This window comes from Cupressus sempervirens, chromosome 7 (genome assembly GCF_028749045.1).
Source record: "Cupressus sempervirens isolate cs-2001-9-10 chromosome 7, ASM2874904v1, whole genome shotgun sequence".
NCBI lineage: Eukaryota > Viridiplantae > Streptophyta > Pinopsida > Cupressales > Cupressaceae > Cupressus > Cupressus sempervirens.
This window is the reverse complement of record NC_143124.1, coordinates 464,889,736-464,961,824: the sequence shown is the minus strand read 5'-3', so window position 1 is coordinate 464,961,824 and position 72,089 is coordinate 464,889,736. Positions and strand designations below refer to the sequence as shown.

At 34.1% G+C, this 72,089-nt stretch overlaps 1 long non-coding RNA gene across 14 annotated transcripts; it reads right to left on the bottom strand.

Annotated features, from left to right (window-relative positions):
- Window positions 1–40,420: 40,420 nt before the first annotated feature.
- LOC149547554 (uncharacterized) lies at window positions 40,421–70,056 on the bottom strand. Of its 14 annotated transcripts, none has more exons than XR_016353884.1 (5): window positions 69,899–70,056; window positions 69,093–69,170; window positions 57,350–57,418; window positions 50,129–50,288; window positions 49,522–49,877 (listed from the first exon to the last, which is right to left on the bottom strand). It is a non-coding gene; the product is annotated as an uncharacterized LOC149547554 (long non-coding RNA). The 14 variants fall into 14 exon arrangements; XR_016353887.1 differs by having other exon boundaries at window positions 50,129–50,217; XR_016353888.1 differs by lacking the exons at window positions 49,522–49,877; window positions 50,129–50,288 and adding an exon at window positions 40,421–45,631.
- Window positions 70,057–72,089: the final 2,033 nt, after the last annotated feature.

Genomic DNA, 72,089 nt, shown 5'->3' with positions numbered 1-72,089 from the left:
TTTCATTTATGTGCCTGAAGAATTGCTAACAAGGAATACTCCTCTTGTGCCAAGATTACCAATGTCAAAAATTACTACTCAATAAATAAAGGGAATCTTCCCTAGAGATGTGAGATTAGAGGCCTATAAGGAATTTGTTGAGGATGATAATTTTCTCAAGTTTTTATTGTGGCAACATTACAAGATAGAGTTCCATCAAAAGATGGAGGAAAAGAAAATAAAAAGGTCTGATGTTGATAGTGATGATCTCATCCAATAAATTGAAGATGAGATAATGAAGATTTTTGATACTATCACTCTACAAGAGGGGAGGGAAATTGTAAACAAATTAGGGGTTTTACTATTGCCCAATTTGAATATAGTAGATGTTGTGGCATTTGATTCAATCATGCATGACATAAGGTCAATAAAATCACATATTAGTTAATCAAATAGACCTACTAGAGGTATGTACTTCAGTGAGGATTTTGCAGCTCTAGCTAATTCATCTTTCACCCTCTCTACTTTTAGAAAAGAATTTTTTGATGCAAATACTAGTATTAGGGGTAACATAATCTTGTAGAGAGTATAAGATGCAAAGCTCTTAGAATCAATAGGTGATTTGAAAGAACATGGTTCTTATGTTCATGATGTGGTCAAAGGAAAAGAGAAAAAAATATAAAGAATTACAAGAAAAGTACAAGAACATTTTTGTTGCCTATGAGAATCAATTAGAAATAATTGTTATCTTGCAAACCCAAGTGAGTTTGATGGAGCAAAAAATATTAGAAGCAGTTAGGCCCCCAAGTACAAAAAGGGCAAGTTCTTCAAATCAGTTAAGTATCATACTAGTTACACATGCAAGTTCCATCATGCCATTACAAAAATCCCACCTAAGGAGAGTGAAGATGTTAAATATTTGATTAAAGAATTGGTGGACTTGTAGATGGAGATTGAGAATGACATAAGAATTTTTTATTTCAACTAGGAAATTATTGTTTGAACTGTATTTATGCACTTACATGAAATAGTAAATTCTTTAATATTCAAAATTCATCATGTGTGTTCATTGCTATATTTAGCCATGAGTAAGTTAGAAGATGATATGATGTTGGTTAAACAAACTTATCATAAGTGGGTGAATAGAATTGAGAAGATGAAAAAAAATTGAATTATGTGTGAGGGTGGACCCAAATGCCCCTCCAGATGTCATGCCCATTGCTAAAATTGTTAAATCACTTAAAAAAATTTCAGTTTGATTGGATTAAATTGAAACCAAAATGATGGAGCTAAAGGAGAATTTATGAGGGTTTCAAGATACACTTGTGCTACCTTTTTTTAATGAGTACAAAATTATAAAACAATTTATTGATTGGATAGCTAAATCAATAAACAAGGTGAATGAGCTAGTAAAACCAATAGCACAAGACATGAATATGACACTATTTCAAGAGTGCATTCCTTGCACACACATAGCCAATCGATGATAAGTATGAGGAGTGGGCAAAGAGATATATTCCTATCGATGACTCAAATTTTGAGGGTCTACTTAAACAATAATAAGGATATGGATATTATTTCTTGAAAATTATATGAACTTAAGAAGAAGAAGCAAAATCCTATGTGATTTAAGAGATGTTGCATCAAACTTTTGAAAGGCTAACTGCACACGCTTTCTATAGAAAGTCATGCATTTATTTGTAACTAGAATATTTTTGTCAAATGATCAAGTGACGTGTGTCTTTTCCCTCTAAGTCTTTTTGCAATTCATCTTTATAAATGGGTTTGCAAGACTTGTAGAAGGGTCTAAATTTTGATTCTATGAATGTCATTTTCAATTTGAGTTGCTCCATTATTGTGTTGCATTTTTTTGTTTTGATTATGAATGAAAGAAAAAAAGTTGTAGTAATATAAGTCTTTTGGGATTTTTTAAGTTATAGGTCAAATATTGGATGTATAATTTTAAAGTAAAATTAATATAAATAGAGAAATCAATGGAGTTCACAATATGGATCTTGTCTCTATTTGTTCTATTATTTGATTTTATGTGATTCAATCTCAAGTATGTTTGGATCTTATTTATAATTCATTTAGGGTTCTATCTCATATAAGGTTTTGCAATTAATTTGATGGACTAAGTAATGTTTTTACATGGTGTGTGAGAAACATAGGGTTTCATAAAGAGATTGTGATACTTGTATGAGATATTGATCATGTATTGATTTCGCGTACAAGGTAAGGGAATAGATCATGGATTGTGGTGTTAGATTTATGAGTTAGAGCGAAATGGATAAAGAAGCAATCATATTTTTGTTTTGAATAGACATTGAAATGTGCATGGTAACAAATCCTTAATAAAAGACCTTTATATTTTCTGTTATATTATGGATTTGAAAGAATTTTCCCATACTCAACTTTAAAATAATTGGATATGAATGATTGGTTGTCTTGCATTTCTATTTTTTTCTTTAAGTTAGAAGAGATCAGGGTTATTATCTTCTTAATCAAGATTATTGTTTTTAAATTGTTATAAATGAAGTGGTGATTAATCCTAGGTATAGCCTCCTGAATCTTGCATAACTCAAAGAGAACAAGTTAGAGTTGTCTCGTTAGTTGATCCTAATATTCCATCAGAATATATTTGTCATGGGTTGTAGCTAATCCCTAGGTATATTCCACTTTTCATAAGATTATTTGAACTCTATCAAATCATGTCCTATACCACAACACCCATAATGATTGAACTCAGACCCTTAACAGGAAACCCAAAAATAAGTTGGTTCTCAAACCCCAAGTAAACATAAATGATCCACAAGGTAAATCTCATAATGAAATCTTCAATGTGAATCACAAGGCACATCATGACATCTAGTCAAATAAACATAAAAGAAAACACAAAAGCCTCTGGTGTACGCCCTAGTTTGGCAAGCTAAACATCTCACAAGACAACTGTCATGAAACAATAACATAAGACCTCAAGTAAAGTACAAGGAAATACATAGATATCCAAATAATATGGCTTAAAAAATCATTTTTTTTAGAAGTCTAGTTTGACCATAAAGACATATCTTAACCCTCATAGTCTACATGTTTCCAAATCAAATAATATCCCAAGGCCTAAGTATTTAAAAATCTATTAATAGACAATATCCAAATTGCATGCTAATAAATGCCACTACATTTAAATCAATAAATTTAAATAACAAGATTTCATTGAAATTTTATAACCTTTAAATATAATGACCTTAAGTATACAATTTTACAATTTAAAATATATTTAATCAAAATTAGTTATCACTTATATTATATTTAATAAACTTTATCTTTTCAAAATTTATATTAAATAAAACTTAATTTAAAAATAAAAAAACAAATAATAATTCAAACTAAACTAAACTATTGTAGAAGAAGATTAAACAAAAAAATGGCTCTGCAAAATAGCGAAATTAAAAGAAAAAAAAAGATAGCAAACATCTTTGTCATTAAACCTTGGTTTACTCTAAAAATTGCTAACCATTTCAAACCTTTGAGAAGTAAGCAGAATGATAATAAGAAAGAAACTATAGAAGTTGAGTGGGTGAAACTAGTCCCAATAAGCAACGAACTAAAATTTGCAACATTTCTAAAGCTACACGAAGAAAGGAGTAAAGTTATCCCAAAAAAAAGGGTGGTTGAATCAAATACACATCTTCATTCAGATTTGAGCCCTAGATGGAAAATGGTACAACACAAAAAGTGAAACAAAGGCACCAATCAAGGATCTAGGACATTAGGAAAACTAAACACTCAACAAAAATGGGTGAACAAAAATGGAAGAGTAAAACATACAATGAAATGAGGACAAGTAGATCTAGCCCAAGCAACCTAGTGTGGGTTACCAAAACCAACCAACATAAAAAAAACTCTCTAAAATAATCAGGTATCATATTACTCAATCTCCACATTTAGGAAATAGATCTTAATATTATGAACACAACCTATATCAGCAAAAACTAGTGGTAATTTTGGGAGCAAATAATATTCCTATAGGGTTTAACTTGAAACCATGGAAGACCCTTTCACTTCTGAACTAGAACCCTAGCAACTATCTAGCCTCATCAAAAACCTATCATAATCATAGAAGATATCAAAATCACCCCAACAATAAATCTATAGATAGACCTAAACCCTTGCATTCTTGTCCCAAGCCATATCTCCCTCCACACCAAAAAAATCTTTTACCAAATCCCCAAAACCCTAGCTTGATCATGTCAAGCTCTATTAGATTAGAAAAAAACCATGATTATCATTAGTAACAAAATTATGGAAGCAAAATGGCATGATTGCCAAAAGAAAGGCTTATATGCATAGTGGGATGCTCCGATAGGTAGAGAAGAAAGACTCGAGGACATGTTTCACATATTCAAACTGGAATAGGTGAGTATAATTCCACTTTCTCATAGATTAGTATACATTCATTGTAATACTAAATCAATTAAAGATAAATTATTGTCTACTTTGCTATACTTATTTAAAGGTTTTTTTATTAATTTCATTAGGTGGTCACTGTTAACCATTTTAGCCCCCCCCCCCAGTTCGTTCAATGTTGCTAAATTTCATGAAAACCCAGGGTGATGGCCATGTCTACATCCTTGAATTATTAATTTATTTCCATGCTAGCCTAATAGGGATACATAAAATTTTGACTTTGCTCCTTATATTCTAGTCTTAATATTTTCTTATTGTATGTTAATATTCCTTATGAATAATTCAAGTCACAATCATGTGACAACTCATTTTTTCTTTATCACTTTGGTTTGTCCCTTAACTGTCAAATAGGTTGTGAGGGTGTAAAGTAGTTAAGATGACCATAATCATGGCTTCACAAGTCGTTAATGCCAGCATCCATTTCCAAGTCATGAATTTCAAAGGGCACCTACAGTTATTTCCCTGACCATTAGATCTTGTTAGATCTATGATTGGCATATTATTGCTTTCCAAAAATATACAGACTTTATTGAATGTGGGAATATGAGCAGTTGAAACTTGTTCCTATAGGCCCCTTTTTGGCTTTGATCTGATATAGATATCCTGACCATCAAATCACATAAGATTAACATCTAGCATTTTCTTTCTTTCTAAAGAAGTGTGAGATTTAGCAAAAGTGGGCAAGCAACTAGTTGACACATGGACTTGGTGGGACCTGAGTCAGCTATGGGCCACAAATGAAATGTGTTAGAATAATTTGGATGAAGGCATGCTCTGATTGGACAAAGGTACTGAATAGGGCAAAAGGTCTTTAGTTTTATTGTGACCATCATATCTTGGTAGATCTATGGTTGGCATTTTCTCGCTTTCTCAAGATGTAGGAGGTTTAATGAAAGTGGGGAAGTGAGTGCTCGCCACGTAAACATGTGGGACTAGATTCAGTATGTTGGCCACAAAGTAGATGTGTTAGAGAAATGATAGGTTGGTGGTGTTTGATTGGTTGAGGATATTGACATAACCAAAAAAAATCATCTTCATCGTGATCGTTAGATCTCAAGTTGATCAACGCTTGATGTTTCCTACTTTATAAAGATGTGTGAGATTTAACAAAAGTGGGGAAGTGACAATGCAACATGTGTAATGGTCAAATAGCTACAGTCAATTTCAGTCTCTCACATCATCACACATGGTTAAAGGAAACCCAAATTCAATGTGGCAAGTTTGGAAAATGCATTGTTTACACTTTTGTAGAGGGTTAAGAGAAAACCCTGGTCAATGTTGTGATGTAGTGATAAACATAAAATGGGAGGTTGTGGTTTTGCAAAACCAAGCAATTAAATATGATAATAAGTTGTGAAGCCATGAACAAAAGTGGGTGTGGGTTAACACAATGGTTAGAATGTTAAAAAAGGTGGTGAAGTATTTCAAGGGTATGAGGTCATGTGGTGGATGAAATGGTTGATTTCAATTGACTTACTGATGTGGTTGGTCTAGCATGATGTAAATGTAATACATGCAACAATTAGAAGATTAAGGAGAAATTATTTGGTTCTCTATAACTATTTTTGATGTCCTCGATACTATTGCACTCCATGCTTCTTAAATGTATATCATGATCATTTCTACTTTGATTTGATCTCTTGCAGCTAAGTGCACTCTTTTCCTTGTTCTTTCTATCATTTCTTGCAGGCAGTTGCACTTCATGATCAGATTTTCTTCTAATTCTTAGTTATTACTCTAATCTATAATCCAATCTCATGGTTGTGTGAGTTTAAACTCAAGGTTGTATCTGGATTATGCCTACACCCTATAAAGGCAAGTTTTGTTGTTGTCCAAAGGATCTCTCTTTTATGGTCTTCCACAAATTTGCTCTATAAATGTTCTTGCCTCTTATTCAATAGAAGTCACTATTGTTGTATCCATTTTCAACCAGTTAAGTTTGTGCAGTATGTTATGCCTCATTTTTCTAGATATATTTTAGTAATTGTAATACCATATGATTATGTTAATATCAACTAACTAATTTTTTAATTGAATGGGTTGAATTCCTTGTATGATTATGTTATTCTTGTGGCTAGTCTATGGTAATAAGATTGGATGAATGTAGATAGTGGTATATCTTGTGAAGTCTATTTGATTTTAGTGCAGTTATTGGAAGGAAGTAGATAAAAATACTATTTGGTGTATCAACCCCCTCTAGAATAGAATAGGTAGTTCAATTTTCATGCATCTCTTTCTCCCTTTTTCTCTCAAGAAATAGTTAGGTGCACCCTAATAGTAAGGAAGTCGGCCTTCTCCATAGATTCAATCTCTAATTGCAAAGTCCCACACTTTTGAGATTCTTTCCATTTTAAATGAGGTCATGTAAGGTTCATACCTTAAGCAAGCGTGCAGACTTTTGTGTCAACAATTTTTGGCACGCCTGGTGGGACTCATATTGAGACATTTCTAAGTCTACTAGTTCACTAGTGTCAAAGAAAAGAACTTCAAATTAATGTTGAGGAGATAGTGCTTCTCTTAGTATTTTAGCCTTCAAGAGGCTCTCATTGAAGTACTTAGTGATTCAATCTCTATATCTTGTTTTTAGACTAGGATGGTTGTGATTCATGCCCCAGGTTCAAATAAGGGTATCTTCTAGAGGTATTTTATTAGTATACTGAACTTTTATTTTCAAATCCTAGAAGAAAAAGAGATAGGCTCTCTCTATTGCCAGTTAGGAGTTTAGAAGTAACACATACACCTATTATATCTCTTTCTACTCCTTAGATTAATAGGTCACAACCTTGGGTACCATCTTTCCACTTGAATGGATCACTATTCCACATGGATTTCCCTAGAAATCAGGTTTTTGCTACCTTCAATGATGGGAGTCCTCTCTTTTTATCTCAAAGACATGATATTCCAATAGCTACTTTTAAAAGTCTACCAGATTTTACTTGTGAAACTTCTATCAATAGAACACATTTAGGAGATTTCAAATATCTGTAATATACATGGTATTACTAAAGATGATATTGTTGTTAGACTTCTAGCTTCATCTTTAAAAGGAAAATATTTACAATGGTATAGAGGATTGCCACATAACTCTATCAATAACTAGGATGAGCTAGGAGAAAGATTATATAAACACTTTTAAGATAAAAGTGATCACTTATCTCTCTTAGAACAACTAACTACAATGAAAAGGACACCTCATGATTTTATGACATATTTCAATTATAGATTCCAAAAAACATGGGATAGAATCCCTGCTATAGTAAATCCTACTCTTGGTAATGCTTTCTTGCATTACCTCAAAGTTTTTAATAGTGATATTGCTACCACATTGCAAACCATGGGAGGGGACACTTTTCTATATTCTTATGATATTTCTATAAAGGCATAAACAACTCTAATTCAAGGAGGAAAGCTAGCTCCAAGGCCTCCTATGCCATTGTTTCCTGACATGCCTATACACCAACCTATAATGTCTCCAATCCCAACTACAACTACATGTCAACCTCTTTTCGTTATGCCTTCAACTTCCACATCTTCAATTGGGATGGATGAAATTAAGACTATGATGCAGGATATGATGCAAAATATGGATAATTTCAAGGATCATAACTCTGATATAGATAAAAGATTTCAGGATGCAAATACAGTGATCCAACAAATGAATAGTGAATTGGTGACCCTAGAGAGACAACTAACTCAGGGTAGCATGCCTTTTTAGACCAGCTATCAGAATCTTCCATTCAATAGGAAACCAAATTATGGTCAATGCCCATTTAACCAAAATATACTCATGGGTAATGCTACCTTTGCAAATACAAATGTAAATCTAGTAAGGACTTTAGTTGCTCAAAATAACTTGGCTCAAGAATAAGAGTATTGTTTAGTTTGTAATTTCTCATATGAGAAATTTATCTACCATAGAGTGGAACATTACCAAGCCTTGACTATACAAGAGAAAACAATAGGGCACCAATATGATAGTAATCAGCCCACTGTTAGTTTTCAATCCCAACAACAAGAGGACTTCACTTAGCTATAGAGGAAGCTCCATCCTCTCCATCAAGTTAAGTTGCAACTTCAAAGACTATTCCATAGACCACAAGTGCAAATGTACAATAGAATGTTGTTGCTCCATTGGAAAATCAGAATAGAAAAAAGACTAAGGAGCCTCATGTTGCCCCCATTCCTATATTAGAACCTATAGTCACAAAGGTTCTATCCAAGTCAGCATACACTCCTCTCAACATTGTAGATCAAATGAAGAGGACTAATATCAATGTTCCTATGTGGGATGTTCTTGCAATACCATCTCAATTGGAATTGAAGCAACAAGAATTAAAGACTGCCAAAGTGCAGGATAGACTAGTTACCATGGGAGGAGCAGAAATCTTTGTGCAACCTATGAGGGAAGAAGAAACAAGTAAGAAGAATAATCCTTCTCCTTTTTATCTCTCTTTTATTATAGGAGATAAGTTAGTTCACAATTTCATGATAGACTCTGGGGGCTAGCAGCTTAGTTATGCCAAAGTGTGTGGTTGATGGCCTTCGTATTCAATATGAACCAATGGCTAAAGGGGTTCTTTAGTTGGATGGTATCCCTATCAAAATAGTAGGAGTGTTTAAAAATATGAAGATGGCATTACATGCATGTTCGGGTTGTACTATTGCACAAGACATATTAGTTGTTGGGATCCCTCCACATATTGTTATTTACCTATTTAGGAATTTTACTACACAAATTGGTGGTTACATTGCATCTGACTAGTCTTATATGTTCTTCAAGACAATATATGGAATAAAGGCTTCCATAAAGTCTAAGCAATTGGCCATTAATCACATAGAAACTTATACTCCCATCCCCATAAATATGAATTGCATAATTTGAGAGGTAGGGGATGGGGAATGCATAACCCATGAATGCACTACACTATTAATAGGGGTCCCTAACTATCTTTTAGATGAATGGTGTAATTCTTTTCAAACTAACCCAATATAGGAAGCAGAAGAGATAGGTTTTGGAACTTATTGTATATTTGAGGAGGATGCTCCTATTTCCCATCTCATGAAAGAAAAATAAGATATAAATGGATTGTGGAATATGCTCTTTGATGGCTCAAGGAATAGAAATGGTTTAGGTGCTGGTGTCATGCTTGTTCCCCATATAGACTCCAATTTAGCTACACTAATAATGTGACCGACTATGAAGCCTTGATCCAAGGTCTCCAACTTGCACAAAGAAGAGGCATAAAGCTCTTGAAAGTAGTTGGGGATAGTGAGTTAGTTGTCAATCAAATCAGAAATTAGAATGTCATAAAGAACAACCTTCTCAAGTCATACAAACACAGAGTTTGGGATCTACTTGAAGGCTTCCAAGCATTCAACATCCAAAGTGTTCCTAGGAATAAAAACAAGCATGATGATAGGCTTACAGCAATTGGTGCTCATAATGATATACCAAGACATGTTGTTGATACAAAGGAGCAATAGATTAGGCTTGTTGTAAGGTCTATTATCCTAGATAATTGCACAAATTTGCAAGTATTTAATTCTAATTTGCAAATTGTTAATTTCCTGCAAAATAAAGTTGAATTATCTACTAGCAATCACTCTAAGATGCAAAGTTAGTATGCAAATCAGATTTTGAATCTTAATTCCAATAAATTACCTAAAGTTCTAGTCACCTTGGAAGGAATATTCAACTTTAATGATCAAGAAAGAAGCAAAGGTTCAACCTAATTGCAAGGAGGGATGACTATATGCCTATCACCATTGTTGATGGGAAGACTCTTAACTTGGGAAAGGTATGCACTAAAACTAAACAAGAAGTTTTCATTAATTTATGTCAAGAATTTAGTGATGTTATTGCTTGGACATATAAATACTTAAAGTTGTTTGACCTGAGCTTATTCTAGCATACTATAGATTTAAACCATGATGCAAAGCCTATCAGACAGAAACAAAGGCCAGTTAACCCTAAGAGTAAACTGTTAATGAGAAAAGAGATGTCTAAGCTCATAGAAGCTAATATAATTTTCCTTATTAAGCACTCTTCTAGGATAGCTAATCTTGTCCCTGTTAGGAAGAAGAATGGAGAAATTAGACTATGGGTATATTTTAGGGACCTTAATAAGGCTTCTCTTAAAGATCACCATCCTCTTCCTTTTATGGAACAAATTATGTCCAAGGTTAGTGGCTCAGAAAGGTTTCCTTTCTTAGCTGGTTTTTCAAGTTATAATTAGGTGTTATTCCAAGAGTTAGACTGATATAAGATAGTCTTCACCACCAAATAGGGTACCTATGCCTATTGTAAAATTCCATTTGGACTAACCAATGCAAGTGCTACATTTCAAAAGGAAATGGAGATGGCCTTCAAGGGTGTGATGGAAAATTTTGCACTAGTGTATCTTGATGATATAACTATATTTTCAAAACATGTCACAGATCACTTTGATTACTTGAGACAGATATTCATCAGATGCAAAGAGTATGGTGTGTCCCTAGACCCAAAAAAGTGTGTGTTTTCCATTGATCAAGGAAAGCTCCTAGCACACATTGTATCAAGAGATGGACTAGCCATAGATCCAAAAAGAGTAGAAGCAATTCTCTCTCTTCCACTCCCTAGCCACAAAAAAGGATTGTAGAGTTTTCTTGGTAGGATCAACTTCATGAGAAGGTTCATCCTTAAATTTTCTTCCATGGTGAAACCTCTCATAGCCATGTTGAAGAAGAATATGATGTTCACTTGGACCAAGGAGGGAAAGGTCTATTTTGAGGAGATGAAGAAATCAATTGCATCAACTCTACTCTTGTCAATCCCAATTTTGATAGAGATTTTATCCTTTACTCTCTTGGAGGAGAATCAAGTATATCAGTTGTTCTAACATAGCTGAATGAGGAGAATCTAGACTATCCCATTAATTTCTTTAGGGAAGGCTTAAAGACTATGAGGACATATATGACTATGTAGAGAAGCAAGTCCTTATTGTTGTAAGGGCCCTATAAAAGTTTAGACATCTCCTATCTCATAACAAGGTCTTGCTCTTATTCCCACATGAAAGTGTGAAGGAGTTCCTTCTGAACAATGATATCAATGAAAAGAGAGCTGGATGGATTACCAAAGTCATAGAATATGACATTGATATTAAGATTACCAAGCTTGTGAGAGGCAAAGGATTGTGTGAGAAAATGGCCTCATCTTTTGAGACATATGAAGAGGTTAACCTCTTAATACAAGGTGAGCAACTAGTAGAGAATGAAAATCAAAATGATTGGTTGCATGACATGAATACCTTCTTGATAGAAGGAAGATATTCCCAAGGCCTAGATAGAGCCAAGAGAAGACAATTCAGATTATAGTCTATCCCTTATGCATTGGAGGATGGAATATTGTTTAGGAAGGATTTTGATGGAGTCCTATTGAGGTGTATCAGAACTGATCAGATCAAAAGGTTGTTAAAGAACTTCCATGATGACCCTATTGGTGGTCATTTCTCAACTAGGATTGCAACAATCAAAATAATGAGTGTTGGTTATTACTGGCCAACCTTGTTCAATGATTCTCATAGGTGGGTGAGGAAATGTGATAAATGTGCATTCTCCTTAGGAAAACAAAGATTGGTTGCCCTTCCTCTTTATCCCATTCAAGTGGACCAACCTTTTTCTCAATGGGGCTTGGGTTTCATTGGTCCAATAAACCCACCCTTGAGTTTTGGTCACAAATGGATCTTGGCAGCCACAAATTATTTCACAAGGTGGACAGAGGTAGTAGCTTTAAGAGATGCAATAGAGGCTTTAGTGGTCGAGTTCCTTGATGGAATATTGATCGGATTTGGTGTTCCTTCAACTATCATATCAAATAATGCCAAATCTTTTGTTGCAACGCATATATTCTCTTGGGCTATGGAACATGGAATATATTTGAGCACTTCCTCAAATTATTATCCCAAAAGAAATGATCTGGTCAAATCCTCCAACATGAACTTCATCAATATAATAAAGAGGACAATTGAAGATAATCAGAGGTGTTGGCATGCCATGTTAAGGACTGCCCTTTAGGCTGACATAATTATACCCAAGAGAGAAATTGGAAACTCACCTTTTATGTTAGTATATGGATGAGAAGCAAGGCTTCCTATTTCACTCAAGTTCCCCTCTCTTGAACTAGCTCATCAATTGGAGGTAGCTGATAATGATGCTATGAAAGTTAGGATTGTAGAACTGATTGAATTAGAAGAGAAGAGATAGAAAGCTATGCATACACTAGAGGCACGTCAACATGTGAAAAGAAGTTTTGATAAGAAGGCTAAAGCCAAGGTTTTCAAATAAGGAGATCTTGTTCTCAAGTGAGATGCAAATAGAGATAAACCTGGTAGGCACTCCAAATTTGGATTGGCCTGTATGTTATCACTAGTTGTAAGGAGGCCAATGCTTTTTAGTTATTCAAGCTTGATGGTGATATTCTACCAATTCTAGTTAATGTAATTTACCTTAAGCCTTTCTTTTAGAGAAGGTTAAGGTTTTTTGTACATAATAGAGTAGTTTTCCAGTTTTCAATAAGTGCGTGAGCACAGACTATTTCTGATGAGATAGAGCTTTTTTGATGTTTTGCAGTTGCAGAGACATATTTTGTGAGGTTACATGTGGAATGATAGGACACATTTTTGTGACTATAGCCCAATGGATTTCTCCAAGGCCACTAGTCCATGCTTAGCAGGAAAGCATCCCCTCTGAGCCTCTAGAAATGTTAACCATATTTGTGCCCCCCCATTCATTCAATGTTTCTAGATCTCATGAAAACCCAGGGTGATGGCCATATCTATGTCCTTTGAATTATTCATTTATTTCCATGCAAGACTAATAGGGATACATAAAACTTTGATTTTTCTCCTTATATCCCTAAGTCTTAATATTTTCTTATTGTATGTCAATATTCCTTATGAATAATTCAAGTCATGATCATGCGATAGCTCCTTTTTGTTTTATTGCTTTGGTTTGTCCCTTAACTATCGAATAGGTTACGAGGGTGTGAAGCAATTAAGATGATTGTCAATGTAGCTTCACAAGCAGTTAATGCCAACACCTAGTTCCATGTCATGAAGGTCGGAGGGTACCTATAGTTATTTCCCCAACCATCAGATCTTGTTAGATATATAGTTGGCATATTACCACTTTCCAAAAATGCACAAACTTTACTGAATGTGGGAATATGAGAAATTGATACCTATCCCTGTGGGCCCCTTTTTGGCTTCCATCTAATATAGATTTCCTAACCATCAAATCTCAAAAGATCAATGCATGGTGTTTCCCTACTTTCTAAAGATGTGTGGGATTTAGAAAAAGTGGGCAAGAAACTAGCTGACATGTGGACTTGGTTGAACTCGACTTAGCTGTGGGCCACAAATGAAATACGTTAGAACGATTTGGCATAAAGGCATGCTCTGATTGGATAGAGTCACCAACTAGGGAAAATGATTTTTAGTTTTATTACAACCATTAGATCTTGGTAGATCTACAGTTGGCATTTTGTCGCTTTCTCAAGATGCAGGAGCTTTAATGAAAGTGGGGAAGCAAGTGCTCACCACGTGGAAATGTGGGAATGGATTCAGTATGTGGGCTAAAAAATAGATGTGTCAAAGAAATGATAGATTGGTGGAATCTAATTGGTTGATGACACTGACATGACCAAAAAATTTAGCTTCATGGCGATCGTCAAATCTCAAGTTTATCAACACTTGGCATTTTCCCACTTTCTGAAGATGTGCATGATTTAACAAAAGTGAGGATGTGACTCATGTTGTCATGGGGTCAAATATTTCATGAGATGTCAGTGGATGCTGAGTTAGATTAGTGGGCTCAATTTTAATATATAGGATCGTTCAAGATCAACGATCAAATGAGGATTGATGATCATCACTTCCCCAAATTTTGAAGATGATCAAATTTTATTAAATGCAGGAAAATGAGCATACGACACATGTAAAATTCAAAAGTCATAGTCAATTTTAGTCCCTTGCATTGTCGGGCATGGTTAAAGGAAACTTAGAGTGAATGTGGAAATTTTTTGAAATGCATTATTTGCACATTCGTAGAGGGTTAAGAGAAAACCCTAGTCAAGGCTGCAATGTAGCGATAAACATAAAATGGGAGGTTGTGGTTTTGCAAGATCGAGCAATTAAATAAGATAACAAGTTGTGAATCCATGAGTAAAGGTGGGTGTAGGTCAATAGGATGGTTAGAATGTTAAAAGGTGGAAAAGTATTTCAAGGGTATGAGGCCATGTGACAGATGAAATGGTTGATTTTAGTTGACTTGCTAATGTGGTTGATCTGGCACGACGTAAATGTAATACATAGAGTAGTTGGAAGATTAAGGAGAAATCATTTGTTCATCTACAACCATTTTTTATGTCCTCAACACCATTGCACTCCATGCTTCTCAAATGCATATCATGATCATTTCTTGTTTGGCTTGATCTCTTGCAGCTGAGTGCACTTTTTTCCTTATTCTTTATGTGATTTCTTGCAAGCAGTTGCACTTCATGATCAAATTTTCTTATGATTCTTAGTTATTTCTCTCATTTGTAATCCAATCTCGTGTTCGTGTGAGTTTAAACTCAAGTTTGTATCTGGGTTATACATGCACCCTATAAAGGAAAGTATTGTTGTTGTCCAAAGGATCTCTCTTTTCTAGTCTTCTGTAGATTTTCCCTGTAAATGTTCTTGCCTCTTATTCAATAGAAGTCATTGCTGTTGTATCCATTTTCAACCAGTTAATTTTATGCAGTATGTTATGCCTCATGTTTATGGATATATTTCATTAATTTTAATACCATATGATTATGTTCATATCAACTAACTAATCTATTAAGTGAATCTGTCAAATTCCTTGTATGATTATGTTATTCTTTTGTTTGGTCTATGGTGTTAAGATTGGATGAATGTAGATAGTAGTATATCTTGTGAATTCTATTGAATTTTAGTGTAGTTATTGGAAGGAAGTAGATCAAAATACTATTTGATCTATCACCCCCTCTAGATTAGAATAGGTAGTTCAATTTTCATGCATCTTTTTCTCCCTTTTCCTCTCAAGAAATAGTTAGGTGCACCCTGATAGTAAGGAATTCAGCCTTCTCTGGAGATTCAATCTTTGATTACAGAGGCCCACACTTTTGATATTGTTTCCATGTTACATGAGGTCTCTTAAGGGTCATACCTTAAGCAAGGGTGCAGACTTTTGTTTCAATAGTCACCAAATTTCACTAAGGCATCAATTCATCAGCTTAGATTACCAAAATGGTTAATCATCAAGAACATCCCTATGGAAATTTTGCATTCCCAAGCATTGGGAATATTAGGCTTGACATTAGGAAATCTTATAGGGATCACAATGGATAAAAAAAACTACAGCACCAACAAAATTCTTGTCAATCTTCATGCAGAAAATGAAGCGAATGGATCTATTAGAATTATAACCAACATATCAATTTATGGCTTGCAACTTGAAAAATATGAAGGAAAAATTAAAGAATTTATCTGGTAAATAATTCACTATCAATAGATCCTTTAGAACTCAAACTCACACCTACTAAGAGAAATGCAAATTGTGATAAGCTTATCTCAACATAGAATGAAGCAAACATTGAGGAACATTTGATAGGAACTATAGAGGAAGGTGATCAATTGGAACAATGCAATGGAATGGAAACTAAAATACAGAGTACAATTACTCAAGAAAAAGAGAAAATACAAGAAGGAGAAATTCAAGATAGTGAGGAAATTAGGGAGTTTGAACCTATCTTAGAAAAAAGATTAATAGTCAGAGATAATAGTAGGGTAGAAATAAATTATCCAAATTTGGAGAAGAACCTCAGATTTATAGGCTCTAAGCATGAAGAGGATTTTAAGAAGATCCGTATATGTGAAAAATGTGTGGAACATAACATTTTAGTTGAGGATATAAAAGAAAATTTGAAAATGTATAATCAACTAATAAATGAATTTATCCTAATCCATAATGATATTTTGGACCAAATAGAAATATGGTAGTAGGCACATACTCAACATTAGGAAGAATGTAGGGAAGACATGGTATTCTCAAACAAAACAAAAGGAGAAATAATAGAGAATAGAGCAAGATTAATTCACATTAATCCTTAACCATAGATTGACCAGCATACTAGGGGTATACCCCCAAGTAATAGGAGTAGACAAGAATCAAGGGACCCATGCAAAAACTTGAGTAGCCAAAGAATTAAACAAAAAGTAGCTCAACTCAGCTAGGGAGAAGGTATCATTTAGAACTTCAAACTTTGAATCTACTGCATATGAAATTAATAAAATTCCAGCTTCTCAAGAAGGTGCAGTAATTAGAGACATGGAAATAAACATGGACATAACACAAATGAGGTCAAATTGCATAACACAACACAGAGAGGAAAGAAGGGTTCTCGAGATAGCCCTACATATTTCAACAAAAGAAAACAAAAGTTTTCACAAACAACAGAGAATGGAAAAAATCCATTTACATTAGTAGGAAATAGTCAACAAACAGATCAAGATTCACCAAGATTAAATGAAATACCCGAGGAAGTAGCAATAATGTTGAATTTACTATGGATAGACAATGCTAGGAACATGGAAAAAACAAATAATGAAGAGAGGCTATCCAAGGAATTTTGGGAAGAGTTTGGAGTAGTGGATCTATTATAGGAAGAACAATAGTCTATAAATGAAAATTTAAGTAGAGAGATGGGTGAGGATGAGACAAAGATGGTAGAGAAAGAAAGAGACATACATGAGAGATTACTGGAAGAATTTAGACTAGAAGAATTGGATAATAAGCTAGAAATAGGTGGAGATGTAATCCAACAAGCACAAATCAATTTGAAAAAACTAGGGATAGCCCAAAATATAGATGGGATTTCTCTACCAAAATGTAGGGAAACAAAAAAAAAAGAGAGCAAAAAAAAATCTTTAGTAGAACTAAGAACAAAAATTGGTAATGTGGAAACCTAGAGGAAATTTGAAAGGCGGGAAGGGGAAGACCCTTCCCACTAAGCAATGAAGATAACATCTTGGAATGTTAGGAGACAAAATTTCCCTAATGAAAAGTGCTTACTCAAGCACAACTTAACCTTGTTTAACTTAGAACTAATAATGATACAGGAAACTAAACTAAGCAAGCAAGAAGGTGACAAATTAACAAAAAAACTAGGCATTTGGAAGACTATTTTGAAGGAATCAGAAGGAGCCTCAGGGGGGATTGGTCTAATTTGAGACCCATGGAAAATAGACTTAGAAGGTATATCAGTTTACAAAAATTGGATGGTGGGAAGAGTTAAACGCTATAAATCAAATATATAGTTGACAATCATAAATGTATATGGTTTGGTACAGACAGGAGAAAAGAAGATGCTTTGAAAAAAAATCAACAACTTTATGGACCTCATCCAAGATGAGAATGTTTGGGTGGGAGGTGACTTCAATGCCATTCTAGATCTAAAAGAAAAAAAGTGGGGGAACCCAAACCACATCTCAAACCATGTTAGATTTCAAAGAATGGTTTCAAAAAAACCATTTCATAGACATTCCACCTATGAATGGACAATTTACATGGTTCAATAGGCATAGGGGCTCCTGTGGGATTGCAAAAATACTAGATAGATTTACCTTTAAAGGGAATTTACAGACATTTGATTACACCATTCAATCATCAATACTTCCTCACACTAGTTTGGATCACTTCCATGCCTGTCTAGATATCTCTGAACCTCATAACCAACAAGAAATCCATTTAAATGTGAAAAATGTGGTTTATTGATGAAAGTTTCATGGAAAACATTAACAAGTGGTGGAAAGAAGAAGTAGTGGAAGGATCCAAAATGTTCTGCTTCATTTCCAAACTGAAATTACTAAAATAGAACATTTTAAAATAGAATAATAAATACTTCAAAAACATCTTTAAAGAAAAAATAGAGAGCAAAGAAGAATTAGAAAAATTAAATTAAATTTTCATACAAGGAATGGACAATGATAAATTTGAAAAAGAATAAAGAATTAGCTCATAAACATGAAGACATTCTGAACAAAGAAGAAATCTTTTAGAGACAAAGATCAAGAGAAACGTGGCTCTAGGAAGGAGATCACAACACTGAATTCTTCCACAACAATACAATCACGAATAGAAATATCAATAGAATATCGAAAAGCAAGAATAGTTTAGGAACTATAATAGATGATACTACACAAATAGCAAAAAAAATTGTTAAATATTTTACAGATCTTTACAACAATTATGAACATTCAAATCTCGTAGCCCAAAATATGATGCTAGAATCTATACCTAAATTAATCACCAAAGAAGATAATAATATGTTAAATAAAGCATTCATGAAAGAAGGAATTAACCCTATTTAGTATGAATCCTAACAAGTCTCCAAGGCTGGACAGTTTTCAAACATTTTTCTTCTACAAATGTTGGCATGTACTAGGTGAGGATTTATATGCAGCCATATAAGCCACTAGAAATTTAGGCTCCTTGTTAATAGAAATCAATGACACCTTCTTCGCACTCATGCCCAAGAAAGAAGACCACATAGATCTTGGAGACTTCCATCCTATTGCTCTTTGCAACACCATCTATAAAATTTTATACAAAACCATCGCTAATAGGATCAAGCTTGTCCTCCCCAAATTAATTAGTGAGGAGAAAATCAGCTTTGTACCCAATAGATCTCTTTTGGATGGAATAATTATCATTCAAGAACTTATACACTTGGTTCAAACATGGAAATCAGCATGCATGCTAATGAAATTAGATATTCAAAAAGCTTTGACAAATTAGACTAGAGATTTCTTTGTAAAACTTTAGAAGCCTTTGGTTTTTCACATCAATGGAAAAACCTAATTTATAATTGTATTTTGACACCCAAATTTTCTATTTTCATAAAAGGAACATCATAGGGATTCTTCAACTCTTCTAGAGGAATCAAACAATGGGATCCTATCTGACCCTTTCTTTCCATTATTATGGCTGAAACCTTTGGAAGAGCCATAAAAAAAGTTCAATTAGAAAATAAAGTATTAGGAGTGTCTATCATAGAAGAGGTCAGAAACATCACACATCAATTTGCTAATGACACAATAATAGTAGGTATTAGTAATTTAAATGAAGCTAGAAGATATAAAGAAATTATTTCTACTTATATGAGAGCATCAGGACAAAAAGTAAATGAGGAAAAATTAGAAATCTTCTTCTTAAACACCAAAAAAAAAATGGAAAACAACATTTATTAAATCATGGGATACAAGAAAGGAAATTTTCCCTACAAGTATTTGGGTATACAACTAGAGAAAGGGTCCAAGAATGGAAAAGCTTGGGACCCCATCATTGAAAATTTTGAAAAGAAAACTTATACCTGGAAAAGAAGATGGGTCACAAAGCTAGGACGGGTAACCAAGATCAAATCCATACTATCATCAATACCATCTTATAACATCTCATGCCTCCCCTTTTCCAAAGGAATCAAACACAAAATAGATTATAAATTTAGGGACTTCTTTTCAAAAGGGAAAGAAGAGAAGAAAAAACTAGCATTAATAAAATGGGATAGTATTTGTAAACCTAAGACTCAAGGAGGATTAGGAATCAAAAATATCAATTGGCAGAATGAAGCCTTTGGAGCCAAATTAGTATGGAAAATATATACAAATAAGGATAGTAAATGAGCAAAAATATTCTTTCTATTTCACACTATTAACTCTCCGCAAGGGTCAAACACTTGGAACTTTATGATACATTGTAGACCTTTAATCACTAATTATCCTACTTGGGATATAGGTAGGGGAGAAGAAGATTTATTGTGGGAGGATTCATGGGATGGGGTTCCATCTCCCAATTCATCTTTTCTGTCGAAATTCATAAAACTCAAATTGACAAATATGTGGGGTAGATTTGTCAACAATTACAAATCCCTTGATTTTAAAAATTCAATAGATATCTAGAAATTAAAGTCAATGAAAAACACTAACCTAACAGAATAATAGAAACTTCAGTATAAGCAATTTATTAATCTTGGACTAGCCATATACAAAGATTGATGAGACAAATTAATATGGGGGACTTCAAAAGAAGGAACCTATAAAGTTAAGTTAGGTTATGATCTCATTAGTAATTCTCAAAGGTGGGAGTAGATTGAAATTCCCCCTCACTGTTTGTTGGGATCCAACATGTCATCCCAAAGAAAGAATTTTTTTGTGGGCACCATCCCAAAATAGAATCCTCACATCAAACCGGCTTACCAAATTAGGTTTTGAAGGACATTCGAGATGCCCCTTGTGCAAAAAGGCATCAAAAATGGTCGATCACCTCCTCTTCCAGTGTAGCTTTGCTAAAACATGTTTGAACTGGACATATTTGAAATTGAACTGGTCTTCGTCTCTTCATTCTAATCTCTAGCAACATCTCAAGAGTTGGCCCAAAGATGGGTACTCCAAAATCTATAACAACCTTTGGAGGATATCACCATCCATTCTCCTATGGGACATATGGAAGGAGACAAATAGGAGAATCTTCAACAATGATGCATTGAAATCTAACTCTTTCCTAAATAAAGTAGAATTGAGTATCACTAAAGTCATGAATAATCATCTTAGGAATCACACCAAGGAAGAAGGAGCATTCTCAAAATGGGATGCGCTAATGAAGAAGAACTGGAATAAGCTAATTAACTCTACTAGGGTTTACACCAAAAATAACAAGAAGGCCCAATAAAACTGCACTTGGAAACCCCCTCCAATAGGTTGGGCAAAGGTAAACTTTGATGGTGCCTCTAGGGGAAACCTAGGTATAGCTAGATTAGGATGCCTCATCTCAAACTCTAACAAATGGATTCTCAAATGGGCTAAACCATTAGGGAGGGTAACTAACAACCTAGCAAAATTAGAAGCACTCACTAAAGGACACTAACTTAGCTTGGAAATAGGAATCAAGAAACACATAGTAGAGGGAGATTCTCAAATCATTCTTAATGCACTCTGTAAAAAGAAGGATACCAAATTGGGCAATAAACTAAAAAACTCAAAACAACACTAAAGTTTGCGAACAAATTTGAAGAAATTAGGTTCCAGCATATATACAAGGAAGGAAAAAAATAGCAGATACCTTAGAAAATTTTGGAGATGATGGTCAAAACATCACCATTTATAATATAGATGTATAGCACCATAACAACCTTACCCATTTTTTCCTTCTTATAGTATGATTTTGAATAACTCATTATTTAAAATTTTTAATCATCCAACAATAAATCAACCGGAAAGGAAGCCAGGGGTGACATTATAAATTTATGCTCATTATTGAATCATTAAAACTTGAGGTGCTTCATTTATCTATTGTAAATATCCTCACACGTACTCTTGATCACACTCTTTATAGAATATTGCACCCTACTCTCTATCAAGCACCAAGCTTCAGACAACACATTGGGTGTAGGACAATCTCGAGGCATTTCATAATCTCAGATATCTTTTTTACAATATCTCCTAAATTTTGGCACGGGCATCCTAAAGGAGGGTATCTCCTAATGACGATGCCTCTTCTATTTAAGGCTCTTTGAAGATTAATCGGCTAAGTTGGTGTTAGATTGTCATGAGCTGTAGGTTGTAGGTACATTCATTTTGAGTTGTTCATTATTTATAGTCAGTGGGACGGACACAACTATTAGGATGAAGTTGGTTCTTAGGGAGATGGGTTTTTGGGGGTGATTTCCATCTTTAGGATTGGCAAGATTGTCAAGCCCAAGGATGGTCTAATTCATCGTGCCATCAAAATTATCCTAGGTGAGGAGTTCTCTACTTTGGTTGACAAGCCCAAGCATAACTCTGACATTGTGGCTATGTTTATGACTACCATCCTACATGTGGACATGGAAATTTTGGAGCTTAGGGATTTCTACTAGGATTCTTTTGAGGATCCCTTTCTTTGTGAGATGGATGATGTTTTGAGCAACATTGATAATGAGCTCTGCCTCCCCAAAAGGAGTGAGTATAATGTTTTGGACATCCCAATTGAATTATTTTTTATCTTGATTATGAAAGACAAGAGGTATTTTTTGCTTTAGATGCAGCAAATCATCTACAATTGGATGTTTCTTCTAGTCACTACTGAAATGTGTATCCTTGTCAACTGGAGAGGCATGGAGTGGTATTGCTAGATGGAAGACTGCATCTTGGATTTCTAGTTTTTTACTTCTCCTGTTGATATTTGCAGAGGTTTCCATTCTTGGTTTTGGGCTCCAGGGTGGGGTCATTCATTTTTTTCCTTGGTGGGTTGCTCATTCTCTTTCCCTTTTGGCTCTCTTTCTCCCCTGCTTCCTCTTTTTGTTTCTTCTCATTGTCCTCTTCTCTTTTTTTGCTCTCGTCAGTTCTAGTGGTGACCTTCACTGGTTTTTTTGTTGGGTTCCTTAGTTTTATAAGATCTTGTTGATGTCATTCTATGCAAATAATTCTATATATCTTTATTTTAATATCATAGGATTTTTATGGACCTTTGTCTTTGGCTTTGCTTCCTTCTTTTGTTTTCCTTTCCTTTGTTGAATGATTTAGATTTATTGAGCTATCTTCATTTTGGGTTGCTTTAGTTTTAGCTATGAACCCTTCTTGTTGGTCGCAAGCTTTCTGAAATAGAGATAGTTTTCTTTTATACTTGTAGTTCTTTGGCTGTTAAGAATAATTTAGTTTCCACCTTGTCTTCTCCTCTCATTTTTGGTAATCAATCATGAAATAGAGACAGAGCTTAAAACTAAATAGAATTATAATTACAATTTAAGGTTCATCAAGTGAGCAGGTTTATAATTTACAACTTCTGCTAGTTATAGCCCTAACGCAAACTCTATTAATCATTCAACTTTAACGTAGTAACCTAACCTCAAAAATACATTTTAACTAGACTTAAAAACGGTTTCCATATAAGATATTTTAGTTACATTTTTTCTTTCAATGCTAACTTTTTCAAAGTAGTTTCATGTTAATAATAGTAGGCAGGGTGGGAGAGAGATTTTCCTTTCTCACAAACACGATGGACCCAAGATCACCACTCCACTCTATCACTATTATGATTCAGAACTCATGCAGTATCTTGTGAGGGTGCTCCTGATTTCTCCAACTGTTTATAAAAAACAAGCAAAACACTCATGAAAATTGGGGTATGCCCTTTTAAGATGAAAAATGTATCTGGCTAAACTTGAGGCTCTATGTTCAAATCTAGACATAAACAAATTGGGGTATGCCCCTTTTAATATGTAAAAGTTTATTGGATGAAAGTCCCGAACAAGACTGGAGGTTTTCTTCTCTGTTCTTTACTACCAATACCTATTTGAATGGAGATACTTAACATTTATATTTTTTTCTAAAATATTTATATAATCCAAAGGCTTTGGTTGTTTACCGATCAAAAATAATAATTTAAACTAAAATAATCTTTTAATATTTAATAATAAATTAAAAACAAATTTACTAAATAAAAATATATTTTTTCTTTTCAAAAAATTAATAACCTTCGTAGGGGAATTCAAGCTGCGACTTGCAAGTAGTCGTGCATTCCCTTAAGGCAAAGGTAGTCCACCTTAGCAGACCCATGCTATCTTAGGATAGCTGTGGACTGCATAATAGACCCATCAACTCAGGGTGGGGTTCATGGGCCGCCTCCCCAAAATTTTATATATATATATATATATATATATATATATATATATATATATATATATATATATATATATATATATGTATAACATTTTATTATATCAGCACTCTGATAGGCGAACATTTTCTAGCTAGCCAAGATTAGTCATAATAGTTTCATGGTCCATTCTATAGAGGTTTTGATCACAAGATTTTTTATAAAAAATATATATATAAACGATCTTTATTTGGTAACATCTATCAAGGGTTTTTGTTGAGTTTCCCTTATTAAATTCTTGCTCAAACAAACCATAGTTGAAAACAAAACTATTTCATTAACTAATTAACTATGTTACTAATGAATTTTGTTTAGCCGAATTCAATTCAGCCAAAATAACAATTTGATTCATAAACAACCAAACAGACATGGAGAATACAAATCTTTTCCAAATAGATTCTGCTATGGGTTTCAAACCCTACCTTAATCTAATGCGAACAACTTGGATAATTTGGTGAAACCCTTGTGAATTCAAACCCTCGAAGCTTTTCAATAACTTTGCACTCCAATTTCAAAAAAATATCACCAAAATTTGTGTGTGAAATAGTGAACCAAAATCCTCTAATATAGAGCCCTAACTTCCCTTTAGGCTTTTTGTCTCTAAAAGACCTAAAATAATTATAATTTTATTTAATTAATCCCTTCATGCATATTTGACTCAATTTTAAATTAAATTATTCTTTTATTCTATTTTCCCACTTGATTGCTTAATGCAAGTGTGTTAAAAGTAATTATTTATTATTTTAATAAAAAAAGATAATCATGGCTCATTATTTAAATGCAATTCTAATTTTAATCAATACTAATTAAATATTCACACAAAAATAATATTTAATATTTAAATTCCTTATATTTAGTGTCTAATTTAGAACTTTAAATTAAACATATATTCAAGTAATTTCCAAAGAATTAAATATCATCTTATTTTAATATTTTCCCTTTTAAAATCAAATAACATGTAATAATTAAAATATCAATGATTAATCTAAAAACCATAAATAAGCATTCTACCAATCAAATCACATAGTCAAAGTCACATAAAACGCATAAGTAATACTGACCAAAGTGAAAGTCAACAACATATACAAAGAAAGACTCGCAGGTTTTAAAAGGGTAGATAGTCAAATATGAGTCCTCCTTATCAGGACAAGTATTTAAGCTATGGCTAAAATTAGATATGATCATTACCTTCTCATTCTTACCATTGAGTTATTGTGTTGGGCACACTCATCCTAACAATTTAGGGAAGTCAATGCTCGGTACTTGCAACCTACATAGAAGATGAGCATGTATGTATGCATATATATCTAAGCTAAACAAGTAATGATAATGTTGGTACATCGTGTAGATCCTGACTAGTAGGTGACTATGAATCTCTCCCTTACCCATATCAAAAACATTAGACAAAAAAGTAAAACAAACAAACACACACACCATACACATGCAAGTATGGGGTAAGTTTCCTGATTAATCTTGAGTACAAATCATTGCATATTCAACATAACAACTCACCGCCATGCATATAAAATAATCATCATTTAGAGACCTATCATATGACATCATCATGAGGACAATCACATTTACTAGTTAAGAGTAATTAAAGAATCATAGATACGAAAGTAATTATAATCACCAAATGACACAAAATGAAAAAAACTAAGCAGTCATCACTAATATATAATCTATGTCATGAAATAATATCATACCAAAAATCCCTAAAACTAACACATGCACAAAGTGGACCTAAGTGTGTTCGACAAAAAGGATAGAAAAGAAAACTATGGGTAGGCATTACATATTGTATCACACCCCTTAGGTGCATTGTGTTGCATGATGAAATGTTAGTTAGCATTTCATCTCTTCCACTTAGAGTGTTTCATTATGTATAGTTATGGCATTGTGTTCCACAATGAGATGCAAAATCGCATATCATCGCACTATTAATTGGTGAAATGTCTTACCAATTTCCAGAATTGTATCGCAAGATAAAGTACTTTGGAGTTTTATTGCACGATATTATTTTAACATTATCACATTATGGACAATGGGCACTCTTGGACCTTTTTAGAGTTTGGAATTTGGTTATTCAAATACCATTTAGAAGTTTTATATTCCCAATCCATAAAATTGACTATCAGACACTTTTGGGATAGTTAGCAAAGTTGTATTATTCTTGCATTTAATAAAAAATGAACTTGAATGGTTAACCATGTAAGAACTTGTACTTGGGCATTGAAACGAACGTCATATCTAAATCATATATATATATAATGGAATGAACCTCACATGTTAATCAACCAAATGTCGGTGTTTATAAGTAATGGAACACTTGAGAATATTTGGTTAGTAGTCTTCTACTTTGGATCACCATGAATGATGTATGCATGTTTCTATGCTTATGTTAACAAAATGAAAATGTTAGTGTATGTTTTTTCCTTTTTTCCAAAGATTCGTGGCCAAGGAATCAAATTTAGGATTATTATTTTTAGTAATCATTTAGAATGTGAATAGATATATTTTTTAATTTTTTAAGATGGTTTTTTAGTTGATAAAAAACATTGAAAATTAGAGGCCTAGTTCCCACAAAAACTATATGTAGATAAAAATTTAAAAATTACTTGATTTCAATATATACATGGCTAGTGCAATAAACAAGAAAAAATGGGTTTTCACCCATATTTTCTCTTTTCTATCAATTAAAATTTCAACTCATAAAATCGACAATTGTCATCTCCCACCACATTTCTCAATACACATCTATTCCAACTAAAAAAATATACATTCTTCAAGACAACTCTCTCCTCTAGTGAAACATATGTTCTTCAAAATAAATTGACATGATTTACAATTTTTCTCTCTCTCTTAGAATCAACATCTTCTTGACTATTAAATACCTACTTGTAGTATTTTTTAAATTTTAATATTCAATGTCTAATTTAAACACTATGAAAATTTTATGAGCATATTCTTGACTCTAAGCTCCACACAAATCCTTTTTTTATATTTTTTAAAAATATGACAAAAAGATAGTAGTGGTTATTGAAACATAATGTTTTTGAATTTTTTGAATTTTTTAAGTAATTGGACTGGTATAAAGCATGCATTTAATAATCAATTGTAATTGGTAAAGTTGGAGCACTTATATAACTTAGCTAGAATGAATCTAATTAGACCATATGTTTGATTAGAATTGATTTTTAGTTAGGAACACTCAAATTCAATTGTGCCGATAAGTTAGCCTAAAAGGTAACACAACTTTGTGCTTTTACCCAATGCTTTCCCTTTAAAGGATGCAACTAGCCACCACAGAGCCACATTTTCTTACGTAACATGATGGGTTGTGCAAGTATTTTCTACATCTATCATTTGTTCAATGGAAGTTTTCTCATCTTTTTCAATGCATTTGGGCATGACTTTTGGAGAATTAGTGGGGAAAACATCCCAATTCAAGCTAGTAGTTGGTTTGACTAAGGCTTTCAATATTCCAAATTAATTTTTTTTGTATGGCTATGGGTGACATTGGTAAGCTTGATAAAGAAGACACAGTATTGGATATGGTTGCTAGAACCAAAGCAAGGATCAATTATCTTGAATAATGGATTGATATGAATCTTGTAACAGGCTTATGACTCGTATACTTGTGCTAATCAAGGTTAGTGATGGTTTTGTCCCTCTAGATGTGCCAAAACAATGAGTTGTTGATCCCAAGATTTGTGGTTTATGATGGTAGCAACCCTTAGGGAAAGTTTAAATATTGTGAGACCAAGATTACTAATACTCAAAACCATCATGAGTTGGCTCTTGTTAGTTGGTGGTGGTTGATTAGTTAAATACTATACACTTGCCATGTATCCTCATCGAGATTTTTTTTTGGCTATTTTTTTGGGGGGCCAACATGTTCTAATTGACTCTAGCCTGAATTATCATTTTTGGATCGATAATAGGCGCTTAGGCCAAGATTTTTATTTTTAAGATTAGAATTTAAAGTTGCAGTACCCATCTTAATAAGACACCAAGGATAAGAGATGGGATACATATCCTTGGTATTGTCCTTACAAATATTCATATATGAAATAGCCTTTTTCGTTCCCAATGAATATTTTCTTTATAATAATCTTGTTCAACTTCTTTTAAACGTGTCTCTTAATCACAACTAAAATGTTTGTTAGATGTCTTAAGTTGAATGTAGACATAATTAAATATAGTATTGTTTAAGAGACAACCCTAGCCCTAATTTTATAAGTGACAAAATGCTTGTATAAAATGGCTTAGGATTAGGGATTTTAGGTGTGATGGTGATTGAGTAGCTTCTTGCAATGGTAATGAGTTACAAAGGGATTGCAATCAGGTTGTAATCAATGGATACTAAGAATATTGAACTCTTTGTTTGGTGTGTGTAACCCAAGAATCAGGTGAACTATGATAAGTCTTTTTATTTTGTATTCTTTTATGTGTGCTTTATTATTTTTTGATATCGGTTATATTTGCATGTAATTGTAACTAATGTCTTGCTAATCCTAATAGCTCTCCATAAACAATGGAATAGAAAGAGAAGAATAATAGAAATGTAAAATACTAGAGACTATGTGCCAAATCACTTTCCTACTTATGCAATATTTTTTAGTAAAAGATATAACCAAAACCTTTAAATGCATATATTAAATTTGCATAGTATACCACAAGTTACACATTTTAAAAATGAGAATATAAAGAAAAGATCTAGGAGATAGATATAAACATTCAAATCATTTCATGGGTGCATCTATAAAAGTTGAGAAACAATAAAGCATTCACAAAGACCTATTCATTTATTCACTTTTGATAACCTCGCAAACATGGAACACCCTTACACTTCAACTACTTTTAGCTGGAAGAGTTGGCTTTCAATATGCTATATTACTAAAAGTAATTTCAATATGATGTATTACTAAAAGTAATTTCAATACACGGATGTTTCTAGAGTCTTATAAGACTATGAATACTCAAATTGACATCCATTATCAATGTATTCAATATCAAGCAAAACTAAACAAATTCAAATGAATACACTCAAATTCTAATTAACATGAAAATAGTTGATAATAGAGTCTATAAGTATTGTATCCCAAGATTATATCAAAAATAAAACAATCTTTGGTAAACCTATTAGTCTGTTTAAAGAACTAAAAATCCAACCCCTAAAATAGGGAAACACCACCCCCTCTTAAAGCCCCAAAAAGAAACTAGAAGATTCCCATGCAACAAGAAAAGCATTCAATTCTAGACCACCAACTAGAGATACCATTGTCCCAAAACTATAGGACGAATCACTTTAGTGTTCTCTCACCTCGTCGCCTTGATCCATGTTGATGCATGTCCAAGTGGAATAAAAATTAGCAATCATAACCATTTTCATTCCCTCCAACGAGCACACTTTAAAAAAAGATGCCCAAACATGTGGATCAAAATGAAGTTTCTAGCTAGAGAACACTCTTCGCGCATCCCTCCAAAATTGAGAGTGTGAAGTGTGTAGGCATCTTAGGCAACAAGAAAGGGGAGGCCCACAAAGAAACATCGGTGTGGAAAACAAAAGATTTTTTGCATAGGGATATACAATGCAATTAACAACTATGGCTCAGTATGCATTGCTTTCCAACCAACACTTTTGAAATGGCCAATTTTTTACCACTGTGTTCAATGGTTTCTACAAAGAGATGCATAAATACCAAAAATCTAAAACCTTATCTTTAAGAAATTAAATTTCATAAATAGACATACCAAAAAAATTGTTAAAATCTATAAGTATCATTTAGGACCTACATGTGTGCAAAGTTAGGGTGTGTAGGTATTGGGTCTTTTTATGTGCTATTCTAGTGCAACATTAATCAACTAAGTGGTTAAAATTGTGGTATCAAAATGGTTTTAAAGTTGTGCACACCTCCTATCCCTAGGGATTCTTTGGCTCGGGGAAATCATTCCAAAGTACTACATACATGGCACAAGTATATTCAAACTATGATGAAACCCCTTCAAACACCATCAAAAAGTCTATGGTAGCAAAAGCCCAAATAGGAGGGGACTCTTTGGAAATAAGGATTAATAGAACAAGTCACTTGGGCATGAAAATGATAGAAATGATATATTTTGTGTATACCCAACAAACACGGGATTTGGGTCTCTCTATTTCCAATCAATGCAAGACTCATAATATCGAAGAAATTAGGTTGAGTTTCGTTATCACCTGAGAGTTTTTCCTTGGCAACATTCAAATAGAAAAACACCACCTCCTCTTAAAGCCCCAAAAAGAAACCAGAAGATTCCCATGCAACAAAAAAAGCCTTCAATTCTAGATCAACACCTAGAGATACCATTGTCCCAAAACTATAGGAGGAATCACTTCAGTGTTCTCTCAACTGGTTGCCTTGATCCATGTTGAAGCATGTCCAACTGGAATAGAAATTAGCAGCCATAATCATTTTCATTCCCTCCAACGAGCACACTTTAAACAAAGATGCCCAAACATGTGGATCACAATGAAGTTTCTAGCTAGAGAAAACTCTTCGCGCAACCCTCCAAAATTGAGAGTGCGAAGTGTGTAGGCATCTTAGACAACAATAAGGGGAGGCCCACAAAGAAATATCACCCCACTTGTGCAAGTAAACATCAGTGTGAAAAACAAAAGACGGTTCACATAGGGATATACAATGCAATTAACAACTATTGGTGTAGTATGGATTGCTTTCCAACTGACACTTTGAAATGGCCATTTTTTTACCACTGTGTTCAATGGTTTCTATAAAGAGATGCATAAATACCAAAAAGATAGAACCTTATCTTTAAGCAATTAACTTTCATAAATAGACATACCAAAAAAATTGTTAAAATCTAAAAGTATTGTTTATGATCTACATGTGTGCAAAGTTAGGGTGTGTAGGTATTGGGTCTTTTTCTGTGCTATTCTAGTGCAACATTAATCAACTAAGTGGTTAAATTATGGTACCATAATGGTGTTGAAGTTGTGCACACCTCTTATCCCCAGGTTTCTTTGGCTCAGGGAAATCATTTGAAAGTACTACATACATGGCACAAGTATATTCAAACTATAATGAAACCCCTTCAAACACCACCAAAAGGTCTATGGTAGCAAAAGCCCAAGTAGGAGGGGACTCTTTAGACATAAGGATTAATAGAACAAGTCACTTGGGCATGACAATGGTAGAAATGATATATTTTGTGTATGCCCAACAAGCACGAGATTTGGGTCTCTATTTCCAATCAATGTGAGCCTGGTAATATCGAAGAAATTAGGTGGAGTTTCATTATCACTTGGAAGTTCTTCCTTGGCAACATTCAAGGGGAGATGTAAGGAATAATTTCTTGAATGAGATGCACAACTCCAATAAAGCTGCCATGCACAAAATTTACAAGGCAAAACATAACTGCAATTTTTTTTTTAAGACAAACTTAAGGAGTCACAACTTGACATATGCATGTTGCAATTAGGTTGTCAAATAGTTAGGCGTTCGGAATAGATCTATTCAGGGCATTAGAGAAAAAGTTAAGTTCATTAGAGTATGGTATGTGTGGATACCTACTACTTTCACTAATAGAAGAGAATCTCTTTAATTGGTGATTTACTATAGAGTAATACACTTAAGAGTATCATATTGCATTAATAATTCCTATTGGACCTTAGGCAACACATTTGATCTTTTGAAAATAGTTTCACAATTATATTGTAATAAAATGGGTAAAGATAAATAAGTTCATATTCATGTTTGGTATCAACTACTATAAAATTTCCTTTTTATACTCTATATTATATTCATAATATCCTCATGTAATTTTAAGTCACGACTCATGAAACTTCTTTACTAGAAACCCAAATGGATATATGTAATTGTCTACGTCTCCTCATTTTATATATCATATTTATTTTCGTATACCAATGTCTCTTCATTTCACACTATAAAAATTACTTGGTGTGTATGTCAAGTATTATGAATGCGTGACAATGAGTAGATTTTAACAAATAAATATTTAAGCCTATACATCTAATTCCAATAGCTACTTTTCAATTTTCAAATCTATTTATGCAACCGAAATTTTATAAGTTGCTAATTAATAAAAAAATGCTACTACTCCTCACTTCTTACACACTAGTGTGAGCTAAGTTATCATTCTGACTATTATTTAATCTGATTATTTTACCTTCCTACTCATAAATCCATTAATATCATACTAAATATTGACTATATTGTCTCACATTATCTATCAACTAATTTATTTATATTTATTACTAACATTAAGTATTATCACTAACAAAGGATTCTTGTTAATAACACCTAGTCTCCACCTTTACTAACTTGGAAATCATACCAACTTACGAGGTCAATCATTCATTTATTAAATTATTTATTCTAACCGACAAATTAATACTAATCTACGAAATTCAAATAAAATTAAATTATTATATTGTCTTTTGTACTAAATGATTAACTAATATTCACCTATTACTAATATCCTAATCATACATACTTACTAGTAGTATGTGTCTCTTACATCTACTTTATTCAACTATGCAATTAAACAAATTCCATATGATCACTATCTAATAATACCTTTACTAATCCCACTTAAATCCCTATCTTACTTTTACTAATATTAAATCTTTTTAACGTCTTACAACCTACACTACACTTCCTATCTTGATTTACCCTTTTCTTTATTTAAGACACCCCCTAGTCCTAGCACTAACATACTAACTTTATTGAACATACTAACAAACTTTATCTACTCCTAAGACCTATCCCCCTGTCTCGTGGCCCACCAAAATGACCCCTACTAACTCGCACCTCCCCTTTCTCTCATTCCACGGGCAACGGCTACCCAGCCAGTTATTTCGACTGGCTGGGTATGACGTCGTTCATCTCCTCCGTCTGCTTCCTTCCGCCTCTCCCCATGCACGGACCCCGCGGCAGACTATCTCGTACCGTCAGCCATGCACGGACCCCGTGGCAGTACAGTCTGACGAAAACGTATTGCATTTTATGATTTGATTAAATTTTTTTATGGTAAATTTAACAAGTTAAGTTAGAAATATCAAATTGATTTGTGTTCTTTTAATATGTTCTTTTTATTACTTGTGTATTAAATTTGTATTATAATATCTTATATATAAATAAACTTAAGGATTGTTTATGATCAACCAACAAGATATTTAGTTTAAATATTTATGTATGTACGTTAATGTTTTGGGTAATAAATTTTAAAAAATATTAAGTTGTATGTTTTTGATAAGATAAACAGGTTTTAAGGGATCCTGAAACCCATAAGTTTTACAAAAACAAGGCTGATAATAAGCAAAAGAAGCCCAGCCAAAACAAAGGTCCAACAGCTGGAAAAGAAATCTGAAGGCCCAGCCCAAAACAAAGGCCCACAGAAAGGCCAAAAAACAAACAAACTAAAACAGACTATAGAAAGCCAATCCAAAAGTCAAAAGCCAGGAAGACGAAAAGACAAAAGACAAGAAAACTAGTCTTCAGTTATCTTCTCCATTTCCTGCATAGTCTGAGCTGCCTCGACTATCTTTTGTTGCTCTTTTTCCATTTGATCTTGGACCTTCTCCATGCCCTGATCCATACTGGTGAACGTACTAATTGTGGCCTTGTCATCATCTGGCCTGGCCATATCCCTGTTCTGTCCTCCCTCCTCCACCAGCAAGCCCCTGTCCTTAAGTTTACCAACAAGGGAATGGATGTTGTCATTCATCGAACTCAGGAGAGAAATCATCTGACTAGCCAGGTTGTGGTTGTAGTTTTCAAGATTTCTTAATCTCCTTTCATTTAAGATTTCTCTGTTATCCTGGTCCTCCTGGCTGTCATTACCTGTCTTATTCTTAATACTTTCCATCTGGGATACCCTTTCTCTAACTTCCTCCAGCTCATGGAAGAGCCATTTGATTGATCTGAAGTTGTCAATCATACTACTGCGGGCATTGTTCAGAAGGTTCATTCCAGTCTCCCTTGCGTTGTCTGAGATGGCGAGGATAGCTGGGTCTATGAGGTCATTGAGCCTAGGCTGCTCCAGGTTGTCCACCAGGATCTGAGGGTTCATAGCTTCCCTAAAAATCCCCATAGTAGCAGTCTTCACATTGAAATTTTTCCAGGCCTTTATCCTATTTTTGACCTGCACTTCCTCCTCGTTCTCACCAGTGATGACATTCGCTTTTTCCTCTAAAGGAGGCTGAGACTGGACAGGGGAGAGGGGAAGAGGAATAGCATCCGTCCTCTGATTTCTAGTCTCCTCAACTCTCACTACATCCCTCTTTCATTTTTTCCCAGGTTTCTCCTCTTCCAACTCCTCCTCCGACACTTTGTCAGAATCTTTTGTATCCATTTCCTCCTCCTCCTCAGCATAACCCTCTTTTGCTTGAGCTTGGTCGTGATCCCTAGGGCTTTTCCTGCTGGGAGTTGTAGCTGTGGATTGTTTCCTGGCTTGACCTTTTTTCTTCTTTCCTGAGGAAACATTCTCCTCCTCCGAGCTAAATCTCTCAATTTCATCAGAGTCAGAAGAAAAGCTGGAGCTGCCTTTGTCAACATCCTCAACTTGAGGAGGGTTTTTGCATATAGATTGAGCTTTGAAATGCTCATGGATGAGGAGCAATAATCCCTCATGCAAAGCAGGGTTAACAGTGGCTTTCTTCTTGAAAATAGAGATTTCCTTGTTCATAGAAGTGAGTAGGTAAAAGGGAATGGAAATTCTTTTCTTATGGCGAAAATGATTTAAAATCACAAAATGGTGAGTTCTGACCCGATCAAACCTAGGGTCTAGGGTAACATAATCAATGAGGGCAAATAAAACATACCTCCAGAACTTCTTTATAGACTCTGTCACATAGAAAGACTCTTTCTTTTCTAGCTTGTTCATCTCTGCAAAATTTTTCACGAACTCCTTGACTACATTGGACGAAAGTTTCTTGTCCCTATAGAATTTGAAACCCTCCATAGGGATACCAGTGACCTCCGCAACCACCTCCTCTGTGATTTGGAAAGAAACCCCGTTCACCTTGACCTTGCCATAGTTCCACGAGTTCACCATGCTGTTGGTGACCTCAGGGTCAAAACCATGGAGTTTCTCGAAAAAATTCGCAACCCCGCCCTTTTCCAATTTTTTCCAGACTTTGCCCATATTCTTCCACTTCTCCACTTCACCCGCCGGCTCCTTTCTGCTTCGTTCTCTAGTCATGACGTCCGTTTTTTCTTCAACAATTCTCATGAGCCTCAATCTCTACAAATTTTTTCCAGCCAAGATTTTGGCTATGTTTCTATTATTGGGTTCGTGATCATTCGCCTCTCTGATACAATAGCAAGTGAAAATGATAATGATCCTCCAAACGTGTCGAAAAGACGGAGAAAATCCCTTGAGATTACGAAAACCAAGAAACTTATTATGGCTCGTACCAACATCCATTCTTTCTTTATTAAACATGATTACAGTTAGATTGACCCATACTTCCGTGGATTTTCTCCAGCTCGATTAGTGACTTAGCCTCCATCGAAAAATCTTTTCCGGAGTGCCAGATCATCTCTTTGTCTGCTCCCACCCCTTTGTTAGCGAACCAGTCAACAACTGGGTTTGCCTCTCTAAACGCATGAGTGACGTGGACCTTTTCAAATTTTGTGAGGGTGGCACGTGTCTCATCAATTATATTTGCAATCGACCATGAGGGAGGGGAGATACCATTAATATTGTTAATTATGTTTTTGGAGTCCCCTTCAAGCCAAAGTTTGGAAACGCCAGCTTCAAAAGCCAGCTTTACCACACTGCACGCGACTCTGGCTTCGACCAAATGGTTGGTCTGGGTTCCAAGAGGGAGAGCAAAGGTCGTAATCCCCTCCCCAAAACTGTTTCTTATAATTCCACTGCTTCCAGAGGGGCCAAGGTTGCCCTTAGAAGCGCCATCGAAGTTGGCTTTTGACCATCCTTCCGGGGGTAGAATCCATCTGGCATCCTGTCTTTTGGGATCCCTGTCTTTTTCTTTAACTGTCTTCCTGTCCCCTATATCAACTTCCCCCTCCTTCATCACTTGAAGGTTTTCTTTTATGTTTTTCAAAATCTTCCTTCCCAGAATTATTGTCGGCTCCTCTCTGTCCCTGAAAATTCTGTTGTTCCTTTCCTTCCAGATGCTCCAGTAGAAGTGAGGCAAAAACCAGACATAATTATCCTGTCGGCCTGCAATTTTACAGAGGCTTTTCCAATGACTGAAAAAGTCGATAAGGTTATCCGGCCAGCACCAGAGAATCTCCATTTCCTGATTAAGAGAATTCCACACCTCCCTAGCAAAGTCACATTGAATGAAGATATGATTTCCCGACTCAGACTAGTTTTTACAGAGCGGGCATCTGCTGGGCATAACATGGCCTCTCTTCATAATATTAAGTTGTATGTTAAATGAATATCATATATTAATTTTTAATAACTTGCTGAAATTTTTTTATTTTAAGACATTATTTCATTTATTTTAATTATTTGTATTTAAAATGAAAAGATAATTATATATTGCTGATACTTTTGTAAAAAATAGTTTGCATCTATTTATTTTATTTTAAAAATTATTTGATTTAGAAATTAATATAAAGATATAAGCAAAGTTATCATATTTATAATCTATTATCAAATTTAAACGTATAAGTTATTAAAACATAAAATGAAATATAATGATAAATTTCATAAAATAATATAATTACTATGTAAAATGAAATGAGAAAGTTTATTGTATATTGTTGTCTATTAGTACATTTGTAAAAAGTACCACCTAGTGACTAGTATTTACTGTCATGTTTAAATTTAGTATTTTTTTAATATGATTTAAAACTTTTTAAAAAAACTATACAAGATATTAAAAGAACATATTAGAAATATCAAATTGATTTGTGTTCTTTTAATGTGTTCTTTTTATTACTTAAATAAATTTATAATTTTTTATTGTTAGTAATCTCTTTTTTTTAAATTTAGTTATTTAATTTTATATTTTTAATATTATTTTAACTGCACAATATTATTACATTTCATCTATCATTTTGAATTTTAAAATTTAAAATTCTCCAAATAAGATTAAGATTAAACATAATATAATATCCACTTAAGATAAGACATTCTATTGATTATTTGATTTTATTTATTTTTTATTATATTTATATCATTTTAATGAAATGCATCATTATAATTTTTAGTATTTGGCCAAAGGCTACATACTGTAAATCATTTCCACCAATTACAATTTAGTATTTTTATTCTCTTATTTTTAAAAATATTCTTACAAAGTCTACATGCTAATTTTTTAAATTAGATAATTTTTAAAATGATTTATTTTGACATTGATTGGATAATACATTTAATACACAAATTTGTCTGAAACAATGCAATATTTTAGGATCCACTAGGTGCATTTATAGAACAAATATGTAAAACTACATTATAATTATTTATTAATATTATTAATGAATGCTTACAAAAAATAATTTATAGTAAACTATAATGTATTAAAGTTTTTGTCTTTTAATTCTTTTACTTATTACAAGAGTTGTTTTACTTGTAATTTCTAAATATTAACTTTCCTTGTAAATTTTAAATATTTTTATATACATCATTGAAACATAAATAGATATCTTCCTATTAAAAAAATTATAAACTATTTATTTATTATAAACTAATTTATCATATCATAGATAACTCCTCTTATTAAGTTGTTAAATTTCATAACTATTTAATATATGATTTCTTTTTTTCAACTTAAATAAATAATAATACACAAAATACATTTAAATTCGTTAACAATATCATATTTTACTAAAGATCTAGAAAGCAATTTTTTATTTTTTAAAAATTGACAATGTCTATATTTTTATTTAAATGACAATTATTAAAATTTAAAATATAATTATAAAATATAAAAAATTATTTAAATTGTACAATTTTCAAAATTTTATTTCATTAATGTCTAGTAAATATTTAAAATATAAATATTAAATAGACTATTTAATATCTTGTATAGTTTCTTTAAAAAGTTTTAAATCATATTAAAAAAATACTAAATTTAAACATGATGGTAAATACTAGCCACTAGGTGGCACTTGTTACAAACATACTAATATACAACAATATACAATAAACTTTCTCATTTCATTTTACGTAGTAATTATATTATTTTATGAAATGTATCATTATATTTCATTTAATGTTTTAATAACTTATAAGTTTAAATTTGATAATAGATTATAAATATGATAACTTTGCTTATATCTTTATATTAATTTCTAAATCAAATAATTTTAAAAATAAAATAAATATACGCAAACTATTTTATACAAATGTATCATCAATATATAATTATCTTTTCATTTTAAATACAAATAATTAAAATAAATGAAATAAGGTCTTAAAATAAAAAAAAATTCAACAAGTTATTAAAAATTAATATATGATATTCATTTAACATACAATTTAATATTTTTTAAAATTTATTACCCAAAACATTACCGTACATACATAAATATTTAAACTAAATATCTTGTTGGTTGATCATAAACAATCTTTAAGTTTATTTATATATAAAATATTATAATACAAATTTAATACACAAGTAATAAAAACAACATATTTTTCTAACTTAACTTGTTAAATTTACCATAAAAAAAATTCAATCAAATCATAAAATGCAATACGTTTTCGTCAAACTGTACTGCCGCAGGGTCCGTGCATGGCTAACGGTACAGGACAGTCTGCCGCGGGGTCCATGCATCGGGAGAGGCGGAAGGAAGCAGACGGAGGAGATGAACGGCGTCATACCCAGCCAGTCGAAATAACTGGCTGGGTAGCCGTTGCCCATTCCACGAGGGTCTGAGACCCCATACTTCCAACGAAGAGGTGGCGGTGTGCTGGTCGTACGACCCCTTGCAACATGTGCTTGAGGCGCGATTTGGGAGAAGATTTTTTAGAAGGTGGGGTCCACTGCCCACCTTCCAAGTCCCTTCCTAGGTGGCGCCCTTCCTAAATTTTCCCCTTGCGATGGAGGGTGACGTGAGTAATAGGGAAGTCTATGTGAAGGGATGGGGGAGGACCTCTGTCCTAGAATAGAGTGTCAGCGGCTGTGGAAGGGAGTTGATGCAGAGAGGACCGCCGCCCGAAAGGGGCCCCTCTCCCCATAACATATATTATATTTTCTCTTTCCACCTATTTGTGTGCCCTCTTCAAAAACTTGTTCAAGGGTTACTAAATGATACGTGCCTTGGTAAAGGCATTCGCATAAATTTCTTTCCAAGTTTAACTTTATCCAATCTGTTGTATTAGGTGGGCCGATGTGGATAGGGTAGTAAATCGGTGGTTTGGTTTTTTTTTGGTATTTTATTTTTTCCGTGGTGTGTATTATTTTATATACATTTTTTTTTGATAGGGACATGTACGTCCTCTTCCACGGGTCACGTGATCCTTTTTGGGGGAAGGCTTTTAGGAAGAGCCTTATATTTAATTATTTACTTTTAGAGTTTCATGCATGTTAGGATTATGTATTTGAATTTATTGGTCAAAGATCCTATGGCATATTTTTTATTATTTTATTGGACTGTTTTAGGAGCTGAATTCATTATCATTTCTCCATACAAAAGACAGGGAGTGAAATATGCATCTGTAGCTTGTATTTGCTATGAAAGTTTATGCTATGTTGTCTACTTGGTTGCAAACTCTTTTGTTCCCACTAGGATATTGTGAGACTTTTGATATTGTTTTCACACGTCAATGTAGGACTCTAATTTAGTGAAGTTATTTTGAATCCCTCAATAACAATAAATCTGACCCAGTAATGCAATGAACAAAGTTAATGAGTTATAGGATCCCTCTCTCTTACTAATAAAACTTGAATGTTATTGCTCATTGGATTGATGTAGATGAAATTTCTTTATATAAACCTTCTTTTTAGATGCAAATTCGTATATTGATTCTCGAAATGAATGAACAACATGCTAACAAGACATTTACTTTCCTTGAGTAACAATAAAAATGGCTATTAGGATGAATCTCTTTTACATCTCACTTAAGTCTACTATGATAAATCAATCCTACCCTTTTCAAAGCAACTAGAAGCAGGGTATTAAATCGTGTAATGGAAATACATAAGATGAGAACAAAATTCTTTCATCCCTTCCATGAGTCCATCCTTCACACAAATATACATAAAATCAGGATCTTATCCTTTCAACACAAAACACAAACATCAATGAAAGTTTTGTATTTTCAAATACAATGTTCAACGACATGAAGAAGGATTCATCCTTTTAAAAATACTTCACACAAGACATATCTTTCTCTCCACCAATACAAGAGAATAACCCTAGCTTCTTCTTGGGTTCCAAGACCACAAAACCTGCAAAAACATCTACACATGAACCATGGAGGCCCACCTCCCATCTTAGGCTTCTATGAAGCCACCCACGGAGCAGGGGAAACAAGACTCAAATGGGCTACATTCATGTAGCTAACAATGCGTACAACATAACATTACAATACATATACAATCCCTCCAAGATTTAACACAATGATTCACCATTGGAATCATGAGACAATGGGTGAAGTTGGGCTCTCCTAAGAGGAGAATGCCATATCCATATACACATATACATTTGCAATTGCATAATGCCTCTTCAAGGCTATCAAAATACATCCTCCTCATAACATCAATACACTTATACCTCCCGTGATACAAATGCCTCTTCAAAGCTATCAAAATACATCCTCATCACATCAATACACTTATACCTCCCATAATAACAAACAAGGCATATGGCTTCAATGGAGTTTATACTCTATGAACAACAAAACCCTCTCCAAGAGGAAAATTTCTTAACTTCAATATTGAGCCCAACTAACCCCTTCACCCAAGGCATCTCTTCCCTCCCAAGGGTGAGTGAAGCCTTCACACCCATTAACATACACACACACACAAAAACAAGGGGAAAAAATTATGCAAGAGAAACCCATCACAAAAATGGCACATACCCACAATCTCACACAACCACATTACATGAACTTTAACACAAAATGAACAAGAACAACATCATTGAGCAAGTGCATTGATAGTTAGGGCATGGGCACCAACCTTGGTCCAAGTTAAAGGCAAAAGTGAAAGTTGTTTGCAGAGCTCCCTTGTCCTTAGTCCTTCCTCCTTATAAAATCTAATTGTCTCTAAACTTAGAGAGTGGGTGAACACCCCACTAGTTTGTCCAAGTCCCCTAAAAAGACTCCCACTATCTCTTTTTGGCAAAAAAAAACATCAAGCAACCATCTCTTACAATTTTGTCCCTACCAAATTTGTTAATTTTTGACTTAGAGGTGAGATGGGGATGAACTTGATGGGACAACTGAATTTTCGAATTGGTGGAAAAATGCATTGGTTAAGGGGCCGCCTAGGCTAGCTAAGCACTTAAATGGTCAAATTTAGGCCCCTAACATGTTATGCTAACAAATGGGTAGCTTATTTTCACAAAAATGGCATTTTGGGACCACCTATTGGCCCTCTAAAATCCTTGTCAAGTTTGAATTCGAAATTTCCCTTGATGTTGACCCATCCTATCCTTTCTCCAAGTGGATTTGCTTAAATCTTTTGAAAGGCAATTAGTTTAAGGTTGAGTGCAACCATGACTTAAACCCTAGGTGACATGTCATCAACACAAACAATTTACAAGTGTCAAGTGACACATTAAAACACATTACACATCACAATGATATGCCCCTCATTCATTCATGAATATGTATTTATTACACACAACACATCACAATGAGGCTTTGAATCTTCCAAAGATTCACCTTGGCTACACCGTGTTCACATTAAGTTTGGGCCTTGTTTCCCCAATAAAATTCCATGGTTCAATTGCCTGCACACTAAACTCGAGCATCAGTAGTCCAATGAAAAATCATATAAAATGCATGTATATAGATACATGACATATTTCATATTGAATAATTCACATTAACATACTCAATTGTCCTAAGGAACTTTATTTTCTAATAAACTTTTATTTTCTAATCATTTTCATATAGAGCATCTAAGATATTAAAATATCAGAATCTACATATCAATATTACTATCTAATCAAATGATCTAACTAACATTCTAAACCACATCATAATCCATTTCCGGTCATATTGATAAAATGTTGAATCTACAATGTTAAATCAGCCAACATGAAAATCAGTTCCGAATACATGTCTTGGATCAAAATCTCCTAAACGTAAAAATCAAAACTAGCATCCTTTGATTCAATTAAGTATAGTTTGATTACTAATAGTATATCATTATCATTATGAGATAATACATTATAGGGTGTATCAATTATGTTAGGAAATTGGGATGTGTATAGTCATATAGTTTTCAAATCAATCATAGAATAAATCTAGTACATTTTATTGGGCCATAAAATCTGTCCTTTTGAATATCAACATATCCACCTAATACTGCTTGCACACTAATTAACTTATTACATTACAACCCTTATCCAATCTTGATAACAATTTTCATCTATGACTATTAGTAATATCATAAGGGTGGGTGTTGATTCATCTTTCCATAATAACCATCTAATCCAATTATCCTAATAAGTCATAAAATATCATGAACCCATCGACATAGTTTCTAAGTTGCGACACCTCAAGTTTTTATTCCATAGGGTTTTAGCTTATCAACCTAATGTAATTTTGAACACGATACTTAGCACAGCAATGACTAAAATATACATCAGTCTTAATAAGATCTTAGGTTCATTATTAATAAGAAAAATGTCAATCAAAGCATACGATCGCACTATCATAAGGTGTACAGTAACAATTTGTAATTCACAAGAGACATAACATAACATCTCATCTCCTTTATTCCTCCTAGATCTAACCATATTCATGTTATTAAGATGTATAATAAGGTACTAGGGAAGGGGCCTTACAAAAGCATATTCAATCAATTTGGAGGAAGAGATAGTGAAGGGGGTTACTGAAAATGAACAATATTTCAAAAAGATCAACTTAATAGGGAGGTTAAGAGGGTTTTAGTTGAGCCTCAATATGCTTCACAAATGAATTTTAAAAATTTGGGACCCCCTTCTGAAAGGTGATATCCAAATGTATCTTGTGGCTCGTGCTTTTTTTGTTTTGGTGTTTAATAATGAACATGGCATAAATGAGATTCTTTGTGAATAACACTAGAGCTGGGAAGGCAAGTACTTGCTAATGCTCAAACCTTGGCATCCAACATTTTATCCCACTACTAAAGCTTACAAAAAGATTCTAATATTGGTAGGACTCTCAAATCTTCCTCTACAATATTGATTTGAATCTTTCTTTGAGGCATAAGTAATGCATTTGGTAGTTTTTGGTAGCTAATGAGGCCTCCTTAAATTTTCTTCATACTACATATGATTGCAATCTTGTAGAGATGGATACCATGAGAGATTTCCCCAAAGAGGTTTTGCTTAACATGGCTAAGGGCTCCTAGAAATAACCATTGGAATATAGGCATTCCTTTTAGAAGTTGGAGATGTTTACAAAATACTCAATTGGCAAAGTGTAGACCAAACATACAAGCTACTTGGTGAAGGAACTCTCTCCCCTAGACTACTCGATAGATAAGGATGCAACCACAAATAAGTCAAAGGAGGAAGAAGGCCCTGCCGTAAAAGAAATTTTAAAATCCTCTAGGAAGATTCAGAAAATGACAGAGGATAATTCTAAATGCAGAATAGGGGCGATTACAACAGGCAAATTTGATTTCACTAAGATCATTCAAATTCCACCAATGTGGTATGTAGCAATGGTAAGGTTGGAAATGAACACAGCGGCTTCTCTCATAGTCCATTTGATGAGGGAACGTCATATTAGTAGCATGGATAGTAAATACACATATAAACCTTAAAGTAATGTTGAAAAAAGATGATATATTGCAATGTCATTTAAAAGCTTACCTTCATTTATTACCTTATAAAGTCCATTTGGAATGAGATGAATATTTTATTAACCTAATAATATCTGACTGGATCTACGTTATAAAATCCAACCAATTTTGCCAACATTAATCAATCCGAATGACATACCAACTAGAGAAGTACATCAAACTAATGTTAGGAAAGGATGATTTAACAAGTACCAACCATAACCCATTTGTTTTATTGTGAGCATTGATGGTGACATTAGATATAAAAATCCTAGGAGCTTCATAAACATAATCTTTCGCGACAGATACCTAGGAAGCAAAATATCAGCCATGACTGTCAGAAAGATATTTATGACAACCCTAAATTTTCAAGGAAACTTTTATCAAAGTACTAGTTTAGATATAACTTTTATTTATAAAATTTTCATGATGTGTTATATTAAAATCTGGTGGCATGGTAGAAGACTTGTTAAATGATTATCATAAAATACCAAGAATAAGTGGTAGGCTAAAGATTTAGAGTCAAATGGCAGTGAGCATAAACTCAATTTTAAATTACTCTGGTAACATTGAGCAATACATTTCAATATTGGGCACCTAAAAAGCGATAGTGTAAAATTACTTGCATCAAAGCCCCATTTGAAGTTTGGGGAGTCGTCAACATCATTCAGTGGAACTTTAGGGAAGCAGGCTCCACAAATCCACGTAAAGAATACAATTTCACTCCCACATAAGAACATTGTGAAAGTAGAGTTGCTAATGTTTCAACTACTTTATCTATAAGTGTAAGCTTGAATCACCAATAAAAATCCTAAAACAGCCAAAACATTTCCTCTCATAAATATCCAAAAATCTAGGCGATGCCTTCAATAACTCCTAACATTCCAGATCAGGGAAAACATTAGTCCCATAAAACAATCACTTGAGCAACTAAATTTCAATCAAGCCAGCACAAGAAGTTTTACAATGATCTAAGTTTAAGCTCTTGATATCACTATTCTTCATGTTGTTTAACAGACGGATATAAAATGATAACTTGTTATCCTCAATAGGATTGGTTCCAAACTTTCATATGAATCAAACATTCAACACATCACTGCCTCAATCTACACCTGATATAATCAATTGTGAAGCTGTCTTTAATAAATCTAGCTTGTTTTTTGGTGTTAAAAACCAATGAAGGTAAAAAAATATTGTACTACTAATATATATGTCTGTAGAAGATATTCACAATTTTCAAAAATATTCAGTTCTTATGCTCAAATGAAAATTTCAACTATAAGAGATGACAGCACAAGGCCAATTTATAACCCGAAACAAACTCTTTTAGGTACATGTGCCTTTCCTTATAAGATTATATGGGGAGAGGTACTTTCTTCCTTCAAGAAATTCAGGGGAAAAACAACCAAAGTTCAAACCTGGGTCTTTTACCTCCTGATGCCCACCCTAGGCCATCAGATCTCCTAACTGTCTGGTACTTATGCACAATACAGATTTCACACACTGTTATTCAAAAGAGAACAAAAGAACATATATTAATGAGCAAACGATACAACACAGATTATATAATAAGCACAGTAAGTTATGAGGGGATTGAAAATCACACAAGAAAACACTTGTCCTTGCATAGCTTAATCTTGATAGAGAATTAAAACTATAAAACTAACAGTCCTGAATATTTAGCATAGACCAAAAAATCCCTCAATAATTAGGACCAAAAAAAAGTCCTTGGAGATCATGTGCCCAAATGTTAAACTAATAGTTTAAAGTCTGATGGAATCCATCTTTCACCAGAAATACTTGTATTGAAAGTGATATTCAAGAACTAAACGATCAGGAAGGATGGACTTCAAATTTTAAAAGGAAATTGTTAACATGCATTGCCTGCAAAATTGTAAAAAATCTACATAAAAATGGAATAATACAAGCACTAAATGAAAATTTTATAATTTCGAAAAAAAAAAAATGTATAGGGGAGAGGAATTAATACGTTCACTTCAGTCTTAATTTCTTTTGCCGCCTCTTCAGCTGGCCTAGTTGGCAACCCGAAATCAAAAGTTGAGTCTATTTGGAAACCCCCTGCCACATGTCCTCATTGATTGGCACAAGGTAGGCAAAATTTGTCATTGTGAAGGGTCGATTGGGACAAGTGGAAATTGCTCATTTTGATCCTAAGGGGAAATTTGACCCCTCTAAGGACACACGGAAATTCTATGTGCCTAGGGACAGGTGGAAACTCCTCATCCATAGGAACAAACTTGGTCTGTATCATGTAAAGTGGAAATTCACGATCCATAAGGACAAAGTGGACAATCGATCTTCGTAAGGACAAAGTGGAGATTGCCTATCCATAGGGATTTTCCACCTCAACTCTTTACCAATTTTTTCCAAGTGTCTACCCTGTGGAAAAATGACCCTTATAGCAACTTTTAGTGTTTTGTCCCTGAATTTTATATCCTAGAGTAGAAAATCAACCTCCGTGGGGACTAAGGGCCTTTTCAACCTGAATTTCGTTCATTCTCACTTTCTAGGAGTGGAAAATCAACCTCCATATGGACCTTTCATTAAGACTTAGTGGTAAATTGATTTCCAAAAGGCCTTTAAGTCCAAATTTGGTAGAAATTTGATCCTCGTAGGGACTTTAAACTTTTCTTGCAAGATTTCATCATTTAAGTCCAGATTCACAGGTGAAATAGGGCATTGATACACATTGAAGACCAATTGTCTAAGCAAAACATCCTAACACTTTGGAAATTTCCCCTAGGGCTTCACAATTTTTCAACTTTAACCTTGATGGCTAGGAGATTTTGACCTTTCCTTGATCTTTGAAGCTTAAAAATTGACACTTTACTAACGCGATCAGATTTCCACAATCCATAACAGTTATGATACTTAGTTTCTGGATTAGATTGTGTAAAGATTTTTGCCATCAACGTTTTGAATCACACTACGTGATCCATCATCAAGATGAGAGAGCAAGAGATGCAACTTACATTATTTTTGCATCTCTTGCTCTCTCATCCTGATGATGAATCACGTAGTGTATTTCGAAACGTTGATGGCAAAAATCTTTACACAATCTAATCCAGAAACTAAGTATCATAACTGACACTTTACTACCAAAACCCTAAACCTAACAAGCAAAAAGAGGGGGTCCCCATTTGAGAAGGAGCAATGGAGTGAAAAGGTCACAACAGGAGAACTTACAGCTTTTGGATGGTGTAACAAAGCTCAATTGACTTCAGCATCTTCACCTATCTTGCTGTTATGGCATAAAAGTCTTCTCTGGCTATCTTAGAGAGCTCAAACTCCTTGAGACACTGATCTGTCCTCAATTGAAATACAATACCTGCCTGATCTCCCATTTGTAAATTTGACAAAGTTCATTTTGTTGAGATGCTTGCCTGTGTCTAAATAAAATATCTAACATATTCGGACATCAGCAAATATCACAGCCTAACTGCACTACCGGCATCAATAGGTTAAGTAAAATGCATGTCTAGTTTGTGGATGAAAGAATGAAAAAAAATATCTCATTTGCCAGTAGAAATTGGAAGGCTGGTCTGCGTGAAAGAATTAGTAATGAACATCTGTTGGAGTCTAATGGAACTTCCTCGAATTGGGAGCCTCATACACTTGAAATATATGCTTCTGAATGGCTGCAGTGAGTTACAGAATTTTCCATGGGATATTGTTGAGCTCAAATCTTTAAGTTCTTCGGACATAGGTTATTGCAGTAGTTTGACAAATTTGACTAGGTCAAGAGGGGAGCTAAAATCTTTACTCTCACTGGACATGCATTAATGCATAAGTATAGAGAAGCTGCCAGAAGAGCTACGTAACATTGTAAGCTCTCGAGATAAATGACGTAAACTGTTTAAGCTTCCAAAACTATCAAATTTCTATTCTGGATAACTTCAAATGCTTTTGCATATCTAAACTTCAGGGTGAATTCTCAGGACTAAGATCTTTAGTGAGCTTAGAAGCAGAGAAATGTAAAAGATCACAGAGGTGATCTGGAGATTTGCAGTCACTGGAATGCCCAAATTTGGAACATAATATAGTTTATTGACTGCCATGAAGCATCAATTTTCATGTTAGGCTGAAAAAGTTGACCCTACACCAATGCCAAAATTTACTGGAGCTACCCATTCTTCCACAAGGGCTAGTTGAAATAAATATTGGTGACTGTCCTCAGTTAAGAAAAGTAGGTGATTTGTCCCATTTGGAAAAGCTGGAGATCCTCGTTATATGCAACAGTGGGCAGCTGTTGAGTACTCAGGATTGAGTTGTTTGAGATTTTTAAAAGAACTGAATTTAGCTAGGTGAAACAATCTCAAAAGGCCTAAAGAAAGTTGAACAGCTACACTCCTTGGAAGAGTTGTATCTGAATCATTGTCCAGCCTCTGTAATCAATTTTTATAGCTGGATGAAGATTGTCTCATCTCTATTTTGTTTCTTTAAACTATCAACTTTTGAACTACTAAACAAATATTTTCAGTTCCATAAACTCGGGAACAAAGGAAATTCCCACATTGCAGGAAATTAGTCTTGGTGCGAGTAAAGTTCCAAAGTGCTTCAAATATAAAATGAAGTCCAAAATAGTAGGTCAAAGTGAAGAAGTAGAGCATGTTTAGATTTGCCTTCCTTCAGTTAAGCATAGAATCAGATATACAGGAATTATATTATGCCTGCATCTAAAGTTTAATAAGTGTATGGTTGACTTTTCTGCCAATTATGAATCTTTTGTAATCAGCATATTAAGAGAAGATGGTGAGATTTGTCACCGACTGCATGAACATTTTTGGAAACAGGGAAAACAGTGTTGGTCATCAACTGCATGTGTTTATATATAGTCATCCATTTATGAAAAATCTTAGGGATGGTGATAGGATAAAGTAAAGTCTACATGCATTAGGTGGATTGTAATAAAAAATGAAGTGATGGGGCATAGAAACAACAACAGAGTTTTAAAGGAATTGAACTGCCTCCTATCCACCCATACAAACAATGATGCCAACGAAATTAATGTAGATAGAGATGATAGCATTGATCTGGTAAAGAAAATTGGTAACAAGCAATGATACAGATGATAAGAATTTTTCGAAAAATCAGCACATGGTAAAGTTATTAACCTGACTGATGATCTCACTTCTTATCCTGGGTTTTAAATCAATAAAATTCATGGTGTGGTATGATTGATGTGCAAACATAATCTATGCAGATTGAAGACAAGATCCAGAAAACTCCATTGCATTTCCAATATTCTCTTACTAGCGGCCTCGGCATAGGAAAGAGGAAAAAGGTGCAAGGTTGTGATATTTTGGCTGGTACGCCATTTTCTGTCCGAGTTCTTTTTAATAAGCTGTTTCCTTGGTTGAAATACCAAGAGATATCATGAAACTAATTTATTTACTTAAAAGTTATTATACCAATCAACGATAACATAATTCAAAAAGAAAAAACATTTAACATAAATTGCATATCTGTAGCAGGCCATTTCTTGTATCTCCTTTGATCAATGCGTTAAATGCCAATCTACCCCTGAACAATTATAGAAAACAGAAACTTCTGTGCATCGGCAAACCAAATAATGGCTTTTTACCCTAGGTACCGGATTTGTGCCCGGGAGGCCAGAATCAGGTCCAGGTCTGATCTGGATCCGGGCAGGATCCTTGTTTTGGACTCTGGATTCGTCTGGATCTGCAGACCACCAATCTGGACAAATCCACAAGGTCAAATCCGAACCCTGCACAAATCCATCACGAATCCACGCAGATCCTCGCGAATCCACATGAATCCGTCATAAATCCCCGAGGACCCATAGGCCAAACTTGGAATAAATATATATAATGCATAGATATAATGTATATATTTGTACTCACGAATCATAATGGAAAAAATTAAAAATACGAATCCATGAATCTGATTCACATGCCCAAATCAGATTCATATCCCAAATTGGTGACTAAGCTTTTTACAGAAGGAAATAAACATTACCGTGCTGCTCCATGATACCATCACACCATCAATCATCACAGGATTTATAAAGCACTGTCAAATCATCTGTTTCATTCCCACTGTACCTTCTATTCAACCCAATATCCATATTGAATGGCACATACAACTTGTCACTTTTTAAACTGTGTGAATTTAGATTCTGGATGAAAAACAAGTAACCGAATAATTATGCATACAGAACTTAAATGATCCTAACAATAATCTATAAAATAATTAGATGACACGAAAGGAATGCAAGCTATGAAAAACCATTTATATAGGGTGATGAATCTAACATTTATAACCCTAAAACTGAAATCTATGAAATTAAATAATAAGATATAATTATTGTTGAAATATATGAAATGCTAACAAACCCTTTTAAAGCTTCCCTTTCAATACGCTTCATTTTCTTGGTGCAACTAATTACATAACTGATGGAGGATTTACTGCTGTTTATTGATACAAATAAGGGAAGAATACTGAAGCCCTTGGTTCAGGGTGCCTCCACAGCCTGCTTATTCTCCCGACAGAATTCGATCTCTGGTTAAAATTCGCTGTCTTTATCTTTAAAACTGTCCCCTCTTCATAATAGCTCAAAACGAGCACTTAAGAACAGAATTAAAATAAAAACAACAATAATCTGTCTTTTAATGCCTGAGCAATTTGAAGCAATTTCCACCTATTCATATATTTTAATTTAGATATTGAAGCTTATGTGATTGTCAGTGTAATGTTACAGTGGCCAGCATTTTATTGTGATACATCAAATGGATGCTGCTATCCTTCCACAAAGCCTGAATCTGATTTTTCAATACATAGTTTAAACTTTATGGCCATATTATGAAAATTGCAGTTACCATTCTGTCTGTGATCCCAATATTTCCTATTGCTTTTCACAGGTTTGCATGAGGATGGCTATTCCCAACATCAATTTCTTTTGTAATGTGAAGTAACATTTGAGTTTCATGCATGCAGATAGGTGATCCAAGAAATGAGATGAGCTTAAGATGGGGAGCACTGGCATATCCCAGCAACAAGGGAGAGCTGCTTTAGCAACATATGAGAGAAACATGCTACAAGCTCACAGGATATTTTAAGTTAATAAGGATATTTTGCTGCTGCACTGCTGCCTAATAACAAGACAGGTCTTCTTCAAAGGCTAACATCAAGTTCTGTTAGTTCCCAGCATAGATTTATTTTGCAGCCTAAGATAATAATTGGGATTTATGCATATAGGTAAGTGATCTGAGAATTAAGAGCTTGAAATGGGAATCCCTTGCATATCCAGCAGCAACGAGATCAATTTTGGCACTATGAATGAGAGAAACATGGCACATGCTCAACAACATGATTATTTTTGCAGTTGCCCCGTGTCTCAAAGATATTGCTGGTATTCAAGGCTCATTGGAGAACACAGGGATCCATCCAAACAAGGGTATTAGTCTATTAGAGCATGAGCAGCATACAGTACGTATTAAAAGTGGGTACTGGCCATACAGTAGAGATTGAATGTGATTCAAATGAATTGGGTAAAGCACAGCTCAAGCTGTATCAAGTATATATTTATGTGTGGGTTCCTCTGAATTTTATTTAATCATTTAATGAATTGGGCTCTATGAAGGCCACAAATAACCCTTGAACTGTGATTCCAACAGTCCCTTGAGTCCTTCACTGTAATGTCCCTCCCTAATTAATGAGACTAGTAATATAATTTTTAATTAAATGCTGAGTTGTCCCCTTATTCGCATTTAATTAAATTTTAAATATTTCACTTGCACTTTATGAATTTTTAAAAGGGCTGAATTTTTTTTGTCTCATGTAAGCTAAGGGGAAAATTATAATGTAATAAAGGAATTTAAAGAGTTCCTGGCAGTTACATTTGGAAGTCAGGTAAAAGGTAATGGGAAGTTTCAATCAAGGGGGACTGGAAATTCTAAATTGGAAAGGAAATTTCCAGATTTCCAGATTGTTTCAGGTTCTAGAGAATGTAAACTCTTCAGAGGAGCATTATCTTCAGAGTTGAAATATTCTCTCGAGATAATTTTATAAAATAGTCAGTTGTTTGGATATTTGAAAAAATGAAGACAATGTTACAATTTGGCTATGTATGCCTTGAAATCAAATTATTGAATCTTTCAGTGAGAATTGGGAGAGGGGTGTGTTAACACTACTGTGTCAGCCTGAAATCCAGAGTTATTGCATTGATAAGATTCCATGCGCATTGAGTGCTGCCATGTCATTAATAAAAAAATGTGGCACCAAGGAAGCAAGGGTTTTCACTGTGAATATTTGGGTGACAGTGGATAGTTAAGGTATGCACAACGAAAGTTTGAATTGAAAGCTGTGAACATAGCACGTGTGACTGTGTGTGGCAGTTCATTTTAATCTGGTCTCATATATCAAACTATTGAAGGAAATAATTGAATGGTCTACTATGAGTCTTTGAAAAATACCACTCTGAAAGTGATGCAAAGTCTTGATGATGTTCGAACAGTTCTAATCAATCTGTACCGAAGGAGAATGGGTCCAGGACAGCTGGTTGCTTAGAGGGAATGCTCTGTGTTTGGAGACTGGGTGGTTTCTTGCAATTTCTCATGATGGGGAAGTGGTTAAATGAATATGAGGTTCCTCATTACAAGAGATTCATTGACTGAGGGTTTTTTTTCCTGGTGTATGTGAACTGGAGGCCAGGAACTATCATTACTACCTGTGAAGGGACTTGAAGCTAACAGTCAGTTAAAACAAGGTAGGTTGTGGAGGAATATTGGTACAGTATCGAGTGATATCCCACTCATTTTTATACATTTCTTGTTGGGTTTTTTCAGTGTATTGCTCCTCAGAAAGTTGTGTGAGATCTTGGTATTTGAGATTTAAGGAAGTTTCCTTTGTGGTTGATTAATACAAGCACATACTGTTCGACTGATTTCATTTTGGTTGTTAAGTTCCTGGATTGCTGAAGAAAATTTCTCAAGTCAAAAGTTTAAACAATAATTCTTTGTTAATGTAGTAACAAGAGTTGAAAATTAAGATTAATCCATGTTGTTTCTGTTTACTATTCTGCATATGATTATGAGTTACATTTCAAAGATCATATTATATTTAGTTATAAACCATCCAAAATAAGGCTCCCTTTGCAAATATTCAGAAAACTATAAAGTTTTATGTCTGAAATTCCAAATAGGGAAAAAAGGGAAGGGAAAAAACTGGTGTCAGCTTTAGGGTGCTAGATTACATTCACAGGTTAACAGCAAGATTTGATATTTCATTTGCAGGCTTACATCAAGTTTTGCTATTCCCAACATAGGTATTTGCAGATGATTAAACTGTGAGTAAAAAAAATGGATGATAGCAACAACCTATACATGCATTCATCAACTGGTAGCATCATTGGTCCTAACGATGCATTTGGCTTTCTTTTTTAAACTTTTGTTGCAGTCTCTGTATGAAGGTTGCATGTATCAGCTCAAGCTGTTACATGACAATGATTATCCTAAGATTTTATGCAAGGGTGAACATGACATGTCAACTATATTTATTGGCTTGTTTATGGGGTTCATAGGGAAACCACAGTTTCTCTATTTGTTGTGTCAACGATATTTTATATTTGACTCCATGCCAATTTTATATTTGCTATAATAAATGTAGTATATCTATATTGATTTGTTGGTGGATTTGTGTGACATTTTTTACTGCAAAACCATTTGCCTTCTAAACTATGCTTAGAGATTTTGCATGAACTCTTACTTTCATATTTCTTTCTACAATTTGGTATTTTAAGACATCACAGGTCTTCCTATTTCTAAGCTTTGTTTATTTTCATCTTCAGAACTATCATCTTCTAACTTTCTTATCTCTCCATGAATTTGGATGTTTAACTATGCCATACATGTTTTCCTATTTTTAGGCTTTGTTTTATATTTCAGTAATTCAAGTTTAGATCCTATCTTCTAGTTTCTTTCCCATTTCTTTTCATAATTTGGCATTTTGTTTGTTGTGTCTCACATCTCCTTATACATGTGGGTGTATGAACTAATGTTTTTTTTTGTCATTATTATAGGATGAATCAATAGCAACTCATTACCTGGTTGCACTCTCGGGCAAGCCATACATAATCTATGAAAGAGATGTTCTTAGCAGCTGAGTTTTCAACATGGATATAAAACGTACAGGGTAATGCTTGAGCCTTGGGCCTCATCTCACCAGCTCGGACTAGAAGAATATTCTTGTTACAGAGAGGCCTCTAATAAAAACATGCACTTAACTTTATTATCCTCCTTTCCATCGAAAATCGTTGACTCCTATTTTTGGGACTCTCGAGATACCCCGTGTCAAGTGAGTTCTAGTGGAGTTGTACAGATTTAATTTGAAGGAACTGGAAACTCAATAATAAAATACCCTACAAAAAATGAAAAAGACCCACAAAGTTGATACCCTACTCCACTCTTCTTCATTTCCAGACCTAAATAGTGGATTCATGCAGCACTTACTAGAGATGGAAGAGGGCTGCATCATGGAGGAATTACTTTACTGATTTTGGTCATTATTGTTATGATTAGAATTGTTCTTGTCTAATATTGTTTGCGGTCTTGGCTATTTTCTAGGATGAGGCAGACTCTCTCATGTGGTTTATTTTTGGGGGTAAATCTATGTGAGGTTATGGATTGGCTTAACTTAGCATGCTGCGAGCTTGGACTCCATTTATAAGATTTAAGAGTGGGTGGTAAATGCACTGCATAACTGTTAATGCCACAATTGTGCTGCATGCCCCTTGGAGCTGTTGGTGGTTCGAACAAGTAAACCCTTTCCAACAAAGAAAAAGTACGAAAACACTGGAAAAAAAATTGCAGTCCCAACAGCAGCTACAGCATACCTTATTGCAGCGAGGGGATTTAGTTTAGATGCGAAATATATATTTTATGCTAACTATTTTTACTGATTAATATGGAGAGCATGAACCTACTCTAATTCAGAAAGTTGATTTTCTTTAATAATTATTTGTTTAAGATTCTCCATTTCTGACATAACTATTTGACCTTGATCATTTCATTAAGCTAGACATTCAATATAATACAATGAATAAATAGGATAGTTTTACTAGTCCTTGCCATATCCAGGGATATACTTAGATTCATCTTTTGTGTTAATCTGTTTGGAAGTTTGTAAATGAATAAATTACTCCAGTTTTTTAAAGTTTATATATTTTTCTTTTGTCAAATACAACTGATCTGCAGCATTCTAATTGATGAGTTTTGATTTCTGAACTTCAGAAAAAATCCTAGTGAATTAAATGTCATCTAGCACAAAATTAAACAGTTTTCTACAAAATTATATGCACGCTATTATGCATATTACACACAATTTTCCTAGAAGGCAACACATCAAATCATTAATATTGTTATAAAGTTTTGCATCATATATATATAACACTGATAGACCTGCATAGTAGCATACAGAATGTGGAGACATGCATGATCCACTCAAATAGCAAGTAGAGGACTGAAATTGGCAGTCCTGCCCCATCCAGGAAAACAGAAAGCGAAGCAATCACATCCTATATTTTAGTGGAGATTGAAGAGTGCATGGTGCTGCAATTACATCCTGTATTCAACAAAATCCTCCACTCCAATACCATAATCGACAAGAAATTTTCATTTGAACTAAACCCAATATTGCCATTAAATCTCATGGTATGGGATGCCTGCTGCCTGTCTACTGCTCTAGAATTCCAATCAACAATCAATAGATTCCCTGTAGATGCATTTCTCACATTGAATCAGACAGGCTGCTTCCTAAAGTCAAGGTATGTACAACACTTTTTTTCTTTTCATATTTGTTCTTAATTCGAGAAGGAAAATTGAACAGTGCTTAAGCTTTCAATAGGTCTTTGAAATAAGGTCAATGTCCTGCTCCTTTTTATTAGTGTTCTTTCAGGTGCAATATGATCTTTGTTTGTCTTACAAGTTTTTCTTTAATAATTTTGGGAGGTGCTTGTACCAACACAATCCAAGATCAAATTCCTTCCACTGCAATAGGCTTTCTGAAGAGAGATCCAACAATGCAGATCAATTAATCTCTTTGGTGAAGTTTGTATTTGTTCTGTTCATGTTAGTGTCTGCTTCCACAGTTGTGAAGTAATACTATGTATCCTGAATGGTGTATCCATAGACCAAAACTAATGAGGTGATCCTTTGTCATCTCTGTATTATTATGGTTTAACAGTAGCATGTATATTTTTATTGTTGCCAGTAAAAGAAGATTGAAGAGTATGGAACAGTCTCAAGTAAGGATACGTAAACCATTGAAATCTTGTATCGGCCACCCTACACATTTTGATTTTGAGCTGGTAAGATTAATGGTTCAAAGTAAAACACTGTGCACGCTTATTAGGAAACCTATTTAAAAATTGGTCTAGAGAAATTATTGAGCAAAGGATAAGCGTTGGTTTCTGGAGCACAGGTAATTCCATCCATGCTAGAACAGAAAAGTGGTTACAATGGTTGTTAAAATGTAGCTTCAGTCGAATTGAAGTACATATCATTGTGAGTATATGTAATTAAATTACATCCACACACACGCACGCACACATGCACACACATATATAATATAAAACCAAATTATGAATCGAGCTTCCCTTTATACTATCGGGCATATTGTTAAAGGCTGCGAATAATAAGTGTCGGCAGTATTAGTTAAAGGAAAGGGCATGTCCACGTAGGGACATGACTCTGCGTGGCCACGTAGAGTCATGTCTCTATGGAGACATGACTTTCCTCCCTTTTTAATACCAAATTGCAGCCGAGGGAAACATACAGAAATAATAACGTATTGAATATCTCTTGCAGAAGTTATAAAATCAGTTTCAAGACATCAGCATTGAATATATAATAATATATATTGGTTACTGCAACATTATAAATAACAGTCATCTTCAGATCTATTTTGAATATATCAAGATAATATCTGTATCTTACATTCATTGCTATCAGGGATCCTGTACACATTAACATGGTATCAGAGCTTAATTGATAGAGCAAAACATTCAGTTCAATTAGATTTCAGATTCATTAAATTATATCAAATCAGCAACAATGGTGAATCATGTAAGACTAGAAGATAGACTTGAAGGTGCCTCCAACTTTGCATCATGGAAATCACGAATAATGATTATTCTTTGAGAAAAGGAATTAGAAGGATACGTAGAAGAAAATAAGTCAATACCTGAAAGTGATCCTGACAAAACGATCTGGAGAAGACATAATAATAATGCTATGAAGATCATTATAGATTCTGTCAAAGATCATATACTCCCATCAATATCAAGTCTCACAGCATATGAGATGTTCACCACTATTAAAAATACATTCGAAATTAATAATACCAGTAGACTGCTAACATTGATGCAACAACTACTATACATCAAAATGAAAAATAGAGTCTAATACATCATATTTTTCTCGAATTGCATAATTAAAAGATCAACTTGCTATGATTGGAAATCAAGAAGACAATAAAGAACTATGCCTAATTGCTGTAAAAGGTTTACCTTTATCCTAGGAAACCTTTATCTGTGGATTGAGCTCTCGACCTGAACCACCAAATTTTGAGCAACTCAAAAAAGAATGTACTCAAGAGGAGTCGAGACTAATCTCAAGAGGAATCAGTACATAACAAGAGGAAGAAATTCAAGCTCTGCAAACTAATACAAACAATAAGGGAAAGAAGGGTCAATTCAAACGGAAAAGAGGAAAAGGAAACCAATCATACAAGAAAAGTGACTGGTCCAAAGTACAATGTTACAAATGTGATAAATTTGGTCACACTTACAAAGTCTGCCCAGAACGGAAGAAAATTCAAGTTGCTCTAGCAAAAGTCAAGGCTGAAAATTTAGCATTCTATTTAGCTCTCTCAAGTGAACTAAACTCCAACAAAAATACATGGATAATAGACGGTGGGACATCTCGTCATATAACAGGATTTTTAGACAAAATCAAAACATTTGAAGATTACTCCTCTAAAGAAGTAACTATTGGGGATAATTCTACATATCCAGTAAAAGGAATTGGATCTTGCTAAATAGAACTAAAAACAGGAATCCCTATTCCGCTAAAGAATGTATTATTTGTACCTGGCATAAAAAGAAACTTAGTTTCAATATCTAGCCTTGCAGATCAAGGGTATCGCATCGCATTTCAAGAAGATAAAGTTCTATCCTGGCCCAAGAACTCCAAAATCAAGAATGCTATCACCATTGTACTCACAGATGGAAGCCTGTATAAACTTTGTAACCATCAAAATCTAGTCTTGAATCATGAAATTTCAAAATCTAATGAAATCTGGCATAGAAGACTGGCAGATCTTCATTTTTGTGTCTTACCATCTATAGAAAGAAGTGTAACAGGCCTACCTAACCTCAAAGCTGATCATACTAGAACATGTAAAGGATGTGCCTTGGGAAAAAATACCAAAGGATCTTTTCCCAAAAGTGAACATAAATCCAAAACCATACTTGAACTTATCCATACTGACATGTGTGGTCCTATGTCAATCCCTTCCCTAAATGGGTGTCTTTACTATGTAATTTTATAGATGGTTTCTCTAGAAAATCTTGGATTTACTTCTTAAAGCTTAAGGAATCAAGTAAAGCATTATCCAAATTCAAAGAATTCAAGGCTCTAGTTGAAAATCAAACTAGGAAGAAAATCAAAACCCTAAGATCTGGCAATGGGGATGAATACATTTTTGGAAACTTCAAAGAATTTTGCACCTCTGTTGGGATTAAGAGGAAGTTTTCTGTGCCATATAATCCTCAACAAAATAGAGTTGCCAAAAGGAAAAAACAAATCTATTATAGAATCTGCCAAAGCTGTGATGCATGACCAAAGTATCCACACATATCATTCTGGGCTAAAGGATCCAACACCACAGTTTACATTTAAAATAGATGTCCGCACTCAATCTTAGAGAACACAACTCCTGATGAAGTATTTACAGGAACCAAACTTAACTTAAGTCATCTAAGAATCTTTGATGCCCCTGTATACATACACATTCCTAAAGAAAAGAGAACTAAACTTGAACAATCCGGAAAGAAAGCTATATTTATAAGATACAATGAATCATCCAAAGTTTACAAGGTCTATATTACTGAATAGAGAACCATTGAAATCAGTAGAGATATAAAATTTGAAGAAGACACTGCATTTAATCTCTCAAAGAACATTGATGAATCAAACATAGAACCAACCAGTGAATTAGATGAGTATCCCACAATTGAGAATTAAAGGGAGAATAATTCTGAAGGAAATGAATCACCTTTTCCTATTACAAGAAATATTGAAAACCCTGATAATAAGAAGAGGTCACTTTGGGCAAGAAAGATGATTCAAGAAAATCAAGTAGAACATGAAGTAGTTTTCAGAGAAAGCAAAAGAACGAGAAGCTACTCACGCTATGTTGCTCTAGTTTCCGAACTCATTAAATCAAAACCTTCAAGTGTTGAAGAAGCATTATCATGTCAACATTCGAAAGATGCAATGATTGAAGAATATCAATCCATACTAAAAAATGATGTATGGGATGTTGTAACCAAACCTAAAGATAAATTGGTTGTCTCCTCCAAGTGGTTATTCAAAATCAAACATGCACTGGATGGTAGTATTGAAAAATACAAAGCCAGATTTGTATGTCAGGGATTTTCTCAAAAGGTTGGAACAAATTATGAAGAAACCTTTGTTCCAGTTGCGTGAGACACATCTGTCAGAACCATCATAGCCATTGCAACCTCCAAAGGGTGGAAAATACACCAAATGGATGTTAAAACTGCATTTCTAAATGGCATAATCAAAGAAGTGTACATAGAACAACCAAAAGGATTTGTCACCCATGAGAAAGCTTCCTGTGTGTGAAGACTGAAGAAAGCACTATGTGGTCTTAAACAAGCCCCCAGGGCTTGGTACGAAAGAATAGACAGTGACCTTTCAAAATTAGGATACTCCAAAAATGAAGCTGATCCTAATATATATTTCAAAATATTTGATGGTGATATGATTGTTCTTGTATTATATGTTGATGATTTACTAATAACATGTGAAGAACATCTTATAGTAAAATGCAAACAGGATCTAGTAGTTGATTTCGACATGAAAGCTCTTGGACTCCTTCACTACTCCCTGTAAAGTTTCTACAAATTCTAACGCGAATCAAACTTATATTGTACCTGTTGTGAGGTTTTCACACCATCGCCCCAAAATTTTTGGGGACCCCCCTTTTTTTTGATCGCCTCGACAAATTTTTGGATTGTCCAACAATTTTGATTTTTCGAGAATTTTGAGCCTTGGACACCTTCAAGCCAGTGGGAGAGACTTAGCTTATTTTCACCCGGTTTTTTTTTTTACTTGATTTTTCAGAGCCACCAATTTCATCTTTAGGCCAAACAAATTTCAAAAGAGCAATATTTGGCAAGATAAAATTGCAAATTTGTACTTAGACGTTTTCTTTTGAAAATCCAGATATAATTGTGTAAATTTGAATAATCTTTGAAAAGGAAAAAATTTTGTTAGACTTAAGTTTTGGAAAATCTCAAATTTTGCTTTGGTGAAAATTTTAATTTTGTAGAAATTAGGCTAAATTGCAAAAATCGATTTTTGGCTCTAGATGCAATTTTATTTTATTTTTCTTTAAAAAATTTATAATTGGCATAGCAAAATCGATTTGGGTAAAAATTGCAAAAAAATTGGCTTTAATAGATTAAAATTGCCTTGAAAAACTTTTGCCTTTAATGAAATTGGTAATTTAATATTGAAAAATGGCTTTTGGTTAGCCAAAATCCAATTTTAATGACGTATTAATTATTAAATCCTCATTAAATGGAAATATTTAACACCCCAAGGCATTATTTAATTTCTTTTTGCAATTTGGAGCTAATTGGCAAATTTTTTTAAAAAGCAATTTTCATTTTGGCAATATTAAATTTTAGATAAGTATTTAATTGTGGGCCATAATTTTGCATTAATTATTGTTTTTCTTGCTTCCAAGGTCCAAGTCGGCTAGCTTGGGGGGAGTAAGAAAGTTGGGTATAAGAGGAGGCCTCTCTCCCGTTTCCTCCTCACTTCTCACTTCTCCTTTTCAGGTGTTGGCAATCTTGCACGAGCAGATCTGCACTCTTTTTGCTTGGCGAATTTTGTGAAAGGCAAAATTTGTGGGGGCTGAATTTTGTGGAACCAAATTTTGTGGGAGCCGACTTTTGTGAGAACAGAATTTTGTAGGAGATAAAATTCTAATTTTTGCAAGAAGCTGCGATTTTTGCCTTAGGTTGGGTAATTTTATTTGGAGGTGAATTACATGATAAATTTCTTATTTGCAAGTGGATTTGAAGTTCTTGAGGTCTAGTCCTAATTCCGAAAAGTCGCTGTACGATTATTGGTTACGGTGAATTTTAATCATTTAGAGTTGAAAGGGATCCTTAAGTTGACATCCTTCTTTCGTTCTAGTCTAAGGATTGCTTCCCTTGGTTCTACTTGCCTTCTGGTCCACCACTATACCATCCCGTAATAGGGCAACGAGTATGGAGGATGTTAGTGCAAGTAAGAATCCCAAGCGGACAAACACTAAGAAAGACAAAGAGGATATGATGCCCAAAACACCCTACTCGAAAATGAAGCGAATAACTAACACCAATATCGATGCGCTGGACATGATACGGATGAAGGACAGACTAAAGGAAGGACAATCCCCCTTGGCTATTGGTAAAGGTAATTTCAAATCATTTAGAGTTGAAAGGGGTCCTTAAGCGGATTTCTCTCTTTCGTTCTAATCTAAGGATTGCCTCCCTTCGTTCTGCTAGTCTAATTGTCCACCACTTTACCATCCCGTAATAGGGCGACGAGATGGAGGATGTTAGTGCAAGTAAGAATCCTAAGGGGACAAACACTAAGAAAGACAAAGAGGATATGATGGCCAAAACACCCTTCTTCTTGAAAATGAGGCAAATAACCGATACCAATGGCAATACAATAAAAGGATATACAAAAGGCAGTTGCACATCACAGCTTAGGCATCAACACTTCCATTACGACCATGATGAGCGACAACGGAGCAGCCCTTGATTTTGAAGACATTAGAGAAGAGGATATCAATGAGATAAGACTTGGATCGAGATTGGATGAGCTAGAAAAGGTTGCCATCAGGAAGAAGCATTTAAGCACCCTTTCCTCTCTCAATGCTCTTATTGGATTTGCGAAAGAATATGAGTAGGATCATGAAAAGATGCTACAAGCAGCAAGCAGCATGGTGAAGTTAGTGGAACTCAGGGCGAAGCACACACCTTGTCCTCCTATGGAAGAAGTTAACAAAAGGCTAGCTAATTTCATTGCCTTAGTTAAGAAAATGAAAGAAAAGGGAAGATTTATATTAGAAGATCATTTGATGTAAGCCCAAGTGGCAAATGAAGCGAATAACTGACACCAATATCGATGCACTGGACATGATACGGATGAAGGACAGACTAAAGGAATGACAATCCCCCTTGGCTATTGGTAAAGGTAATTTCAAATCATTTAGAGTTGAAAGGGGTCCTTAAGCGGATTTCTCTCTTTCGTTCTAGTCCAAGGATTGCCTCCCTTGGTTCTGCTAGTCTAATTGTCCACCATTTTACCATCTCGTAATAGGGCGACGAGATGGAGGATGTTAGTGCAAGTAAGAATCCTAAGGGGACAAACACTAAGAAAGACAAAGCGGATATGATGCCCAAAACACCCTTCTTGAAAATGAGGTGAATAATCGATACCAATGGCGGTACAATAAAAAGATATACAAAAGGCAGTTGCACATCACAGCCCAGGTATCAACACTTCCATTACGACCATGATCAGGGATTTTTTTAGTGGCTATTATTCGCCAATTGGCTAATAGGTCCCGATTGGGCTATAGAAATTGGCTAAAAAAACACCGTATACTAGTTGACCGGTTCGCCCAGATTTTATAAAATACTCATATAGTGATCGGAACGTTCGCCACTATTATTATGTAATTTCAGTTTGGTAGTCGGGTTCTTTGCCCATATTTCTCTTTAATGTTTACTCTTATTCGCCACAGAATTAATTGAGTGTCTCTTTCGACGATCATCATTCGCCAAATTCCCATTTTCCTATGTGAATTTTTTTTTTAATGAGTGACACTGTACTCCACAAACAAGTACAACTTACCTTGATACGTGTCAACATTCCGATGACTACCTCGACAATTCTTCTTCCTTCAAGAAATGTTGGCCGAAATTAAACCTCAGCCATTGATCTTGGATCATCAAAAGGTCTGAGTTCTCAAATAATACATTTAACATAATTTCATTTCAAAACATAATTCGCCATCAATATTAATAATTTTATCAAAAACAAAAATTATAATCGCCATTATTTTATAAAAATTGTCTAAACTATTAAAAAATTCGCCACCAAATATCCATCGATTGAAGCATAATTCGCCAACACTATTAATTTTTTTTCACCCAAATGACGTGATTCGCCACAATTTTATAAATTTTGGGAGGGGGGTTCCTTAAAGTTATCCCTGACCATGATGAGCGACAACGGAGCAGCCCTTGATTTTGAAGACATTAGAGAAGAGGATATCAATGAGATAAGACTTGGATCGAGATTGGATGAGCTAGAAAAGGTTGCCATCAGGAAGAAGCATTTAAGCACCCTTTCCTCTCTCAATGCTCTTATTGGATTTGCGAAAGAATATGAGAAGGATCATGAAAAGATGCTACAAGCAACAAGCAGCGTGGTGAAGTCGGTGGAACTCAGGGTGAAGCACACAACTTGTCCTCCTATGGAAGAAGTTAACAAAAGGCTAGCTAAGTTCATTGGCTTAGCTAAGAAAATGAAAGAAAAGGGAAGATTTATATTAGACGATCATTTGATGTAAGCCCAAGTGGCAATTTCCCTTTCTTCTAGAATAGGACAAGTGTCTATTTCTAATTGGCCACCATTTTGTGCCTTCTCATTGGTTGCCACTTTTTGCACTTTTTTCATTGGTCCATTGATGAGGTGGCAGCTTCTCATTGGTTGATGGGGTGGCAACCCTAATTAGGGTTTTTAGAATCCAATCTGGATCGTTGATCTTGTTTTGATCTCCACCGTCCGTTGTATTTTTGGCCCCTATATGAGGCCATTTGCTCTCATTTGTAAAGGGTTGGAGAAATTGCTGCGAAGATAATACCAAAATTGCTCTCTTTTTCATTGTTGTGACTTGCATGGTGATTAAGAACATTGAGTGTTGTTGCATGTTTTCTACTTCCACATAGTTAGATTTCTTTTCAAGTTGTTGAAGCAAATTTCATTTCAAGTTGTTTAAGCAAGAGTAAAGTAGATGGATAGTTGTATGGTAGCATTGGTAAATGTTTGATAGGGATCAATACTAGACCACTAGCATCCTAGCGGCTGGTTGGGAAGCCTTGTGTGGTAAACTAATTTATTATTCCTTTGAATCATCGCACCTGTGGAAGTGAGGCCGCTGATCAGCTTTCATTAGGTTCAATCCTAGTCCATTTGCTAGTCTTCCATCCATAGGAGTAAGAGTAGGATAGCAAGTAATTTAGGACTTAGAATTTAGGAGAAGAAAGTTAGAAAAACACCAGTTGAAAGAACCATTCACCCTCTACCACCATCACTTTCCATCAACATCATTTAGCTTTCACAAACCCATCACCCTCACCATCATTCCACCAAAGTCCAAGTCATCCTCGAATGAATAGTGTAAGGCCGCCTACGTGATTACCAACAAATCACATTGATAAAACTGAGCAAGTATCCACAAGAGTAAGGAATATTGGAGCTATTCTCATATCCCATGAGTAATAACTTTTCAAGAGAGGAATTGTATGTTCGATACTTCGTATCAAATGTTCAATTGCTAATATGTTATGTAAGTGATACAAAACTCGCATCAACAGTGCCTTTTCTTACACTGTCGTAGATGATCTTCAAAAAATAATCTTGTTTGAATGAGATATTATAATTCAGGAAATGCTTCTTTCTGCAATTCGTCTAAGGGTAGTATTGATTTAAGGAGCAGACTTCAATGTGTTGTATGTCCTTAAACCTCAATCACACCCACCTCTTATACCATGACTAAAGGGCATGTGCCCTAAAGGGACATGACCCTCTCTAGGTCGGCCCACATTACCTTCTAGAAATCGGTGCTCAAGGAGGATGATTAATGATTAACTAACATAACAAATTAGTTATATTCTAGTGCATAACAAAAATCATTTCCAAGGACCGCCGCCTTAGCCAAGTGTAATATATTTAAGTGCCTTAGGATGGTATTCAAGGAGAGAAGAGTAATATGTGGTCTGCACACTCAAACCAGTATGAATATCACTGTTAGAAGTTTAACACTTCCTGGGTCTAGAAGCATGGCAAAAGGAGAACTACATTTTCTTAAATCAAGGAAAATATATTGTTGACATCTTGACCAAATTTGGAATGATGAACAGCAAAACTTGGACCACACGTATGAAAGCAAATCTTCACAAACTTAAAAATGATGGATTTGAATCAGAACCCATGGATCCCACATACTACAAGCAAATAATTGGATCACTAATGTACTTAGTGAATACTCGACCTGATATTTGTTACACAACCAATACTTTAACCCAATTCATGTGCGAACCTAAGAAGATCCACCTCATGACAGCCAAGCACATCTTACAATACTTGCGTGGTACGATTGAACTTGGTCTTAAATATGATCAGGTTGAGATTTGACTGCATGGATACTCTAATTTTGATTGCGTTGGTAGCTCCACTAATTGTAAAAGCACTACAGGATGTTGTTTTAGTCTTGGTTGAGCAATGATATCTTGCTTCAACAAAAAACAATCATCAGTCGCCTTAAGTTCCACCAAACCAGAATATATAGCTGCTTTCATGGGTGTAATGTCCCTTTTTTTAGCATTCATAGCATGATGTTGTCGTTAGCCTATTTCCCCACGGTCCCGTAGGCTAACCAGGACATTAAAGGGACTTAGAGGCCATTTGGCCTAGATAGTTTCAGTTGCAGGTCTTTCTGAGGGGTTTTGAGGCAACTTTGGGCATACTTACTATTTATAGTAAGTCATCTTGGGCATGGGCGGACATCCAGTGGCAGCGGTATGTCGATGGTAATTGTTTAAAATCGGCAAGAAGACTTGTTTATCATTGATAAGATTTGTTTTGCATTGATAAAGCTATTTTATAAAGTTAAATTTAAATATTTAACTTTATTAATGCATAGACTATAGTTTGTGGGAAATATTTAAATTAAAAGAATCCCTTTTATTTTATAACATTAGAGACATAAGTTACATAAAGGGAGTGATGTTTTATCCCACATTGAGAAAACGAAAGATTGAGCTCTTGTGAGAACACTATAAAAGAAAGGGAAGAGCTTCTTTTAAGTATGCTTGGAAATATCAACGAAATTGAAAAATTTTCTGGAGATTATGTCTCAATGGTTTGAAGGACAAAATCTCTTCAAGCTGGAAATCTTGATGCCATTGAAAGATATGGTCTTGAGATTCAACAGGGTACCAGTTTGAAAAAGCAGATACGAAAAAGCAGTCCGAAAAAGCGGAACCGAAAAAGCAGGCCGAAAAAGCAGTACGAAAAGCGGAACCGAAAAAGTAGGCCGAAAAAAGCAGTCCGAAAAAGTAGTTCGAAAAAGCAAATCGGAAAAGCAAAGCAGAAGGGGCAGCATTGAAGAAAATTATTACAGCCATCTACAACCAGGTTCCTTTATTAGTATTGTTTTTTAAGGTGTTATAAGTTTCAGCTGTAAGTGTGCATTATACCAGCATTATCATTTCGTAATCCATGTAAATGCCAAAAGTCTTGGCCATATTTCATGAGCATTGTATTAGAAATTTCATTGCAATTAAGAAGATAATAGTTGCTGGTGTCATTTAAGCAATTCAATATCATTATTTATCAGCTAGTTAGTTTGCATACCAACTGTTTGTAAAAATGCCAATTGGCTGTAGGTGTTCATTTCTCATGCTTAGATCATATATATGCACTAAACATTGTCAAAATTAGTAGCACACTCATGTTAGGTCATTGTGTAGTCCATTTGGAGTCTTCTAACACAAGATTCTCATTGATGCAAATTGAAAAAAAAAGTCATTTAAAGCCAGCTGAAATACTATATTAGTCATACGTCCCTTGCATGTGAATTGTTTGATGAAATTCCTTGAGCTTTCATCAGCATTTTTTGAGAGCAGATTTGAAGAGGGTCATTACAATGGGTGTCAGAGAAGCAGTATGGTTAAGGAAATTGCTAGTTGGATTATTCAGAAAACCTTTAAAGCCAACTATTATGCAATGTGACAATCAAAGTTGTATCAAGTTGTTAGTAAATCCAATTTTTCACAACCGATTGAAGCATTATGAAATTCCTTACCATTATGTTAAAGATATGTGGACAAAGATGTTCTCAAGATGGAATACATCAGCACAAATGAACAAACAGCTGATTTACTTGTTAAACCTCTATCTAAGCTTAATTAGGAGTATTTTAGAGGTAAACTCGGAATGCTACAAATGTGATTGTAACTATTGAAAAAAAAAAATATTAGTTTTGTAAAATATGTACATCTATATTTTGATGAAAAGGTTACTATACTATATGTATGAAATGTGTCATGAAAGGTGACAATCTTTCATTGATACATATGCTAGAGGGTAGCTATTGAAAGGTGACGATCTTATCAATAGCTGGACCTGTTATCATGGCAAACTACATTAAGTTGTCCTAGAGTGCCGGATGTTAAGATATGAACATATCATAATCAGACTTCACTAATTGTTGTCTCGGAGTGCCGATGATTATGATACTTGTCATGATATAGATCATGACATTGTGATTTCTTTTTATCTGATAGACTACATAAAGTTGATGTCTTGGAGTGCCAGAAATCAGATAATCTATTCTCCTGATAAGTATCAATGAGATTGATATCAATGCACATATCAAGAGAATATGAATTCCCTTGTTGATTCACTTCTCCCTCACTATGAGGGAGTGTTAAAATGTAGCTTCAGTCGAATTGAAGTACATATCAGTGTGAGTATATGTAATTGAATTACATCCACACACACACACGCACACACATATAATATAATATAAAACCAAATTATGAATCGGGCTTTCCTTTATAGTATCGGGCATATTGTTAAAGGCTGTGATTAATAAGTGTGGGCAGTATTAGTTAAAGGAAAGGGCATGTCTATGTAGAGACATGACTCTACGTGGCCATATGTAATTGAATTACATCCACACACACATAATGTAATATAAAACCAAATTATGAATTGGGCTTTCCTTTATACTATAGGGCATATTGCTAAAGGCTGTGATTAATAAGTGTCTGCAGTATTAGTTAAAGGAAAGGGCATGTCCCTTGCAGTATTAGTTAAAGGAAAGGGCATGTCCACGTAGGGACATGCCCCTACGTGGCCATAAACCGCATAGAGTCATGTCATTACATAGACATGAGTCTCCTCCCTTATAAATACCAATTGCAGCCAAGGGAAAGTTACAGAAATCATAACGTATTGAATACTGCTTGCAGCAGTTATAATATCAGTTTCAAGGCATCAGCATTGAATATATAATAATATATATTGGTTACTGCAACACTATAAATAACAGTCATCTTCGGGTCTACTTTGAATATATCAAGAAAATATCTGAATCTTACATTCATCTCTATCAGGGATCATGTACACATTAACAACGGAAGCCTAATGCTGTCCCCATATTCATACCAATCATTACTAATTACAATGAGGCCTCAAGCTAACCTCACAATATGCAGAAATGAGTTCATTTTAATCAATTTATAAATAGACAAGTAGCTTTGTGGAATACTGATCAAAAGGGAAAAGTTCCATTAAAAAGTAGGACGCACAAACAGTACCTGTGTGAAGCAAGGTCATTTTGATTTTAGAAAAGATATGACGCCCAACACCTGCCCTTCCTGTATGTACATATGCATCTATGCATATATGTATGCATATTCAAACAGCATTAAGAAAAGATGTTGAAGCCATGGGAGGCCTGCATTATGTTGTTGGATGACCAGAAGATGGTTCTTGCAACATGTGCACTTCTAATATGCATGAATTGGAGCATTACATTGAGCATATTAAGAGGATCGCACAAAAGTTCGTTTGTGGATCCCGAGCAATCTTCATCTAAAATGCCATTACAATTTTAATTCTTGGAAATGTAGACATTGAGAAAAGAAATGTGTTTATGCATAATTATAGATTTCCAATAGAAAATCTCTCAAACCCTAAGATCAAGTTAACATGAAAATGATAGATGCAAATACAACCAACCAAAACGAAGACAACGTCCAAGAACTCCAAGAATATTTTATAACAACATTTTTTTTTATTAATATCTACATTCCAAAAATTAGAAATTTTGAATTGTTAGAGCATTTAAAATGAAAAGACTGCTTCACATTAACAAGGAACTTTTGCGTAATCCTTCATAATGTCTGTTCTATATACCAAATCATGCATATTAGAAGCGTCATATTGCGAGATCCATCATCCAATCTATAAAACTAGGAAATAACGGAATCTGCACGAATATTAGTCTCAGAAAATTGAGATAATCAACTCCGAATGGACCGGTGCAAAATTATTTCGCAAATCCAGCAGCAGGTTAAATCTCAAAGTTAGCTGTAGTAACCTGTAGCAGAATCGACATTACCTTGAATTGAAGAGGCTCAATTCTTCCCAATTGTTGGTTCTCTCAGATGAGAGAGAGGAGTCAAGGGTGCTAAGAAATAGCGTTCTCAAGTTTGCCGTGAAGGCCACGTATCCAGAAAGTTCCCGACAATACTATTTGCTTTCAAGAGAATAATACCTTTGCCTTGCACCATAATTTAACTTTTTAATTTTTTTTATCTTTTATAATAACATATAATTAACATATCTATATCTAATTATATATTTTAACAAGAGACACAAAGCGTCATAATTCCTGCCTAATGTTTAATTATTGTAGAATTATGGTGAGTGGAAAACTATCTAATCGAAGTGAAGTAAGTGATCAATATCCAATAGTCCACAAAGGAAAAAAATTAAGTGTAGTAAGATGAATGCATAAACGAAAGAGAGCTCTTCGCATGAGATAGATTTGCCAAGAACATTGATTGGGTCTCTGACATGAGTTTTTTAAAACTCCATAAGCCCTTTTTTAAGTTCTATAAATAACAACTATTTTCATTAATACTTAGCTTGTAGTAAGTTGTTGAAATAGGGGGTTCCTTTTTTTTTATATTTAAAATAAAGGTAACAATTTTTTATGAGCAATGGTATCATGCAATTTAAAAGTTAAGATCAAGTGAATTAACAAAAAGTTGGAAGAATAAAATAAGAGTACTATGATTTGATTTGGCCAAGGCCTATTATGAGGTAGAATGTACTTAGAAATTTTAAGTAATGATAAACTTAATAGTATCATGTACATGATATTAAGATTATATTTGTGATATGCACCTTAATGAAGGAAATATTACACTATTTGTAAGTAAAATGCAATACACATATTCAAAAGATCGGATTGGGTTGGATTTTTTTAACTAATAAGATATCTTTAGAGATATGAATCAAATATTATTTTTTTTGAATAATTAGATTGTTTTAACTAATTAGATTTTTTTAAATATTTTTTTCCCCCTATTCAAAAGATTGAATTGGATGGGATTGGATATTTATAACTAATAATTTAGAGATATGAATCAAAGTAATAAAAATAATTCTTTAAAAATTTAACTTCTTTTAAGACTATTGGTTGCTTTTAACATGCATTATTACTTAAGACAAGCAAAAATATTAAAAGAAATTTTCAAAATTAAAATAATAGGTTAAAATTATATTTTTAATATATTCGAAAAAATAACTATTATACTATTTAATTTGAAATAAATATAAAACATCTTAAATAAATAATTATAAATAAAAAATATAACTACATAATAATTGAGTCATTTTTAAGAAAAATATTACTTGACTTATTAAATATTTTAAAATAAATAAAATATTAATATTAAATTAAAAATTAGAATATTTATATTTAATATAAAATTAATCTATTATCATTTGTCAATAAGGAAAAAATTGAAAGGATTAAATGTTTATGATTGACATAAATATTAAGATTAACACAATATAAAGTTTTGATAGAAGCTTTACCTATTTGTTGGATTCAATGAAAGGAAAAATAACATGTCTATAGGTTTAGAGAGTCCACGTGCCTATGTGTGGTTCCAAATGTTTACACGTCCACAAACATGCAAAAGTGAGTTGTGTTTACAAAATCAACATTATCCCTGTAAACAATGAAACACACCTGTGAATAGTGGACTATTTCCCTGAACTATCTTCAGAATGTGGGTTTGAAAGAATTAAATATGAGATCCATATTCACAAGAAGAATGTGCAATGAATTATTCAACACAATTCTGAGATCAGATCATGGGTGATGAATAACAAATTTTATAATTGTGGCAAATGTTGATTTGCTAATTTTGGCATATGTTTAAATTTGATAGCACATCTCACAAAGTATTATGAATGAAAGGGTTGGTAGTGTTACAGAAAATATCATTGTACTTCCATCCATCACTCATTAGTAGTTTACTTGCGCAGGTAATTAGTTATCTCTACTCATTGTATTTGCATCAATTTGACTATCAATTTTTTCATGGTTTCTATTTAAATTTGCTCAAAAACCTATGTTTTCTTGTGGTCTATTGTTTGAAAGAAGCCTAAATTTTATTTTCTGGTTGTAAGTGCTTGTGGATCTTTCCATTTTCAAAAAAACATGACCAGACCGTGCATCTGAAGATCTTTCTTGAGATAATTTGAAAATCAAATTATGCTTCCACTCACTAAGG